This window comes from Miscanthus floridulus, chromosome 6 (assembly GCF_019320115.1).
Source record: "Miscanthus floridulus cultivar M001 chromosome 6, ASM1932011v1, whole genome shotgun sequence".
NCBI lineage: Eukaryota > Viridiplantae > Streptophyta > Magnoliopsida > Poales > Poaceae > Miscanthus > Miscanthus floridulus.
In genome coordinates this window covers 71,626,525-71,698,613 of record NC_089585.1, presented here as the reverse complement: position 1 = coordinate 71,698,613, position 72,089 = coordinate 71,626,525, and the positions used below count along the sequence as shown (strand labels likewise).

Below are 72,089 nucleotides of genomic sequence, written 5' to 3'. Positions count from 1 at the left end.
CTAGAAAAAGAAAAACCAATGTCTCGTGTGGCCCACGTGACGCAGCGTGCGCGCGCAGTGGCCTGCTAGCGCGGCCCATGTGAGGCCGGCCCACTCACGAGGTGGCCCACGGCGGGGGAGTGCCGCACGCATTGGTGCTTTTGCAAAAGAGACCTCGCACTTCTACCAAATCACAACTAAGTGCTAATACTATTTCCCCCACTCTCAGACCTTCTCACTTAACCCCCTGTCCTTTCCCTAATTCACCCACATGCACCCCTGATGGCTTAGTGCACGGTGGCGTGGTGGACGGCGACAAAGCATGGTTGCACCAGCCACCTGGTACATGTGCCGGCCCACATATCGAGCCATTCACCCTCCCTGACCCGAGCGGCTTCGCTAAGCGGCAACATGGAACTAGCTACGGCGGTGCGCGACCATCCGTGACGGTGGCGTGGCTGCCCCAGTGAACCAGAGCACCTAAGAACCTAACTGGCTAGTGAGGGAGCATTAGTAGACTACCATGGACCTAGCCGAGGTGACGGTTTGGGTGGAGGATGGCGGAGGAGGTGTGGCCACATGTGTTTGAGCCGTGCTTGGCGCACCGCGGTGGCGTGGTCACATCAGCGGCGATAGGGAGGCGGTAGCGGTTCCACTGGCATGTGCAAGGTGGAGAGGGAGGCAAGGCGAAGCTAGTGGTGCAGGTGAATTGGCTCGGGAGGGACGGTTGGAGGGCTACCCTCGTCCACGGTCGAGCGTGGCCTGAACGGCATGGTAGTGGGAAAAGCACCAAATTGGAGCTTGGTAGTGCCTTCTTCATGTCTGGGTGGGATCGAGCAGCGAGAGAACTTGATGGTGAAGCCACAGACGTGCTAAATTAAACGGAAGTGATCACTTGATGGTTAGTTTGATGGCGCGGCTTGATGGCGGTAGTAGAAGGAGAGAGAGAGAGACGAGGCGGCAAGTGGGCTCATCTCGATCTCACCGTGGCGAGATGTGGTCGGTGTGATCTAGGTGTTATGCACATGGACATAATCAGACAGGCACGTGCGTCCATCGACCGACATAGCTCGTGTGGGCATAGTGCCATTAATGGCAAGGTGACGATGAGCTTGGCCACGTGCGCGTGGCATCTAACCGGGCTAGCAGCGCAGTATAGGCACAGGGGATAAGCGCGGATGCGATGGTGATGCGACAACACCGGTAGCGACTGCATCGCGGCATGAGGCAGGTCGGTGGTGCGGTAGTGTAACACCCTAGGTGTTAGTCACAAGTTAAGTAGCAAGTTTGGACTCAAGTAAGTTATGTCAAGTGATGATTGAGAGCTCTAGTCAAAAAATTTTGAAGTGGTGATGTAAGTGCTGAGGTCAAATCTATGAAATTAAGTCCCAACTTGAACTTGGACAATACACCTTGCTTACATGTTGACCCTTTTCAACCCTTGAAGCGGTAGTGTAACATGCTGATTGCTCAACCCTTTCTAGAAAGTAGAACAGGTGCTTACCTAGAATGGTTAGCTAATGAAGTAATCATGACTGCTAATAAAACATGATCTTAAGGACATACTATTAGTAATTCTTTTCGCAAACAAAGAAAACAACAAACCATATTGCCTATCATACCCTTTGGAGTTGGGAAACTATTCCCACTAGTCAGGTAAGTCTTGCGAGTACATCGTGTACTCAGGGTTTATTTTACCCTGTTGCAGGTGTAGCTTGAGGAGTTAGCTCTTGTGCAGAGGATTCTTCTGGTGGGCATAGACGTATTCTTGTATCATTTCCGCTAGATGTTTATTCCGTTGTTTAATTATCGCACTATGAACCCGGGTATTGTAATAAATAAATTCCAAGAACTCTTGTTGTATGAAATGGACTAAGTATTGTAAGCTCATACTCATTATTGGATTCTGGAGGTAAAACGTGGATTGATTTGAGTTCTCCCATGGGGTGTGCTCGATAGAACTGTCCGATGTAGCAAATTCTTGGGGTGCTTAGTGTCTAGTGGAAGACGAGTGCCTCCAAAAGCATGTTATTTCAGGCGGTTCTGCCATAGGTGGTATAAGAGCCAATAATGAGTCTACGAGTTTAGAAACCCTTTTCAAAACCTAAAATTTGACCAACAAAAGCTTTGTGAAAAGTAGGATGCGATAAATTTATGTAAATAAGTATAAGCCCTAGTAATATGGTCTATCTAGGATAGTGGCACTGGTTTTATCTAATCAATTTCTGTAGGTACACTAACTTACACTGTGTAAGAATCGTTAGTGTATGGGAAGTGAGTGTGCGATGTGCCAAAAATTATATGCGAATGCCGCTATATTCCGGCTTGAGCGAATGGATAGGTCCATCCATGCATCATGAAAAGAGAATCTTGCTTAAACTAAACACCCCCACACGTATAATTTTGGGTAGTAAATTGATTGGATAATAAATAAAAAGAAATGCTTTAACTCTTAAGGAAAAGTTCTCTCATGTCACAAGTTATTGGGCCTTATCATCTCTCTAGCTGTTTGTTTCTAAGTATGGAGGCCTGGTCCTTAACGGTGGGTTCCTATCTGTTTATAGATGAACCTGAGGTCTGGTCGTGGGAGCACCAGTGCTGGGATAGGCCATGGTCTTGGTGAAGATCAAGGGGAAAACGGTTGCGGCGATGATAACGGCAATGCCAATGGGGAGAGCCACGAGGCCCCACTCCTTGGTCCTCCTCCTCCGCCACCACCACTGCGGAGATGATGGCTGAGATGTTGGTTGTTCATTGTAATCAGTTGAAAGCTATGTTGTTTTCACTAATCGGTTTTGAAACCCAAACTGGTATTATTATTTGTGAACTCATTGTAAACATTATTTCCACTGGAACTTTGTGTATATGATGTGTGTTTGCTTAATCGTGCGATCTTGGTTGTGATGTGGATTTACTGAGGCCCTTCATGACACTCGGCGGACTACCGGGTTTATATAAGTGAAAGTATGTGCGCGTCAAGTTGTTAAATGGGGACAGTCATACTTGATCTTATATAAATTGGGTGATTCTATCACAGCTAGTATCAGAGCAAGATTAAGCATAATACTATCATGTACGTAGTTTTAAAAACAAAGTTTTGATTTTAAAAGCCTATTTGGACTAAAACCTTAGCTACATGCAAATTTGTCAAAACTAATTTGCAAAACTATGCTAGCGATAACCTCTAGTTAAGCCCAATTAAGGACTACTAGGTGGCTAAGTAAACTGATACTAACTATGGGGGATTTACTTAATTGCAATTTTTATTTCGTCGTCCATACGACGTGCTATTGTATGGATGCCATTCACTTGAATGGTAATGTATGGATCAATATACCTCTACGCCTAGGTAAGTTGGTGAGTGGCATGACCGCAAGATGTGAGAGTGCGGTCAAAGGGGAGAGATAGTTTTGATACTTAAGTATATATATCTCATATGTATATAGAAGTATTTAATTGTGGGTTAGCTTTGGTACAGCTATATATGCATATTCTATATGTATGTATAGACGTATTTACTGATGGGTAGCTTTGATATGGAAGTATATATATAGTCGGTATATATATACGGAAGTATTTAGCAGGAAATCTAGAGACCAGACTTTTATTCTTGCATATGTATATGTGGGGTTAGGCTGAAATGAAATCCTTCTGCAGGTACGCTAACCACAAATGCGTAGATTGAATGTAGCTGACGACTAGCTATATATCGAGAGAGTACGTGTTAAGCCACCGACATAGAACATGATTGTCACCTTAGGCTGGCAATTTGGTGAGGACGAATAGGACGAGCATGCATCATGATTGTTGCTTGTGCATAAACATGCTCATCTCACCCTTGTTCTATTAATGGATAACTCATCGTAACCCTATGGTCATGTTGTGCATGAACGAAAACTAATTTGCTAAATGTAAGTAAAACTCATTTTGAAGAGATGTACACCTACTCAGTAAAAGGAAATAAAAGATAACAATACCTTGCCACCATGTTTTACATGTTATGTGTAGTTGTGTTGCTAGAGATGACTACTTGTTATATGCGAGCTTGGTGCTTAGTAATAGTCGCTTAAGCTAATTGGATTGAGTGTTTCAAATGCTTGCTTAAGACCATGATGTATGTGTGGATGCTTTGTTACCTAGGTTGCATCATAGTTGTCACCTTTTTGTCCTCTATAAGCATACGAGTGTCGAAGAGCCTTATCCTGGAAGAGCACCCAAGTTATGTTAAATCTCATGGTTGTCTCCAAGTAGAATCCCTTGCTTAGGAGCTTGAGCCTATGTGTGTAATTGTTGGCCCTTGAATGTTTGTGTATCCATGCTTTTGCTTGACTCATGAGTCCAATCTTGGTTCCCTTAAATGCTTGCATATGTCATGGATGTCTTGCTCCTATGTGTGAAGACCCTGCCTAAAAAAATCCTTGTCGGACATCTCAGCCCTTATCCTAAAGGTGATTCGGTGCAATGCTAACCTCTCGCTCCCTGAACCTCAGAGTCTTTTCCTTGCAAATCATTTCGTTGCTTTATCAACTAAATCTTTGAGTAGTGTATCAGATATGTCCCTCGAATCTCGCTTGTTTAATCTCCAACTCTCTCAAGTCTAAGAATGTCTATCGGTCTTGATCTCATGTTGCTGCTCAACAAGACCAAATCTCATGTAATCTTTTATCTGGTAATCTCCTTGGTAAATGCAAGGCGTGCGTGGAAATTTAAGCAAGAGTCTCATGCTCAGTTGTCTTCGTTAGCTAATCTATGTTTCTGTTGTGCCATGTCTTTACCTTGGACCACCCTTGTTGACTCCTAACCTTGTGACTACCTTTGCCTGCTATCCCTCCTTCACATGGTGCGTGGTCATATGCAACCCAATTCATGCCATGTGAGAACTCTTGTGGGTTGTAGGTTCAGTAATTGTGCCACGATTAGAGATCTATGGTGCCGTGACAAAACCAAGAGCCTCCTATGGCGGCTGACACAAGGTTGTGCTACTCGACACGCACTGGTATTGAGGTTTCTAGTCATGACCCATTATGGAACTACACCGATGAGTTGTCTCCTTGTGAGCTTTTCCTTGGTAATCTCTCCATATCCTATCAGAAGATCCATATATCGGAGCAAAAGTAGTAGAGTTTCCTTCTAAAGTTGCAAAAAGGATAACCTGGAAGAATAGATCACTAACATAAACAATAGCAGACTATAAGAGGTGGTAGACAAGTGACTCTACTTACTGTCCCTATAATGACATCGGCCATCTAGTGAGCAACTCATGTCATCCCTGTTGGATCAAAATGGTACACAACACTTAAAGTTGGACAAGTTATTTGTCGGATGCTAAATGGACCGAGATATTATGTCCTGTAATAGGTCACCTGGTACTCATGAGCTTCTTGTCCAAGTTCTCAATCTTTAGGTGCATAAGGATCATGCAGACAAAAACTGACCTTCTTCGGTGTCACCCCTTCTCGGCTGACTTCCATGGCGACTGTTTGTTTACTCATCCACTACAATTGTTGCCATCAAAAAGGAAAATTTGGAGCTTTTTAAGTTTTGAGAGACAACTAATTAGTTACCAGTAGGAGGGTTAATCTCTAGCTAGGTAACGACTCTTTGGTAGCTACAAAGGCTATGTCTCATAGAATAATGTTAAGCAAAGAAACAGCAAAGCCGGTCAAGGATGCAAGTACTGCTTTCTTCTCCAGGCCCTGTGTCGTCAAGTCAATTCCATCTTAGACAATCCCACAGATAAGGTAAGATGCTGGCTCATAGAAGGGTAGTTAAAAATGGTCCCTTATCTTTGCTGGACTACCCCTCTACATGTAGTATGCATTGTGCCCTACAAAAACAACCCACAAGTCTAGTGCTTGTGTATCGTCGAGTTGGTGTCTAAATAAACGATTGAGGTTGTTTCCTAAGAGGCATGTATGGAAAAACCCTAGCCTTCATCCTCAATGAGAAAGCTACTGCTGCTTTTGTATGAAGAGTTAGAGAGTACAGAACACACTCCACAATGTGTGTTGCAAAGAAAAAGAAGAATGGGAAATCTATCCAGATTTCATGGCACCAAACTGGTTATACTTAAGCCAGTGATTAGAAGCTCAAACATGGTTGGATTATCACAAGACTTGGCGACTTCATTCCTCGCTTAGGGTACTTCGATGTCTTAAGTTGGTTTGAGGATTGGTTGAGTAAAGCATCGGATTTGAGAGACATTTTGTTAGTTTGGGTCACTAAAATTTTAGAATAGAGCAGTTTTGGTAGATGATTTGTTTGGATGATCAAACAGTGTTGGTTTGAGCTGAATTTTGGTCAGTAGTTAGAGGACTCTTGGATCTATATGGCTACCAAAATTCATGCACAATGGAGCAGTAGTTTGTGAGATATGAACTGGAAACCAAGGTGTACAAAATTTGTGATTTCTCTATTGACTACTATCATCCCTCACATTAGAAGGTTGTGTTTGTAATTGATACCAAGATTAGCTACTTGGTCAATATTTTTCCATTAGATAATCCTTTAGATGCCCTAGAGAAGACTCCTTGCACCCATTGTGCATTGCCTTGCCTCTTATCTCTACAATTTTGTGAGCAGTCAGGGTGTTCTAAATAGTCAACTTATAGCAGTATGAGTTGAAGATAAAGTGGAAAGGTGCCAAATAACGGATTTCGGATTATGTTCTTGAGTTGCTAATTAATCCTAAAAATAAAGCCTTAATGTCAAAAGTAGTTCAACAAGTAAGCTTTGTTGGATTATAATTGTACCGCAAAGGAAAGTTGTACTCAAGCTACTTTGGTAGAGGACTACTTTTCGAAATTTGTGAATGAATCTTCGACCACTGCGGTCCTCCGAGCATCACTATTCTCCTATTTAGTAGCAATCTTTAACATTGGTTCATCCTTTGGTACTTGCTGTGTGTTTTGCCCCAAGAGGTTGCATTAGATTCAACCCAGATAACTGTTGCCGCTTGGATACGAGGATCCCCTTAAATAATGATCATCAAAAACACTAAGCCAACAAGAGTCAGCTATCACATTCACTGCTCACCTGATAGACTAAGATAATATAGTGTTGTTATCAGAGAAAGAGAACTACACACATGGAACCTTTTGTAGCATTTCATCAGTTGGCATCTGAGTGATTTGACAGTCACCAGCGGCGCAAACACCTTCTGCTGGTAGGCCAATTTCCTAACAAAAAGGGTTTTTGTGGAACCTGATTATTCATATACATGCTTTATCCACTAGAGAAGTAGATAGTAGTAAGAAGTTAGTTTATGATCCAGAACACCTTGCGTGCCCCGAGAACAAGTACTCAGAGCAATGCTGTCTTGGATTCCTCCCAAAGTAATAATGCTTCATGGAAGTCAAGGAAGAAAATTCTTCAAACGAGTGTGACTAAACCTCATGAAAGATCAAAAGTTGTCTTGACCAAATTAGCCTCTTTGATGCTCTAAAGCTAAGTGGCCTAATGTTGTCGCTGATGTTGGAAAATGGATGACATGCTTCTCTTCCCTTAAAAGTCTTTCGCATCAAATCTCGGGGCGAGATTCTCATAAGGCGGGAGGGCTATAACACCCCAGGTGTTAGTCACAAGTTAAGCAGCGAGTTTGGACTCAAGTAAGTTATGTCAAGTGATGATTGAGAGCTTTAGTCTAAAATTTTTGAAGTGGTGATGGAAGTGCTGAGGTCAAATCTATGAAATTGATTCCCAACTTGAACTTGGACAATACACCTTGCTTACATGTTGACCCTTTTCAAATGTAGGCTTGAGTAATGTGGAAGGTGCCCCTTTTCATGTGCCTCACATCTATTTCCATCTACATTGACTATTGGGTAAGTTTCATGAAAGTTTGGAGCCAAGAAGTCACATGGAATGATAAGTTATATCCTTGCTAAAATTGCACTATTATGTGAATGAGAACATGTGGTGTCAACCAAATCTTGCAACCTTGCTCAAACAACTCTACTTAAACTCATGAACAAAAATTATGAAGGGTTCATGTTGAGCAAATACCAAGAAAATGCCTCAATCAGTCTAAAACTATAATTTAGGGTTTATCGTGATGCTGCTTTGACCAAGGTCAAATAATAGCGTGAAAACAATTTATGAAGTTTGACCTTAAATGAAAGTTTAAGTTTAAGTCGAGTGCTACAAACTTTATTTTTGGACCAAGACCTAAGTCAACTTCTAAGTGTCTCATATAGTGGTCTCAATTTTGAATGCAGAGCTGTTTTGGCCTCTCAGAAATCTTTCTAAGTCCCTGATCGGCAACAGGGAGTTGACATGTTGTGACATTTTTATCTTCCAAATTCATATGGCAGCTCAATTTAATTCCTTAATATGAGTTGAAATACACTATGTGGAGGAAACAACAAAATAAGTCTCATCACTTTTGGAGCATGTTTGGACATTCAAAGGTAGTTTCAAAAACAGCTAATGGCACTGAATTACTTTGCCAATACCTAAATGTTCTCAGTCTGAACTCAGTTTCGAGTACTCATCTTTGGAGGTTTGTATCTTGTAAACCAAGCTTAACCAATCCTAGATCCTTTAAGCAAAGTTGTAGATTACATTAAGTAGAACAACTTTTGTTTAAGTACCAAGACCTTGTTCATCCTTTAACCTAGCCAATTAGGGACCCCAAGATCGAATCCAATGCTGTTTTGGGATCTCAAATTTTTAGCTAAGTCTGAGATTACAATGTTGATGATGGTTGGCATTTCGCGTTCTTGAAGTTTTGTTAAGCAACTCAAGTTGAGCCAAATATAAAAGTTGGAGAAAATTCTATGGAGACGGCCTAGGAAGAAGTTGGATTAAGTTTGACCAAGTCTTGACCAAGGAATTGAAGCCCAAGCTAAAGCTTGTTAACCCTCTAACACTGCCATATTGGAACTTGATTACCCGTTAATCCGTTTCTCTAATGACTCAACGCCCTTAATGAAAGTTGTAGAGCAGTTTGTGGGCTTCAACTTTGCTTTTGGGCCCAAGGTCCAATTCAGCCCATAACTAGCCCAAAATTACTTCCCACGCTGGCCACACCATCGCCCGCCATGTGCTCGATGAATTGCCGATGCGTCCGCCATGCGCCGGCCATGCCCCCACCATTGCTGCCATGTGCTCCTACGCTGCTCTCTCTCCCTCTCGCCCGTGGGACACAGCAAGCACTCCTAGGCGCTCTCTCACTCGTGCTCGCCTCTCGCTCGCCCTCCTTTGCCTCTGCCGAGCACGCAGAGCACGCATAGCCATGGCCGCCGGCGCCCTACTCCCTTGGCCGCCGCCTGCTCTCCGTTGCTGTGCTCTCTCTCCGTCCCAACCGAGTATGGCATCGCCTTCTACAGCTCACGCCGCGCATCCTGTACCCCTTCGCCGGTTGCATCCGCCGCGGTCGACCGCACCCCGAGCCAAGCCACAGCCCACCTCACGGCCGTCCTTGGCCACCGACCAGTGCGCATCGGCCCCCTAGAGCTCTGATGCCATTTCTCCTCCGCCGCCGTCGACCACCTCATCGGGAACCGGTGAACTCCCGTGTATCCTCTTCTCCAGCTCACGTCGAGGACCTCGCGCAAGAATTCGAAGAAAGGGAAGGGCTTAAGTGCAAAGACTGTGACTCATGTGAATAGTGCCTAGAGGGACCTTTTCACCGGAATTTATTTTCGTGGAAGTTCAGGGGCCTCGGTGCAAATGTGTTTTCCTTTATTGCTTTTATTTGGCGGAAACTTTAAAAAATCATAATAAATCATAGAAAAATTTTAAAATAGAAAATAAAGACTTTTTGGAATCCTTGAGAGTAGATCTATGTAGTAGAGTCATCTTGTGATATGTGTTAGTAGAAGGTTTTTGCTGTTTTTATTTATCTATGTTAATTAGGGTTTTCTAGGAATAAATTCATATCTAAAGTTTGGTGCTCTAATTGCTGTGAAATTTTTATGGTAGTCTACCGATGCTATGTGTGTGATGTGGTAAAAATTTTATAGTCATTGGATGCAATATGATTGAGTTATTTATTTAACTGGTTTAATGCTTGATAAATGGTTTTCAATGACTTATAAATAATTTATATGTGCAAAAATGTGAAATGTGGTTCCTTTGCCCTTGCATGGTGATAATGTGGCCTGATAAACCCTAATATGGCTATGTGTTTATAGAAAATAATGATCTTTAGATTTATCTTGTTCTCACATGTTTATTAATAATTAAGATTTGTCTTTTTCATAGCAATTAAGTTATAAAACCTAAGCATGTAAGATTTGTAAAGTAATCATGTTTTGTCATCATGTATCTCACATAAAAATTTGAGATCCAAATGAGATGTTTGCAACATCAGCTATAATTAATATATAGGTTTTTATATATAGAAAATCTAATGAAAGTTTGTTAGTAGATACTTGTGTTTATGTCATGTAGTACTTCTAATAATTGGTGCTAGGTAATGTGATTTCTTGGTTATAGTTAGGAGTTGCATGGAGCTGCATATATAGCAACAAATTGTTAGTTGTTAACAACCTAACTGGTAAATGCATATAGTTGTATCTCTGCTGTTATGGCTGCATGTACAGTTTTGTGGTGGTAATATTTTTGTGATACAAATGATGTTTTCTATAGATATGTTGAATACCAAAGTTGTAGATAATTTCCTTATCTTGCTTGTCCTAAATTTTCATGATTTTAGGCTAGCTGGTTTAGGAGTTATAGATTTTACAAGTTTGCTGTCAGCTTTTGCATGTGCTCTGAGCAGATCTGAATGATGTATTTTTAGGATTATTTAAACATGGAATCATGTATTGGTGATAATAGGAGAGTTGTAGTGATTTTTCTAAGATTTCTAAAATGTCTAAGATCACTGCTTTGGTGGTCTAGAACTCTAGTTATTGCTGTTCAAAGTGGAATGACAGATTCTGTCCAAATCTTGACAGAGATGCCTTCTTGGTGTTGTTTAACCTTGTTAGCTGTAGAATCATCTTAAGATGATAACAAGAAAGTTATAGATAACTTAATAATATTTCTATAAAGTTAAGGATCATGCTTGTTAGATGAATATAACTTGAGAAATGCATTTCTGAAGTTAATATCAGTTTTCTATCCTTAGTTGTATAAGCTCTGCTTCATGATGTATTTTGACCTTGTTATTTGTTGAATCAGCTTTTGGTGTTAATAACAAAGTTTTAGATAATTTCATTAGATTTCTATAAAGTCTTGAATCACACTTTTTTCATGCCTAGAACTCTGGGTATGATTAAAACAAGTGACTGTGGTGCTGCTGTTCAGAATCTGTGTTTGTACCTAAAATTGTTTGCTTCACCTTGCTTTGCTTTGTGTGTTGCTAAGTGTGGCTCATGCCTTTGATGGTGTTAAGTTAATATACCTAAAACCTTGTGAAACTTGTGTCATGCTTGGTGCTACCTTCCTTGCTATCCTAGCATGATAGGTTGTGGTGTGTTTAATTAAGTAACGTGGAGTGCTTATATATGTTCAGTGTAACCTTGTGCTCCTCTTGGATATTTTTATGTGAGGCATCTCATATTGCCATTCTTCGCATTCATGCACTTGCATTGTTGCATCTCATCTAGGTACGCTAGATGCACCACGTGAAGGACATGATGTTGGAGTCAAACCTGAAGATGGAGTTTGGTGAATCCATCTAGAAGACAGAAGGACTAAGCAAGTGCCGAGATGGGAGATGCTCGCCAAGCGAGTGTCATCTAACAAACACTAACCTAGTGTTGGATCCTAGGCAAGTCCCAGAGTATTCTAAGCCTCCTATGTTTTTACAAATATCACTTACGTCCTTTATGTTTGATGCATTAGGTTATATGAGTTGATTGGAAACACTTGATGCATATGACTTCCTTGTCAAGAAATATACCTTAAACCCTGTGTAGGTCCATGATTGAATATATGCTTAGCAATGCTTAGACCAGTAGAGGTCAGGTGATTTCTGTCACCTGCGAGATATAGGTGGATACTGGAGCACGGTTGGCTATATTTGCTATCGTGGAATAGAACCATGGGGTGATGATTAAATGGAGGCCAGGCGTAGTCTATGTGTAGATTGACTCACGTGATTCCGTCTGTGTCGATTAAGGACCGCATTATTGGAGGCCCTCTTGTAATTTTGAACGCATGCCTCTCACTTAGCTGGCCGGATAACTCGTTCCGACCGTCAAGCCGAGTAGCTCAACTAAGGCTGGGCCTGATTCTCTTAGAGTGCGCACTCTAGATGGTAGTAAGGATGTGTGGGGAGCCAGACGTGAGCCCAAGGGCAGGCCGGGCCTGAACGTCCTAGCAGCTGGATGTCCCTAGTTGTGCGGCGCTGATCGAACCCGTGAATTGGACCTGAGTTGTACCAAAGGTGACCTAAGACTACCTTAGCGCAGGTATGTCTAGGTTTGTATTAGGAATAACTGCCCAGCTGGTTGCAATTGATTCGAATCGCTGTCTCTCCCGGATATTGAGAAACTTGACGGAGCTTCTTCATCGTAGTAATTGTATTATGGAATATGATGGTTCTGATGAATATGAAAATCTTACACCGCTTATGGTTACTATTATTGTGCTACTAAATGATATACCACATGTTTGGCATAGGTTAGTTGCTAATCTAGAGATGAATAGCTATAATTAACTTGATGACCGAATTATAAAATGTATAGCTTAATTAGTGGCTTTTTATGCAAAATGATGTTAGGCTAGCTCCACTTATATAGCGTTGCATGATCCTTGGTGTCACTTTATTTTTGGTTTATGACGAGTAAGTCTAGCTGAGTACATTCGAGTACTCAGGGTTTATCCCACCATGTTGCAGGTGAAGTTCTTAGCCTGCTGAAGATGGTGGCTAACCACCAGTGGGCTCGATGACTCTATAAAGTGTTCTTATCTATATGCTTTTGTCAGAGGATGTCCCGTATGCTAGCAATGTATTTGGAACTTATATTATTGTAATATGTTGAAAGCTATGTTGTTTTCACTAATCGATTTTGAAACCCAAACTTGTATTATTTTTTGTGAACTCATTGTAAACATAATTTCTACTGGAACTCTATGTATATGATGTGTATTTGCTTAATCGTGCGATCTTGGTTGTGATGTGGATTTACCGAGGTCCATCATGACACTCGGCGGACTACCGGGTTTATATAAGTGAAAGTATGTGTGCGTCAACGTGTTAAATAGGGACAGCCGTACTTGACCTTGTATAAATTGGGTGGTTCTATCACAGGCAGCGTGGTGAGGCAGGCTGCAGCGCCTCCTGGCCGTGCGAGCAGCAGCAGCGGCTCCACATGGCAGAGCCAGTGGCGGTCAGGCCAAGGAAGTCGTAGTCGAACACGTGCGGCAGCGCGCGTGTGGCGCAAAGCGAGCCGGCGTGGCGACGTGGTGCCCCGAGGCGTGGTGACCGCGCTCACCCGGTGAACTAGCCCAAAATCACGTCTTGCATGAATTTTAAAGTATCTATAAAAACTAAACGGTTGCTCCGGAACCTAAACCATCTTCACCATGCTCCAGAGGGGATATGAGGCTATCAACCCAAGCTAAAACACGACACCACTTCTTAATTCGATTTCACAAAATAAATTACCAAACATTGCATTGTCTAGTTGTCAACATACTTGAAAATATTCTAAGTTTTTTTAAGCTGAACTTGATTCCAAATTGCATTTCTTGGCTATTAAAAATATTAGCTAGCAATGTTATTTTTCAACAGCAAGGATTTCATTATCATCAACCAAGTTCATATTCCAACAATTGGTTGCGTACCATCAAGAAATTGAATGCAATAAGAGCCACTGACGAATAAAAAGTTATTCTAGCCAATCACCAACTGGTTGGAGCCACCGGTGAATGGTGGGAAAACTACCAAGATGCAACTAACAAGACAGACGCCATCACATGGCAAGAATTTATGGAGAAATTCCATGAATATCACATCCCTGAAGGAATCATGGACATAAAGGCAGAAGAATTTCATTCATTAAGACAAGGTCCATTGACAGTAAACCAGTACCTCTGGAAGTTTATGAAGCTAGCACGATACACACTGGAAGATGTTAACTCTAACAAGAAGCAGAAGTGTTTAGAAGAGGACTCAATGCATCCTTACGAGAGCAAACGGTCACTCATATCTACCCAAATTTCAACACATTGATGAACTACACCATTCTATTGGAAGAAGAACGTGTCAGAGGTGAAGAACGGAAGCGCAAATTTCTGAAGAACGGAAGCGCAAATTTCTGATACAATGTGCTTGCCAACAAGAAAGAACACAACGAGTCCACACCAACAACACTACACCCACAAGGTACTAGCCGACTATGTAGTATAGGACTTCCGGGGCCAACACTTCACAAACCACATCCAACTACAAGAACAACAACAACAATAACAACAACAGCAACTAGCCCAAGAGTACCAATAACACAACCATGGAGACCTATTTTGGATGCCGACAACCAGGACACCGTGTAGCCCAATGCCCTCTTAAAGCCACAAACTCTGCCCCTTCTTAGTCTATAGCCAGCAATAAGACAACTGCCTCAGGAACTGGACGCTCAGCACCTGATGTCATGTACGGTGAGTTTCTAGTGAACTCCACTCTTGCAACCGTGTTGTTTGACTCCGGTGCATCGCATTCGTTTGTTTCTACTTGTTTTGTGCTTAGAAATAGTTTAAGAACAGTGTTACTTCCCTCCCCTTTATTAATTCGAACCCTTGGAGCTATCCTTAAATGCACCCTCAAGTGCCCTCGAGTGAAGATAATGATAGATGAAGTAGAATTTCAAGCGAACCTAGTAGTATTGAAGACAGAAGGTTTGGACATAATATTAGGAATGGATTGGTTAAGGAAACACCATGGCACTACATCTTGTAGCAACAGAGCAGTAACCTTGATAAATCACAAAGTATTAAAGGTAGAATGTCACCCTCAAGCCCCCAAAGTAGAACCAATGGTTTGTAGTATGCAAGCAGCAAGCGTTGAAGAAGTACCAGTAGTATGTGAATACCCCGATGTGTTCCCTGAGGAGTTACCAGGAATGCCACCAGACAGAGATTTGGAGTTTATAATTGACCTAATCCCTAGAACTGCACCCATTGCCAAGAGACCCTATCGAATGGTAGCCAACAAGTTAGAAGAATTGAAGAAGCAGTTACGAGAGTTACAAGAGAAAGGATATATCCAACCAAGCTCATCCCCTTGGGGATCACCAGTTCTGTTCGTGAAAAAGAAAGATGGCAGTCTCAGGATGTGTATTGACTACCGGTCACTCAACAAAGTCACCATCAAGAACAAGTACCCGTTACCAAAAATTGATGACCTATTTGACCATCTAAAAGGTGCCAAGTATTTCTCCAAGATATATCTAATATCAAGCTACTATCAATTGAAGATTCGGCTCAACGATATACCAATGACCGCATTCATGACCCGCTACGGACAATATGAGTTCACCGTAATGCCGTTTGGACTAACCAATGCCCAGCGTATTTCATGAACCTGATGAACTATTCATGGAAGAATTGGATAAATTTGTAGTAGTGTTCATCGACGACATTCTCATTTATTCAAAAAGTGCTGAAGAACATGAACAACATTTGAGAGCAATTTTGAACAAGCTACGAGCACATGAGTTGTATGCCAAGTTCAGCAAATGTGAGTTTTGGCTATAAGAAGTCACTTTTCTAGGATACATTATCACCGTAGGAGTAAAAGTAGACCCAGAAAAGGTCAAGGCTGTATCAGAATGGAAGCAACCAACCAATGTGATAGAAGTTCACAGTTTTCTTGGACTAGCAGGCTACTACTGAAGATTTATTGATGGATTTTCGAAGATTGCAAGACCCATGAAAGCCCTGACACAGAAAGGAAAAGAATTCAAGTGGACAGAAGCTTGCGAGAAGAGTTTTCAAGAGTTGAAGACCCGGTTGACCATAGCCCCAATACTCACGCTACCAGATATACATAGAAGCTTCATAGTATATTGTGATGCATCTCGATAAGGACTAGTATGCGTCCTAATGCAAGATGATAAAGTAGTCGCCTACGCTTCCAGACAACTGAAGAAACACGAGGAAAATTATCCAACACATCATCTGGAACTAGCAGCCGTGGTACATGCATTAAAGATATGGAGACACTATTTCATTGGAAACAAATGTGAGATATTTACATACCATAAGAGTTTGAAGTATATTTTTACTCAGCCCGATTTGAACCTATGACAAAGAAGATGGTTGGAACTGATCAAGGATTATGATCTAAGTGTACAGTACCACCTAGGAAAAGCCAATGTAGTAGCAGATGCATTAAGCAGAAAGGCATATTATCACTACATGACAACTCTAAACCGAAGACCAGAGTTAGCATAGGAAGTTTGTCAACTAAATTTGCAAATTATACCGCAAGGCACCCTAAATATGCTACATGTATGGACAACTCTGGAAGATTGGATAAAGCAAGCCCAAGACAAGGATGAAGAAATACAATAGTTCAAGGAGAAGAGTAGTAGGAAGGAACTTCCAGGATTCTGAGTTGACGAGCAAGGGAAGTTATGGTACGGAGACCGGATATGCGTACCAAAAGATGAAGCACTTCAAAGGTTAATATTGGATGAAGCGCACCATTCAGCCTACTCTATCCACCCATGATCAACCAAGATGTATATGGATCTCAGGCAAAAATACTAGTGGACCAGAATAAAAGGAGATATCGTGGAATATGTCGCCCAGTGCGATTCTTGTAGAAGAGTCAAGGCAGAACATCAATGACCCACAGGACTACTTCAACCATTACACATACCAGTATGGAAATGGAATGAAATTAGCATGGATTTCATAGTAGGATTTCCCAAGACACTAAGTGGACATGACTCCAAATGGGTTATAGTAGACCAATTGACAAAAGTGGCACACTTTATTCCGGTAAGGACAGAATACAAGGGCAATAAGTTAGCACAGCTATACATTGACAACATCCTTTGATTACATGGAGTACCAAGCCGAATAGTCTCAGATAGAGGAACTCAATTCACTGTCTGATTCTAGAAAAGCCTACACAAAGCTTTAGGAACACGCCTAGACTATAGCTCTGCCTATCATCCATAGATAGATAGACAGACAGAAAGAGTAAACCAAATATTGGAAGACATGCTACGAGCTTGCGTATTGACCTATGGAAAAGACTAGGAAAAGAGCCTATCATTCGTAGAATTCTATTACAATAATAGTTATCAAGCCAGCCTGAAGATGTCACCATTCGAAGCCTTGTATGGAAGGAAATGCCAAACCCCATTAATGTGGTCCAAAGTTAGAGAAAGAAGCCTATTTGGCCCCGACATGATCAAGGAAGCTAAGGAACAAGTGGCCAAGGTCCGAGAGAGTTTGAAGGTAGCACAGAGTAGACAAAAGAGCTATGCGGATACCCAAAGAAGACCGTTAGAACTCTAACCCAGAGATTTCGTCTACTTGAAGGTGTCACCCATTAGGGGTACTCAAAGATTTCAAGTTAGAGGGAAGTTAGCCCTGCGGTATATTGGACCATACTAGATCATTGAGAAGATTGGAGCAGTAGCTTATCGCTTGGAGTTACCCCCAGAGATGTCAGACATACACGATGCGTTTCACGTATCACAACTAAAGAGATGCCTAAGAGTACTAGAAGAACAAGCACCTATGGAAACCATGGACTTACAACCAGATTTATAGTATCAGGAAAGACCGGTTAAAATATTGGATACAATCACTCGACAGACCAGAAGGATAGCAGTAAGATTTTGTCAGGTACAATGGAGTAATCATACAAAGGCAGAAGCCACATGGGAAAGAAAAGATGATCTTAAAAAGGAATTTCCCTATCTATTCGAGGATCAGCTGGAATCTCGAGGATGAGATTCTTTTTAAGGGGTAGGTTTGTAACACCCCAAAAATTTGACCTACATTTAGAAATCACTAAAAAATTGAACTTTTTAAAAATTTGCATAGGAGATAACATATTATTTACACCAAAATTTGGGAAGAAGAATGCGGGAACTCGAAGCACCCAAGATCGTGTCATTAAGGAATCGATTGCATAAAGGTCGGTATCAGCTGATTTAAATGCAGCACTAGAATCGGCTCTCTTCAGATGACGCCAGCAGATAACGACAAAAAGCTACGGTTGGCGTCGAAAAAAACATGTCGGACTCCACAAAAAGGGGAGAGATTAGAGTCCAAGTTATCTTAAATTAGGAATGTTTTCTCTTATGCCAAAGATTGTAATGAGTCGTGCTTAAGTGAGATTCATGCTTAGGTTCCAGGTATAAATATTGGACCCCGGCTATTGTAAAAGGACATCCAATCAATCAATACAAGTTACTTTTTTGGCTCCGTGCCAACCCTTAGGAGTAGGAGTAGAGTAGATCTCGGCGAGTTCTTCAATAAGCAGGGCTGCATCGGTTTGGCTGACCTCCGGCTTATCTATAAGTACCGTCATGGCTTATACTTCTATTTGTACGGCTACATCGGTTAAGTTCGACCTCCACTGCGAGCTCTAGTATAAGCTAGTTATCGACTCTTGTCTAGTTCAAGTACGGCTGCATCGATCCAGTTGACCTCCACTGCTCGAATTAGATCAAGGTCAAGTTATCGGCTCTACCTAAGAGTGGCATCCGTTAGGTAGATTCATTAAGTTACCGATCTTGCTAATGTTCTTACTGTCATTAGTTTTCAGCAACATCAATCTGCCTGGCCGAGATCGATCTAGATAGGCCTCATATCCTTTGGGTCCGTCGTTCGCTTTGTTACAATACGATGATTCTTACTTTGAGCGATGGGCTATGTTCATCGGCTATTCTACTTCGATCTTGATCATGCATAGTATGCGGTTAAGGCACGTATGATCTTGAATAGGTTTGCTGGCTAGTTAAATCTGGTTTATAGTTCGCTATTATGGCTGTAATGATCCGGTCGATCCCCACTGATGGCACTCTAGATCGGAGGATGCTAGTTGGTAGATTTGTTCTCGATCAGACATGACCTTGACTGTTTGCTATGCCTGCATCGGCCAAATGGCCGATTGCCTATGCTTTAATGCCTACAGTATGTGTCCATGATTCTGTTAAATATGAATAGATCTGTTTACTTTAAAGGTTTGATTTGTTGTCTTTATCATGGCTGCCATCGATCTGGTCGAACCACACTGTTAGAGATAGCAGGTTAAGTCTGATAAGTTCATAGGTTTGTCCATGTTAAATAGTCGATTGCTCACAAGCTGTAGCCCTTTTTCACCTAAGTCGGCTATTTCAGCCGATTCGCTCGAGCCTTCACACATATAGCATGTCTTTCGGAAAGCCTGTCAATGTATAGATGGTTTTGTGGATTCTTTGGTTTTAGTTTGTTATTATCATCATAGCTACCATCGATCCGATCGAACCTCACTATTGATGGTAACATATTAGATTCAGAGCGTTTGTAGATCCATTTGTATTAAACAATCGATTTGTTCACATGTTATGTCCTTTCTCATTAGATTCATCGGCTCAACGCTTCACAATGGTAATATTCGCTTAGCTGATGATTTCATTTACATCTACGTGCATTATACTTGTCAACATAAAATCAATCACAACCCACGAGCTTCACAGCCCGTAACAGCCGATTTCTTCGCGTATCGGCCGTTTAGTCGATTTTTCTGTCTGGCTGCTCCCGAAGCGGCACCCTTGGAACTGTCTAGGCAAGACTGGCATGTTCCACCTTAAATTACTGATAAACTTTCTCTCCTTGTCAATTGCAAGTCAAATTGACTGGCAACACGTCTCGGGAGGAATTTGCAAAGTCGACTAGTCCTGCGTTGAAGCCAAGCGGATCTCCGGGCTCATCCTAAGCAGATCCTTCTGGCTTGCTGTGTGTCGACATTTTCGTGCTGACACATGTTCTGGCATGCCTGGTGGGACCCCACAATCGTCATGGCAACTTACAACAACAGTGACATCCTCATGGTGCCTTATGAAGACCTACCTGATGAAGATAAAGATGTCATCAGCAAAGCTATAGAAGAATTTTAGAACAAGTGTTTGTTGTCCTACACCAAGACACATGATAATAAAGTTGTTCAGAAATATCCACTACCAAGAGTTCAATTACATGGGCAGACAGATGCGGATGAAGCCGAGGATAGGCGTTTCTTCATAGAAGCCGTAAACAAATCTATTCATGATGCCATATTGAACCATAATGCAATTTTCCTGAATACATTCCACAATACCATGAAAGAGGTGTTACATGGATATCCAATTGATCAGATTGGACCGGCTTATTACAACATTCCACATCTGTTGACTTAGGGGACTAATCAAGCTGGTACTAGCCATCAAGAAGCAGCACTAGCTGGTAATGATGATGTCAGGCGGTTCAGAGCTCATCTAAGCAAATTCAAGGTGATACTACTAATCAGATGCAGTATAATCCTGGATCGTCAGTATAGCATGTGCAACAGCTGATGAGGCAAGCTCAGAATCAAGTGGTTAATTTTGGCGCATCAGGCCAAATACCATCGTCGGCTCAAAAAATAGCTCCATCAGTTCAAAGGATATAGACCCTAACATCTACAACCAGAGACTTCAAGCAGTGAACCAGCAAAAGACCCAACAGATAGAGATTCCACAAGGATATCATTATGGAACGGATTACAATACCCTACATATGATTCCAAACCTAGGGTATCAAGGTACCCAAAATTTTAATCTGCAGATGGGTCAGCAATTATAGGGAAATCCAAATTCAAATGCTAATGAGTTGCCGCTTAGAGTAGCCGAGATGATGAAGAATCAGTTCGGTTTGAAGCCAAAAGGGCAGACCTTTTTGTACGAATGCTCATATCCAGAGCGGTATGATTTGGTCGCTCTTCCTACAAATTACAGGCTCTCGGAATTTGCTAAGTTCACTAGCCAAGATAACACAAGTACAATAGAACATGTTAGTCGGTATCTTACATAGTTGGGCGAAGCATCCATTGAAGAGGCCCATTGAGTTTGTTTCTTCTCCTTGTCCCTGTCAGGACCAGCCTTCACTTGGTTTTCATCACTACCGGTCAATTCCATCGCCAATTGGGCTAACCTAGAGAAGAAGTTTCATACATATTTTTATACTGGGATAGGATAAAAGAAGATTACCAATTTGATGACTATAAGACAGAGAACTAATGAATCGGGCACCAAGTTTCTTCAGAGGTTCTGAGAGACCAGAAATCTATGCTTCTCATTAAACTTGACTGATGATCAGCTGGCCGCTTTGGCCGTTCAAGGAATGTTGCCAACGTGGAGAGAGAAGCTACTCGGGCAAGAATTTGACAATTTAGGTCAGTTGGCTCAATGGGTGGCTGCACTCAATAGCCAATTCTAGGGTATGCGTAGAGATACCCGATTCCAGAAAAATGCTACAATTGCCGAAGCCTATAATCGATATCCAATTGATGATAGCTATGAAGACGACGAGGAAGAAGAGATTGCCATGGCTGAATGGAGTTGGGGTAAGAAGACAGTAATGGTGCCAAATCCTTGGGGAAGAGGAGTCGAAGAGAGCTATGATTTCGACGTCACAAAATCAGACAAGCTCTTTGATTTTTTGCTTGAGAAGGGACAGATCAAGTTGCCCGACAATCATGTTATGTTGCCCCCTGATCAGTTGAAGAATAAGAAGTTCTACAAATTTCACAACGCTACTTCTCATTCTACTAATGAGTGTAGAATTTTCTGGCAACATATACAGAGGGCTATTCAGCAAGGAAGGCTCAAATTTGATACACCTCGAAAGATGAAAGTTGATGATAATCCTTTCCCAAGAGATCAGAACATGCCTGATGCTAGGTTGCTTAAAGGGAAGACTAAAGTCCTAACATCGACTAGATCAAGAGAAACTGGAATAGTCGATCCCGAGATGCAAATATCGATCGATGAGTATAGAGAGATTAAAAAACGCCGTGATCAACAGTGGAGCCGATATGAGCAAGGTGAGATGTCAAGGGATGGAGTGACAAGGCCACATGTTACATCTTGAATTTTGTTGAATAAATGGTAGCGGCAGAAGGAAAAGGATTATCAGCGTTGGTTAGAAGAGCAAGAATACCAGTGCCAACAAGAAAGAGAGAGGTATGAAAGAAAGCAAGCTGAATCACATTGGGATTGTCCTTTCTTCAGACATTGTTGGAATGAAGGTTTGAAATTGCCTACTAGAAATAATTGCCTGGAGTGCAGCGAGCAATATTGGGAGTTTAGGCAATCTTAAGCCAACCGCCGGTCTATCCATGCTCGAGATGAGTATCATAATAATAATATGGATCGGCGCTTAAAAAATAGAAGTGTTCGTTATCAGCTTGGGAAGTGAGTTGTTGATCAAAATCGGGCTGATTATGAAGTGATAAGGAAGAATATGTTTGGCAGGAAGGCCAATGGTGTCCAGGAGGTTTGACAAGAAGGTAGAAGAGAAGGGTGCAACGCCTAAGGAATAGAGAGCTAGAACAGTCTCAGGCATCTAGTAAACCTCAAGTGTGGCGTGCTAAACAGGCAGCCGATAGGGGCTAGCCATCGGCTAATATTCAAATGGCTTTTCTATTGCTGTTAGAATTTAGAGCTCCAGCAGACCAAGAAGTCTATTCGGATTTTGATAAATCAGAGTATGAAGAAATAGTTGCCAAGTTAACAGTGATACAACAGGCTATATTCGATAAGCCAATCAAACATCGGCACTTAAAGGCTCTATATGTAAAAGGTTTTGTTGATGGGAAGTTGATGGACAAAATGTTAGTAGATGGAGGTGCTTCTGTTAATCTTATGCCTTACACTACTTTTTGTAAGCTTGGCAAGGGACTAGGAGATTTGATTGAGACTGATATGATGCTTAAGGATTTTGGAGGTAATGCATCTAAGACCAGGGGGGCAATGAACATCGAATTAACAATCCAAAGTAAAACTTTGCTCACCACGTTCTTCGTCATTGATGGAAAAGGGTCATATAGTTTACTCCTTGGTTATGATTGGATCCATGCAAATTATTGTGTACCATTGACCATGCATTAATGTTTGATTTAGTGGCATGGAGATGATGTTGAGCTGGTTCACGCTGATGAATCTATGAGTATCACAACAGCCGATCCAGTGTATTGGGAGCTGGAAGACTTCAAGTGTTTTTCTAGCAAGCTATGGGAAGGAGGCTTCATTAAAGTCAACGATGAAAGCCAACAACCAATCCAAGTAGTCGGCTTTGAAAATTTGTTTTAATGGACAACCCAATAGATGGTATAGATGGTAAGCTAGGACATGGCTTTATGTAGGCCAATGAATTAGTAGAAATAGATATTGGTTCTGGAGATAGGCCTAGGTCGACGTACATAAGCTCCAAGTTAGATCCTGAGTATAAGCAAGAGTTAGTAGATCTATTAAAGGGATTTAAAGATTATTTTGCCTAGGAATACTATGAGATGCCTGATCTAAACCGATTGATTGTTGAACATCGTTTACCAATCAAACCTGAATATCGACCATTTAAACAAGCTCCGAGGAGGTTCAACTCAAACTTTCTCGATGATATCAAAAAGGAGACTAAAAGGTTACTAGAAGCGAAATTTATCCGACCGTGCCAATATGTAGAGTGGATATCGAATGTTGTTCCCGTGTTTAAGAAAAATGGGACGTTAAGAGTTTGCATCGATTTCAGAGATCTAAACAAGGCTACACCCATGGATGGTTATCCGATGCCGATAGCCGATATGTTGGTAGATGCAGTAGCCGGGCACAAGGTCATTAGTTTCATGGACGGCAATGCAGGATATAATCAAATTTTTATGGCTAAGGAAGACATAGCAAAGACGACTTTTAGGTGCCCTGGTGCAATCGGTTTATTTGAATGGGTTGTGATGACCTTTGGTTTGGAAAATGCCGGTGCAACTTATCAGAGGGCGATGAATTATATTTTTCATAAGTTGATCAGCAGGATTGTTGAAATCTACATTGACGATGTGATGGTAAAATCTAAGGGGTACAAGGAACATCTAGCTGATTTATGGGAGACTTTGGAGTGCACACGAAAACATGGTCTAAAGATGAATCCCAATAAGTGTGCCTTTGGAGTATCAGCTGGACAATTTTTGGGTTTTATGGTCCACAAGAGAGGAATCAAAGTCGGTCAAGAAAGCATGAAAGCAATTAACAAAGCAGTACCCCCGACTACTAAAACAGAGTTACAGTCTTTGCTTGGTAAGATAAATTTTATCAGGAGGTTTATTTCAAATTTGTCAGAAAAGGTTCTGCCATTTTCTCCCTTGTTGAAGTTGAAAAATGATCAAGAGTTTAGATGGGGTGACATACAACAAAAGGCATTCGAGGAAATAAAAGAATATATAAAATGTCCACCCGTGCTGGTCCCTCCTCAGCAAGGTAAACCTTTTAAATTGTACGTATCGGCCGATGACCAAACTATTGGATCGACTTTAATGCAAGAGTTTGAGGGAAAAGAGCGAGTTGTTTTCTATCTAAGTAGAAGACTTTTTGATCCATAAACAAGATATTCTCCCATCGAAAAGTTATGCTTGTGCTTATATTTCTCTTGCACTAAGTTGTAAGATTACTTGTTATCGACTGAGTGTACAGTTGTTTCCAAGGCTGATGTGATCAAGCACATGCTATCAATGCCAATATTAAATGAAAGAATGGGGAAGTGGATTCTTGCGTTATCGGAATTTGACTTGAGGTATGAATCGGCTAAAGCAGTCAAAGGGCAAGTAATAGCCAATTTTGTCACCTAGCATCATAAGCCAAGTATTGGTTATGTAGAGCTAGTACCTTGGACGTTATTCTTTGATGGATCATCATGCAAGCAAGGTGGTGGCATTGGTATTGTTATTATTTCACCTTGGGGGGCAAGTTTTGAGTTTGCTTTTCTGACTGAACCAATCATTACCAACAACCAGGCAGAATATGAAGCTATTCTCAAGGGGCTTTGACTTCTTCATGAAGTAAAGGCCGAGGCAATTGAAGTATTTAGAGATTCACAATTAATTATTAATCAATTGATTGGCCTGTATGAATGTAAAGAAGATACTCTGAGGGGGTACTATGATGAGTGCCAAAGGTTACTCAAGGAATTTCCTCATGTTTCTCTTTAGCATATTCTGAGAGCACAGAATCAAGAGGTTAATTGCTTAGCTCAAAGTGCATCAGGTTATCGAGTGTTTCAAAAAGTTTTAAGTAATGAAACCTCGAATAATGATTGGAGGGTTGAAATAGCTGATTACCTTAAGAATCCATCGCAGAAGGTTACTAGGAAGCTAAGGTATAAATCGACTAAGTATGTTTTGCTAGATGATCAGTTTTATTACAAAACAGTCGATGGGGTGTTGCTTAAATGCTTAAACCAAGAAGAAGCTAAGGTGTTGATGGGTGAAGTACATGAAGGGATATGTGGAGCTCATCAATCAGCTTATAAGATGAAATGGATTATTTGCAGGACTGGATACTCCTAGCCAACAGTACTGGAAGACTATTTTGAATATTATAAGGGGTGCTAGGACTGTCAATGTTTTGGTAATGTTCAGAAATCACCAGCATCGGCTATGAATCCAATAATCAAACCATGGTCGTTTCGAGGTTGGGGAATTGATCTAATTGGCTAGATTTTTCCACCTTCAAGTAAAGGACATAAGTTCATATTGGTAGCAACAGATTACTTCACTAAGTGGGTTGAGGTAATTCCTTTGAAGACGGTAACCTCAAAGAACATGGTTGATTTTGTTAAGGAGCATATTGTGTATCGTTTTGGGATTTCTCAAACTATCACTACCGATCAAGGGACAATGTTCACATCAAAAGAGTTTGGAGGTTTTGCTGCCAGTATGGGAATTAAGTTGCTAAATTATTCTCCTAACTATGCTCAGGCTAATGGACAGGCAGAGGCGTCCAATCATATTATGATTAAGCTGATCAAGAAAAAGATTGAGGAGTAGCCAAGGAAGTGGCATTCAACACTTAATGAGGCACTATGAGCGTATAGGATGGCCTATCATGGATCGATTAAAACATCACCTTGTGAACTTGTGTATGGTCATAATGTAGTCCTTCCTTGGGAGATTCAAACTAGATCAAGGCGTGTCACATTACAAAATGATTTGTCAGTAGAGGTCTACAAGAATCTCATGTTGGATGATTTAGAGGACTTGAGTTGCCATCGGCTGTGTGCTCTTGAGAATATCGAAGCCAATAAACTGAGGATTGCGAAGTATTACAATAAGAAGGTCACGAGCAAACAATTTTCTAAAGGAGACTTAGTTTGGAAAGCAAAATTGCCGATCGGGTCAAAAGACAGTAAGTTTGGCAAATGGTCACCTAATTGGGAAGGGCCTTATCGGATTAAACGTTGTGCGCCTGGCAATGCTTATATTTTGGAAACATTAGAAGGAGAAGAAGAGTTTGACAGAGCAATCAATGGAAACTATCTAAAGAAATATTATCCTAGCATTTGGATTAATGCTTGATAGCTAATTTGTTCAGTCATCAGCTCTAATAGCTGATACCAGAAGGATATCACCTCTAGTTCAAAAATAAACCCGAAGGGGTAAAAGCCGGTATGATTTGTATCGCCTATAGAGCAAAAACAAACACAAACAAATTCGTACGTGGAGCATGAAGCACAGGGCAAACGAGAAACCACTTAAAATAGAGAGATTGTTTAATAGCTTCTCCTATTACAAGCTAAAGGCCAGAAAACACTTTGTTCACTATGTCATCGGCCTGGGAAGCAAGGGCTACAGAGTTGGCGGCGTTGAAGAAATCCCTAACTAGACGCTCATGATCCTCAAGGTGTTCGGTGGCTAGAAAACCATGGGGAAGAAGTCGAAGCTCATGGCCAGAGCGAGCCTGCATAGCGGCCAATGCCATGGCAGCACCATGACAAACACCGTGAAGAGCAACCTCTCTGACACGGTTTGGGACATCGTGCAAGCGAACCACTAGCATGGCACCCCTGGCGTTGATGAATCCTGTTGTGTACTCCATAGCTGATCGGAGGCTTTCCAACTAGGCCGATAGATCTAAAAGATTCGAGGAAGGAATAACCAAGATCTTGAAGACAAAACTAAGAAGAAAAGAAAAAGTGTGGTAGGAATCTCACCCATGATTCTAGCCTCGGCCTCGGCCAACTTCTGCCCCACCTGGTCAGTGGGTCTGCCCCTTGGGACATCTTGATGGATGGTGGCCACACTCCCTGGAGTTTCTTGATCAGCCTCCAAGAGATCAGAATTGGAGGGTGAATGGCACTGAGCCAAAGTGGTCAGAGCCGATTCCATGATGGAAAGGCAGTCGGCGAGCTTCTGGCCAGCCCAATCGATAGCCACGATTAGATCACCATTATCAGTCCACTTCCTCGGGTAGCAGGGGAGCTAGCGGTGAGTTGTTGATGAGGATGACCCTAAAAATTGAGCGGAGTCGTCCCTATGCTCTGGGACGATGGGAGCATCCTGGGTTGCACCCTCCTGATGACGAAGACACTGGCGTGGTGACATAGACCCGTTAAAGGCCTCCTCAGTAGACCTCTTGCTGTTCTCCATGACTTCAAACCTATGGGAAAGCAAAAATCACACCAAAGACATGGAAGGTTTGGGACAAAGCAGGTTGTTTTTCAATCCATAACCGTGGCCCGTATATATAGCCCAGGAGGTGAGAAGATAGGCTTCGTCGGGGTTATGGAATTAAAGTCAGATATGGAAATAGATCAACACTCTAGAAATTCAGGGGACGGATCATGAAGAGAGAACAGATTTGGACTTATTGCTTCCCATAATTACAAAATATCATGAGATTGATACGAAAGGTTTACATTAATTGACGATTGACCCACTAAGGTTTCTTTGGATTGAAGAGAGTCCAGATCCCCGCAAGGTCGAAGGTCATCATGGACCAAGTCATATCGGCCCAATGATAAAATTGCATCAGGGGAAAGAGGAAAGGCCGCCTGCTTAAAGGATGCCCATATAACCAATCGATTTCTTGGTGACTAGGAAACAATGGGAAAGAAAGCCGCCTACTAAAAGATGCCCATTTCTCGATGGCTAGGAAACCGTGGGAAAGAAGTCTATGGTTTTCCCGATGGGTATTTAGTGAAGCAAACAAGGAGAAGGTGTCCACACATTTTAGCCCTTGCAAACACTAGAATAGCTCTATGATCATGGTGAGAAAACTCAGGTGATGTGACAAGAATTATTCTAACCGCAGTAGCTGATCCTCTTGCTCGACAAGGCACTAAAATGAGCGACACAATCACCCTATGCACAAGAATTCTTCTAACCACTCAAGATCCTCATAGCAAGGAATTAGACCATGGAGGGTCTGGTGGAGCCAGGGGCACTCGAGGAAGCAAGCAAAAGAGAAACATAACTGAGTTGTTGAGTTGCTCTCGCTAGAGTCGGATAGACATTTATAGTTGGCCTGGAAGGATGGATCCAAGTGCCCGTGAAGCAATGTTGCTCTCGTAAAGCTTTGAAGCACGGGCTCATGAGCTGGCAAAGATGGTGACAGATAGTAGATCCCAGATCAAGATTCTCTACCTGTGACTATGAACCTATCGGAGGTACAGACATGGTAATTTTGGAATAAAAATACTTTTATCCCAAAATTTAGGGGCATGTGTTTACACCAAAATTTGGGAAGAAGAATGGGGGAACTTGAAGCTCCTAGGATCATGTCATCAAGGAATCGATTGCATAAAGGTCGGTATCAGCTGATTCAAATGCAGCACTGGAATCAGCTCTCTTCAGATGACGCCAGCGGATAACGACAAAAAGCTACGGTTGGCGTCGGGAAAAACATGTCGGACTCCACAAAAAGGGGAGAGATTAGAGTCCAAGTTATCCTAAATTAGGAATATTTTCTCTTATGCCAAAGATTGTAATTAGTCGTGCTTAAGTAGGATTCATGCTTAGGTTCCGGGTATAAATATTGGACCCCGGCTATTGTAAAAGGACATCCAATCAATCAATACAAAATACGATGATTCTTACTTTGAGCGATGGGCTATGTTCATTGGCTATTCTACTTTAATCTTGATCGTGCATAGTACGCGGTTAAGGCACGTATGATCTTGAATAGGTTTGCTGGCTAGTTAAATCTTGTTTATAATTCGCAATTATGGCTGTAATGATCCAATCGATCCCCACTGATGGCACTCTAGATCAGAGGATGCTAGTTGGTAGATTTGTTCTTGATCAGACATGACCTTGACTGTTTGCTATGCCTGCATCGGCTAAATAGCCGATCGCCTATGCTTTAACGCCTACAGTGTGTGTCCATGATTCTATTAAATATGAATAGATCTGTTTACTTTAAAGATTTGATTTGTTGTCTTTATCACGGCTGGCATCGATCCGGTCGAACCCCACTATTAGAGATAACAGGTTAAGTCTGATGAGTTCATAGGTTTGTCCATATTAAATAGTCGATTGCTCACACGCTTGTAGCCCCTTTTCACCCAAATTGGCTATTTTAGTCGATTCGCTCGAGCCTTCACACATATAGCATGTCTTTCAGAAAGTATGTCAATGTATAGATGTTTTTATGGATTCTTCAGTTTTAGTTTGTTATTATCATCATAGCTGCCACCGATCCGGTCGAACCTCACTGTTGATGGTAACAGATTAGATTCAGAGCGTTTGTAGATCCATTTGTACTAAATAGTCGATTTGTTCACATGTTATGTCCTTTCTCATTAGATTCATCGGCTCAATGCTTCATAATGGTAATATCCGCTTAGCTGATGATTTCATTTACATCTGCATGCATTATACTTGTCAACATAAAATCAATCGCAACCCACGAGCTTCACAGCCCATAACGGCCAATTTTTCACGTATCGGCTGTTTAGTTGATTTTTCTGTTTGGCTGCTCCTGAAGCGGCACCCTTGGAACTGTTTAGGCAAGACTAGGATGTTTCACCTTAAATTACTGATAAACTTTCTCTCATTGTCAATTGCAGGTCAAATTGACTGGCACGTCTCGAGAGGAATTCGTAGGGTCAACTAGTCCTACGTTGAAGCCAAGCGGATCTCTAGGCTCATCCTAAGCAGATCCTTCAGGCTTGTTGTGTGTCGACATTTTCGTGCCGACACATATATAGCTAACCTAGAGAATTTTTACAAATAAAATAACATAGGAACATAAAAATATATGTGTGAAACTTTGTGTGTGAATGATTGCTTGACTTGTTGAACTTATGGTGGCACCTTTTTACAGACTCATGCATTTAAATTTAAATTTGAAATCATTTAAATGTATGCATAATTGAGTTATGAAATAGAAAGGGGAATTGGAAATTCAAAAAAGCCTCACGGGTTCATTCTCTCCCTCCTCTTGGTCCACCGCAGCAACCCAGCCCATCCCCTCCTCCCTCCCTTCCTCCCACGCTGAAGCCGATCCAGCAACGCCATGGCCTAGCTCGGCGCAGCGTCGCCCACTCCCCCTTCTCCTCCCTCTCTCCCACTGATGCCCGGGCCTAGCCCAGTCAGCTTCGTCACATACCTCACGGTAGGTAGCCATACGCGTCATAGCACCCGCATCAACGCCCCGCTAGTGCCACACCGGTGCTAGTGGAGCATCAATGGTGGCACGACGATAGCGAGACCACATGGTACCCCTCTTTTCTCCTCTTCTTCCTCTTCCCCCTCACTGTGAATGCGTCAATGGTCGGTGCCATGGTCGCCGCCGTGCCAAGCCGCCAAAGTAGCCGCTAAGGCACTCCGGCGTGCGCATGGGCGAGGGCCAGCCATGGCGATGTGACCATAAGAGGTCAGCGGCGTGCCCGCATGCTGGATAAGGACATCCATGAGAAATATCTCGCCGCCGGGACATCGGCTAGCCAGCCTATAAATAGGCCTGACCGGTGACGCTCTCGCCTCGCCCACTCCACCACCAGCTCCACCGAGGGTAGAACACCTTATCTCCCCCTCCTCTTCCACTTTCCCCTCCTCTTTCCCCTTTTCTTCCACTTTTCCCCAATTTGGGAGTCCACCAGCGCGATCAGCGCTGCCCCCTCTCTTCTCCTTCTCCGCTGTGTCTCTGGCCGATTGGAGCGACCGATAAGTCCCCAAGCTTCTCCTTTTCCTTTTTTTGTAGACAGTTGGTAGCCTAGGTCTCCGTAGTGTGCTGCTCACGTAAGCCTCGCTCTACTGAGCCGCCATGGTCGTCGGCCATCACCAACGATACCACCCTAGGGCACATCACCACCCCCACTACACTTCTTGTTCACCCACACACACATACACATAGTTAGCTGAGTAGTATAGGGCCTCTAGGGCCGAGTCTAGTGCATAGCACCATCATGACCACTCCGGCGAGCTGCCACCACCGCCATGGGCACCCGTTGCCGACGGTGACCCCGCCACCGACTGCGGCGTGACCCCGCGGACCCCGTCCACCCTTCATCCACCACCTCTGAGGGTCGACGATGTCGGCGTAAGCCATTCCGGTGAGCCTAGCCCCCTCCCCTATTCCATCACCGGTGCGGCCACCGCTGACCACCGCCGTTCCTCCTCCTCCCCCATCTCTGTCTCCACCAGGTGGGACTGGGAGGAAACAGCGTTGCCGTCCCCCTTCGTCCCTGTCAGTCCCCTCCCTCTCTCCCCTCCTTCACTGACACGTGGGCCCACGGCTTTAACGCCGACACCGTCGTCACTGCTGACGCAAGCAGGTGGCCCACCGTCACACACACACCCCCCTCACATATACAGCATGGGGTACACTTTAGAAAATGTGGGTACACCCCGCTAGTGTACACAGAGAGTTAAAAATTCATGTTTCTAGCTTAGAAAAATTCCTAGAAAATTTGTAAATAAGCTAGATGCATTAAGGAAATTAACCATGTAGGTTGCACCTATTTTTATTCACCAGAAAATGCATATAAAATTCCCCCTAGTTAATTTGCTATAGAGTAAACTTCTAAAATACATAACTTTTAAACCCTAACTCCTTTTTGCATGAAACCACTTCTAAAATTCATCTAAAATCAAACCCTACCATTTGCACCTAGTGCCACCATATAGTTCTATGTTTGCTTTTGTGTTTTCTTTCGCATATAGTGGTAGTCTTATTCGACCGATACGTCCGACAGATGATGGTAATCGTCAAGAGGATGAAGACCCGAATTTTGTAGACGTGCCAGGAAGGTGACAATGACAAAGGCAAGTGCTAGCTCCCCTCCCTACCATCTTTCTTTAAACCACTGAAATGCTAAAACATGACTATGAGATTATTACCCTAGAGAATGAGCTCGGTTAATGCGATATAATTAAGATAAATGGTTATCTTTTTATTTTATGAGCTCCACACCATGACTAGATTTGGGGATAATAATGGAACCTAAAACTTGTTAAACCTAAAAGTAAACCCTGACATAGGGGCGAGTAGTGGTAAACTATAGAGGTAGTTTATTATGGTAGGGATGCCTAGAGAGGATTCCTATGGGAGATACTCGCTTCGGTCACATAAGGACCGGTTCGTAGTCCCTCTCGCCTAGTGAGTTATTTCGTACAAGCCACATGTCTATATGAGTAGGCTTGATCTCACACCCTGTTAGATAGAGGTATAATATCTACTAGGAGGCCGGTGTAGGCAGCGGATTGTCAGGAGCCGATACGGGGGATAGGTTTTCTTCTGTGTTCGGTTGGTGTGGATGCTATGTGATCTTCCACGTTGAGCTTTTGGGTTTTAGGCCATGTTCGAGCCACTGTTTTCTTGGCCATGTTCGAGCCATGTTTATCTTTTGTGGTGATTTGGTATCATCACGTTTGGGGGGATTTGGTATCTTCCTAGTTTTGTGTTCCAACCCCTGAGAAGCCATAGTAGAGTTATATGGACTTCTAAGGTCACGTACATTCAGGTACGAGATCTCATTAGGTCTATTTCATCCACTGATCATGGATGAGATTGAACCTATCGTGTGGGAAATTTGTACACCTCTGCAAAGTTTATTAAATCTATTCGAATAGCCACATCCTTGGAATGGGCAAATGCTAGGATGGGATACTATGATTAGCTTTACTTTTATGCGTAATAAAACTGGTAACAGAATTGATGTTAACCGGGCACTAGTGGGAATGGTAATACTCTGCTAGGACCCAACCCTTAATTATAATCACCACTACACTTCTATTTCCACCCTATGGTTAGGGCTTACTGGTACATATATACACACCCATTGTTGACTCATAGACCTTGACATAGAAGAAGACTATGACTTCAAAGATGAAGCGTACCACGAGGATTAGGTTTCCCGTAAGGAGATACGATCGTAGGAATGTGACATCGAGGCTAGGGTTTCGCCCATGCTCAAGTTGCCTATGGAATAGGATGCCGCTTCGCTGTATAATAATACCGCTTTAGAAACCACCAACAATGTCATTTCACAGGTGTAGCTTTCCGCTAGATATGTAGCCTATGACCATGCCCCTTGGGCTACTATTGTAAGACCCTATTTCTAGATATCAATAAAGCTCAGAACCTTTTAATATATATATCTGTGTACCATCCCTGTGTTCAGTGCGTATTTGTGCGTGATCCTGGTGCAAATACGGATGCACTGAGGACTCTCAAATTGAGGGGCCGACACCGCCGCTCCTCCCCCCTGACCTCCTCCTCTCTCTCTCTGTGCGCTGGTGGGACTAGGAGCCAGGATGAGGATGTGCACGCCTCGTCCGCTGGACCCTAGGCGCGCCGCGCCCTTCCCCTGATGCCCTGGCCATGCCCTAATGACCATTTGAATATACCTCTGAAACACAAAACACTTACAACATGAGACACTTGAATGCAATATACGTTTGAAGCAGATGAAATATTTGGAACATACACTTGCAACATGTGTATGAAACATATGCAACATAAAGATAAAACACTTGCAATTTGCAACATGAAAACACTTATTGCAACATAAGACTAAAACAACTTAAACATTTCGAACATACTACAACAAATTTGTGAAACATATGCAACATCCAGATAAAAACGCTTGCAACAAGATGAAATATTTTGAACAAACGCTTGCAACATGCCTCTGAAACACTTCCAACATGCCTCTAAAACACTTGCAACATATGCAACATCCCGATCTACTTTTGTAACATCCATATGAAACACTTGCAACATACCTCTTATAACATCTAAAACACTTGAAACATACATTTGCAACAGGGGCAGAGAGAGGCTATGTCACACCCAATTTTAAGGACAAAATTGAGTGCACATCATATGTATGCTAGGATCAATTATTCATACATATAACGATGTCATGATAGTATCACTGCATTGTTCAAAACTTAAAACTTAAACTTCATTACAAAATGACCTGTGGGTCTGAAAGAAAATTACATAAACTTTATTCTAACTCTAGTGGAAAGGACTCCATCTACACAGGAATGTCGACCGAGGGCAGCACCAGCCTAGTACACATCATTGGGGTCGAAGGCACCGTCTTTAATGTACTCCTCTTCGTCGTCTCTAGCGCCTAGGTGGGGTAGCAGGGGGACAAAGAGGAAGGGTGAGTACATCAAAATGTACTCCGCCAGTGTGGGAAAATATGGTATGAGGCTTATAACAAGGATAGGCTTACAGAGGTTAAGACCAACACTTAAGCAACACACCTATTACCTTAAACCTTAAGCACCTATTTAACTAGGTGAGATCTTCCTTCTCCTCAGAGAACCACTAAAACCAACACTCGGATCCCATCCGAGCACCCCACCTGGATTCCATCCAAGCAAACCAACACTTGGATTCTATCCAAGCCTCCCAACTAAACCAGAGCCATCTAATCAAGAAGAAGTCCAGGCCGCTCTTGACCGTGAGCACAGCTGATATATCAGTTTTATACTCTGTAGAGGTTGCACACTTTCACCATGAGTCATGTTTTCCCATCACGCTTCACACTACCTAGGTGCTCAGTGGGGTCACACTACAAGGCCTTTACAAAGTCCCTCCAAGTCTGTTTTACACCTTCACTAAGGTTTCTAACCGCTAACAGTGGGTACCAACACCACTGCAGAAGCCCCCTCTTGTGCCACACAAACCGACCCGATGTAGCATAACTTGGAGGAAACTAATTACTTGGCCAGGGCCAGAGCCATATAGCCCTCGAGGTTGCGCTGTTAAGCCGGGTTACTTGTCCATGAATCGGTCCTTAGAATCCAAGCAGGAACAAGCACAATCCATTCCACCAATTCCAACAATCCACCAGAAAACATTTACCCAAAACCTGGCACACACCACCACCAAAACCAACCATCCTGCCGGATTCCTATTCACCATGTTGCTATAAACATTACCAACCCAAGTTGCATAGATCATTAATCAATATTAAATGATAACCTTTCCAACCCAAGACTACAAGCTAAGCAAGACAGCTACCCAACCAACCCAGGTTACAAGGATGATAACATCAAGTTCTAGTAAACCCTAACATAGGATTCAAATTATGGCTCAGCATGCAACTAATGGTCTAACTACACTAACTCAAAGTAAAACAAATGTAGGAGCAAGATGGTCAAGGACACTTGCCTTCGAACTGGTTCGGATCAGAGGTGTCAAATTCCTGGTCCTGGAAGTTCACGGTGTCGGCACCTTCTGCGCATAAACAACAAGCATGGGCCCACAAAACAATTAAATAACAGTACACCATAGCACATTAAAAGTTTATAAAACCTATACTAAACATTAGTACTCGTCGCTATGATCGTGCGGATAAAAAGAACGCGAAAAACGGAGTTGAAACAAAGAAGTTACGGCCTCCCGAAGACCAGGGACTAATCTGCGGATAAATCAGGGACTGATCCGCGAAACCAAAAAATATTTATTTGCAATCAGGGTCCTTCTTCTTCCTTGGGTCGGGTACTGTAGTTGTTCGCGTGCTACAGTGCTGGCCGACTGGGAGGCCAGCAGAAAAGCACAGGGGCAGGGGGCAGAGCGCAGGGCCAGCGGAGGGGCTGGGCAGCCGGCTGGGAGGGCTTGCGGCCAGACCAGGGGAGGCGATGGCCGGCCGATGGCGGCCAGCAGGCAGCACAGTAGGGAAAAAACAAACATGGAGATGCTCGCCGGAATTATGAAAGAATGGATGGGAAAATAGTGAAACGGCAATGGATTCGCGCAATAGGATATATCACGGCATAGAGAACGAAGAGATCTACCTCAGGTTGCTGGTGGTTGTCGCCGGAACACGACAGGTTTGCCTGGAAAAAGCTCGCGGAAGTTCGCCGGAAACCTAGCCTCTTCCGAACTTCGGCAGTCCGATCTAGGAGGCTACGGATGGCGGCTACGGAAACGGGTTGTAGTCCTGGAACCCTTGCGTTCGAGAGGAACACCGGCATATATATAGTCCTAGGATTTGGAAACGTTTCGGGATTTATTTCCTGTTTAAAAATAATTCCAGAAAATTCCTGAAATCATATTTAAGCCACGAAAAATCACAGAAATTAGAAAAAATTCTGAGAAAATTTCCGGAGGTAGATATGAACATGATGGACCAAAATATGGAGTTTGGAGATCATGGAAAGGTTATTGGAAGGTTTCAATAAAAAGATTAAGCTGTGGGAAAAATGAATTTAATTCCCGGAAAAAGCGAGAAAAACTCCCGGGAGACTCGAAACAACTCGTAAACGTGTTTTGAAAGTTATCACATCATAAAACCAAGATGCAAACGGGATGAATGCAACAAAACAATTAAAGCCTATGTTGAATTAAGTTTTAATTGTAAATAGTTTTTCCTCCAACTACAAATTTGGTCATATCTCTACCTTAGTTCTATCAAAATTTTAGAAACTTGCGAAAGTTAAAAAGTTCGGGTGTTACAGGCTAGGGCCGGTTGATTCTGGCCTCGGAGTGGGAGCCGGCGCCGAGCGGCAGCATGGGACGTGCTTCGTGGGTGCCCTTAGCTTGGCGGGGACCTGACCTGAGGCGCACGATGGCACCACCAGCGCCAGCAAAGGCGGGCGGCACACCCGACGTCGCGGGTGGACGCGCGGTGGGTGGGACTGCAGGGACTGGCAGGAGCGAGGAAGCGAGCAACGCAAGATGAGGGCACGCCGGGGGAGATGGCCGCTGCGTCGAATGCGGAGTGGGGTGGGCTAACGGCCGCACGGTGCTGTGAAGCGTACAATGGGCCGAGCGAGTAGGAAGATATTTTTGAGAGAGATGGGGAGACGTATAAAGGAGGAGGCATGGTTGTTGGGCCGGTAGCCTACGCAGGCCTGGGAAGCGGCGTCCGATTGAACGTACGCCTGACCGTGAGCATTACTGGTTTTTGAATGATCTGTTTACAAATCAACCTTGCAGGAAATTAGTATCTTTCCTTTTGCTAGGAATTGCATACAACCCTTTTCTGAGTAACAGACTTTAAGGCCTTATAGGATAGCCTAAATTTGTTAAGGAAACTGGAGTCACTAAAATAACTGTACATCTATCCTCCAGTTAGGAATGACAACTTCATTTTCTGATCACTATGTACAAACCTCATGTATAAGCGGTTGGTTTGACTCGGGAGTGACATAAAGAGCAAACCATGAAAAGGTTGCAGTAAAACATATGCAAACATGCTATAACCTGAAGGGAAACAGTCTGTTGTGCATCATTCATATACTTTCTATTAAGCTGGATGGACATGCATGGCTGTGAGGTACCGAGTGCTGGTATGGTTGCTTGTTGTTGCCACTATGAGTTCATCGAAATAAGCAGGTTGCTTAGGATTGTGCAGCTGGGTGCCCTTGATGCTTAGCATCCTGACAACCTCTACCATGTCAGGCCTGTCCTCTGGGTTGGCCTGAACACATAGGAGAGCAATCTGAATGCACCTGATTATTTCTGACTCTCTGTTATGTTCCTCAACACTTAGAGAGTTGTCGATGAGCTGCTTACAGTTTCCATCCTCCCAAAGTCGCCAAGCCTGTTCCAAAAGTAGATCATTTGGCCTGATAACCTTGAAAGCAGGTGGTACAGTTAGTCAACAAAATTGTTCTTTTATACAAGAGACTACTCACGTAAGCCATCAGATTGTCTGATCTTTTGTATCGACGGAAACTAGTCGCAACTTTCCTTCCACTTATTATCTCCAAAATCAAGACTCCAAAGCTAAAAACATCAGACTTCACTGAGATGCTACTCCCATGGAAGCACTCAGGCGCCATGTAACCACTGGGAAAGAAAAATAAATCAGCAATTTATTCATATAGTCATACAAAAGTAAATGGCAAATTTAGTCAACTCAGGTTCCAACTTGAACATCTCGAGTTCCTGTTACTGGCTGCCGGGGAGGCTACTTGTCACCTCCCGGCAGGCCACCTTTTTCTTTCCAGTTTGTCCAAAAAAAAACACACGTTGATCATTTATCTTTTGTGCACTATATTCCCTTTCCCTTTTTTCATACAAAAATGTTCTCTCCTGCTAAAACAGATAACCTAGGCAATAAAATGCATACTGAAATGTATACTGCATATATCCATTCCTGAAACAGTAAAAATTGTTGCTTGTTTACGTTCCCTTATATGTGATGCATCTCCATATCCCATTTTTATGCCATGGTAGTTCAAACCTACATATATATGTCCTGCTGCAATTGAGTTAAACTTTGCTATTTGTACTGTATCATTATATAGTAAGCTAAACGTCACTATTGTTAGATTTTTTTTTCTGCATACAGCACTGATAATGGTCTCTATTGATAATACAGATAACCTAGGCAAGATAAAATGCATATTGAAATGTACACTACATATATCCATCTGTAAAAACTTTGCAAATTGTATCTTGTCTATATTCACTTTTATGTAATGCATCTCCGTATTATCCCAATTTTACGCCATGACAATACAAATTTACTTATATATGTGCTGCTGCACTTGAGCTAAACAACCCAAATTTACTTATGTACTTACAGTGTTCCCATTGGTACAGTATCTTGTGATTCTGTCGCGCTTGAGCTAAGCATCGCTATCCCAAAATCAGAAATCTTTGGATTCATTTGATGGTCCAATAGAATGTTACTTGCTTTCAAGTCTCTGTGGACAATGCATGTTTCTGATTGTGAAAAGTTGTGTATGTAAAGAAGTCCTTGAGCAATGCCATCAATTATATTCTGACGCAGAGGCCATGTCAGCGATGCCCACTTCGCAACATCTGCAAGGATACATTTGTGAATGACAATATATAACTTTCTTGATCAAAAGGGGGCCGGGGGGAGGTGTTGTCTTGTGGTGAACAGTTTTAGCATACCTTTGAAAATGTCATCTAAGCTCCTGTTCGGCATGTACTCATAGATAAGTATCTTCTCTTTTTGTTGCATACAGCAACCAATCAGCTTGACAAGATTTAAGTGTTGAAGCTTTGCTATGAATCTAATTTCATTTCTGAACTGTTCCAAACCTTGACTTGAATATGCTGCTAATCTTTTGATTGCCACAACTCCAGAAGCTAATTGACCCTGTGCAAAAAGGCACTCATGTTTTTAAGCTGTTGGCTAACTGCACATACTGTTCTTCATATCAGTAGAAAGATGATGGCAACATTATTCTAATCATTATTGTGAACATTTGATAAAGATGCGGTCTACACTATGGAGATTTCAGTAATATGAATATATGACATAGAGATAAGGATTTGAATTTACTATCAGTAGAATGAGCTTGTTGGAGATTGCTTTGAAAGAGTTTGCTTGGTTATCCTTGTAATGCTTTTGAACATGTAACATAATGGGATGGATAATTGGAATACCACAATGGAGAGAAAAACCAGCTCATTTCGTTGCCATTTTAGGATTTGACACTGATTATCCTACTACTATTTTAGCTGCTTTACCTACACATCACTGAGACATTGAGTTGTATATCATGAAGTGCCGATGAAATAAGTAACAAATCTTAAATATGGATTTATTTATAGTGCCCACTAAAATGATTTGGATCTCAGTGTGGAAAACAGGAATACATTCATAGCCAGGGGAACCAATTTCTGATCTAATCTAATGATGTGTAAAATAACTCTTCTCATACAACTATGAGCTTCTTTAACCTCTACTTTCATGTATTTCAATTTTATATGTGATTTTTATGCATCACCCAATTTTTTCTTTATCACAATTGATATTATAGTTGTGTTTTTCTTTTCTCATGTTATTTATCATTAAAAATAGTGCTAATGTCCCACATAGTTGGCATACAATTATAACTCACTTACCCAGTAAACGGGACCAAAAGCTCCTTCTCCAAGTTTCTTTGCTTCTGAGAAATTATCAGTGGCACTTCTTATCTCAGATAAAGTAAAGTGTGTAAACATCGTTCCTATGTCCACAGCAACCAGTCTTGTCCATTCCTCTAGCTCATTTCTGATTTTTGAGTCTAGTTTTTCAGTGCAAATAGCATCACAGCAAGTATTGCAAAACACAAATAAAAAGTTCAGAAAACACATTATTGTTGCTCACTTATATTATATAATGCAAAATTTTGGATAATAGAAAAACTGGATAAAACTCGCGTCATATTATTATACACAGCGACAGGACTTGCAGTAACCTAAGTTAAGGCCATTGTTTATACTACCTTCCTTCCAAAGTACGTACAAGCGATTGCAGTGTAGCTGAACAAGACTTGTCCAGGTGCATAGCCAAAACAATTGCACCAATAAAGCTATACTATACAGAGGACCAAACTAATGAATATTACCATTATCTATTAGTTTAGCAATTACACCAATAAAACCTAAATTTTAAGGGGTGGCTAGTTACTGCTTCATATGGACTCAGTTTGGCTTTGTTTCGGCTGATAAAAACATGAATAAAACTTCACAAATACTTCCCTCCATCCCAAAATAAATGTCGTTTTCGTTTTCCGAGAAACAACTTTGACTAAATATATATTAAAAAATATTAATATTTATGGTAGATAATTAGTATCTTCCGAAAGATCTTTGAATCTAGTTTTTTAACAAATTTATTTGGAGATAAAAATATTACACGTATTTTCTATAAATCGAGTCAAACTTGCGGCACGGAAATAAAAAATGACAGTTAATTTGGGATGGAGGGAGTACCACACAATATATATTAAAAGATTTTCCAACGAATCATTGACAAAGAGAAAGTACACATATCATGGTCGTTAAAATATTAAAGTTTATGATAACCTTATGTCTTCATTCATTGAACATGTTTTGCTGGGGTAGCAAGATAGGCGGTAGGACATCCTCTAAGAAACATGCAGGTGTTTTTTTTTATTCGAGGAAGTAGAAACGTGTGTTTTTCTCTTCAGTATGTAATATTTTCGTAGAAGTCAAATTAGGGTATATTTGGATTCTTCCATCTAAACTTTAGAGCTAAAGCTTTAAATAGGTGGTCTAACGGTTAGCTCTAAACTTTAGTACACCTCATATTAGAGCTTTATACCTCAAAAGTAAGCTAAAGTGCTCTAAAGTTTTTAGAGCTGTAAAGTTTAGAGGAGTAGGGGATCCATACATGCCCTTAATAATGTATACCTGCTTTCCATTGTATGATCCATCCGAGTAGAGTTATAAGAATTATGATAAGGAGAACAGCTGCAATGGTGATTAGAATGATCTCGATTTTGCCGAGGTGATCTGTAAATGATAAAAAAGTCAAAATAATTTGTTTTAATTTGTAAAAATACATGGTATATGTGTGACTAACTCCAATCATGCACCAACACTAAATTTCAAAAGGATTTATTAGGTGCAGGAATGCTAATTGGAACAACGAGCCCCATCATACTGGATTGAGATGCACTGGCAAGCAAAACCCGAAGAGGAGATGCTGGCCGGCGGGTGCGGAACAAAGCAGCAGTTAAGGGCACCGAGTAGTTGTATATTAATTAATGGGTGTAACTTTAGTGACATTTTCCCAGGTCAATAGTCTTTTAGTGATATTATTCTTACTAAATCGAAGAGCTTTTCATACTATAAACCTAACTTTCCTTTAGTTGAAGTTAAGTAAAAGAAATCTGAATTTGGCTAGAACAATATCATCTTAATTTATGCCCAATTTTTTTTTTTAAAAACCTGTCTACATGCAGTTATACCTAGACATATATTTTTTTTCTCTCTCTTAAATAAAAATGAGTATATATGTTTGTACTTACGTACTTACTTTTAGGCATATCGATCAGGAGCGTGGCATTGGTCTCCTGGAAGAAAAGCTCTTTCTCGTACCGCAGGTTACACCGGGGGCCAAGAATCCTCCCGCCAACGTAGTAGTCACTGGATTCGTGACTGAAGTGCGTCCGGCATCATGGAGACGAGATCGGCGAGGCAGCCCCGGCAGTCATCCGTCTGGAGGTCAGGCGTGCACTGCAGCAGCCCGTAAGCCGTGCTCACGTCGTTGCCTCCCACCCACGCCTTCCCCGTGCCGTAGCGGCCCGGCGAACTTGCGGCCACCTCCACGATCATCTTGGTCAGCTTCTCGACTTTCTCACCGTAATTCTTGCCGGCGACACGAGTCACGCTGTTCATGTTCAACGCGACCCATGCCGGCCTGTTAGTGAGGTTCCGGCGGACGTCGTCGCCGGAGAAGCGGAGCATGTAGTCGTCGTAGTAGATGGTGACGTCCTTGTAGAACCGGCAGAGGAAGCCCTTGTCAACGGCGTTGTGGAAAGCCTTGTAGAGGCTGTTGCGGCAGGTGGCGCCAGTGTAGTCCCCGCGGCAGAGCACGAAGCCGTAGACCGCGTCAGGCGCCTGGCCGGCGGTGCCGGAGACGAAGTTGGCTGTGCTTGCGTTCGCCGAGAGCAACCCGGCCAGCACCTTCAGGTTAGACAAGTACGTGCTGTTTTCTCCGTACCGGCCACCATCCTCGCTGCACGTGTAGTATAACGGAATGAACTCCGTCGTCACCTCGTCGGCTGTCGCCGTCAACAAGATCAGGAGCACTGCCGTAATAAGGAAGACGAGGGACTGCATGCGCATGGTGGATGAGGAGCTAGGTTCAGCTACAAAGTATAGAGAGCTACGTTTTGTGTCTCATAGAGATAGCAGATCTATTTATAGAGATTGATAAACAAATCCGCCACTGTAAATTGATTTTCGAAGACAGGGTTTTTTAAAAGGACCCAAAGAAAACCCTAATATAAGAGCATCTCAAAGAGTTCCCCATATCCCTTCACCATCCATGCTTTTTGGAAAAAAAGAGAAAAAACCTATCTCCAAGAGTACCTCATATGGCTTCCCCATCTTTGGGCACTTGGCAAATCTTTCCCCTCCGTGCGTAAAAATGTGCGCATGATAGTCTCGCGCATCCAAACATCCCCGTGGCATCTCCTCCTTCCCGCGACTACTTCCCACGGGAGTTACCTTCGCGCCATCGCCGAGGTTCCGTCAGGGGAGCAGGATCTGTGCCGCCGGCAAGTCCACCCTGCTCGAGAGCCTCGCTGGCCTCTCCCCATGCACGAGACGTTGCTCTTCCTGCTGGTGATATGGCACTGGGCGAGTGCGTGGTGACTGGGGACGAGGTGTCTCTGCAGCGCAATGGGCTCAGGGAAGAGTGCAGGTGGCGCAACGTCGGCGTCATGGTGGCCTTCATGGCGGCCTACAGGGTGTTGGGCTACGCGAAGAGCACAGGTCAAACCACGGCCTGGAACGCTCGCATCGTTCACGACGGCGACGACGAAGCCCTTGCCGGCCTCGTGCTGCGCGAACAGGGGCGCGCACGCGATGGTACGTGATCACGGCAGCCAGGCGCAGGACGATGCTCTGCCGTGGATCTTTCTACGTAAATTCTCAAGGCCTGTGTTGCATGGTATTGTGTTCCTTCGTCTGCTGCTAGCTTGTGTTGAGGGCCGGCAGCCAGCAGCTTTGTTGAGGGCGGCGACTCGCGACGGAAAAAATAAGAACCACATAGAAAAAAGAGTGTGGGGCCACAATTTTGATATTTTGGAAGTCAAATATGGGGTACTCTTGAATATGACCTCTTTTTTTCCTCCCCATACTTATTTTGGGAGTTGGGGAACAAAATATGGGGAACTCTTGGAGATGCTCTAAGTCTATCTACCCTCTCGGCCTCTTCATCTAACCTCTCTCTCATTTTTTCCATAGTGCGGACATTTCTCACCCTCTCTCTTCTCGCTCTTCCCATAGCTCTCTCCTATCTGGCAATGGCCCTACCAGTGGCGCCACAGCACAACCTGAGCAAGGGCACGATGGGAGCGGTGATGGCTCCCCGGCCGAGGGTGCGGGGTTCTCAGACATGTGGAGCGGCGGCGGCGGCCTGTCCTTGTGGTCGTCGAGTGCGACAGTGGCGCCTCAGTCCATGGGTAGCGGAGGCGGCACCTTGGTCGAGGGTCGGGGTTCTTGACGCACAGACTTTGTTCGAAACGACGACGAATGGACTCAACTCTGGCAACGAATTGACCTGCGACAATGGATCCGCGCATGGCAGGAGGTCACTATCACACCCAGTTTGAAGGACAAAACTGAATGCACATCACATGCATGCCAGGATCAGTTTATTCATACATGTGATGACAATTTTGTAATTAATAATGATAGATTGCAGTGTTTATTACAAAAGTGCTAACTTTATTGCAAATGACCAAAGGGTCTAAAAGAAATTTTCATAGAGTTCGAGCGAAGCAAAGTCTCCTCTCCATACACAGTCGACTAGGGGATACATCAGCCTAGCGTCAATACCGTCTTCAGGAATCTCCATCTTTTAGTCTAAATAGCTAGGTGGGATGGCAAAGGGGACAAAGAGAAGGGTGAATACATCAAAATGTACTCTGCAAGCGTTGAAAAGTATGATATGAGGCCAAAACAAAGAAAGGCTTACATTGGTTGACACAAGCATTTAAGCGACTCATCCTATTACCCTAAACCTTAAGGACCTATTTAACTAGATGAGATCTGGTCTCTCCTCAAAGAATTGAACCACTGGTAACCAACACTCGGATCCCATTCGAGTCATCCATCTAAACCTACGGGTTCCCTTACTAAGGTAACCCAAACCAATCATCAACCTATCTAATCACAAAGAAGTCCAAGCCATTCTTGATCATGAGCACAACTGATATACCAGTTTTTGACACTCTGCAAAGGTTGCACGTCTTTACCTATGAGTCGTGTTTTTCCCATCACGCTAAATACTACTAAGGTGTTCAGTGGGGTCACACTATAAGGCCATTACAAAGTCCCTCCAAGTCTATTTTACACCTACCGCTAAGGCTTTTTCCCTATACATAAATCATCATGTCCACATAGGACCACTCTTGAGCCACTTAAACAATCCAATGAAGCATAACTTGGAGGAAACTAATTCTTTAGCCAGGCCCTAAGCCCATCAAGACCTTATGGTTGCACCGTTAAGCTAGATTACATGCTCTGATAATCAGGTCCTTAGAATCTAAAGTAGGAACAAGCGTACACCCAACCATCACACCAAACCAACCATCCTGCTTACATTTCCTATTCACCATGTGGGTACTAGCAAATGGTTAACAAACGGATAAATATTGCATAATTAGTTAATTAGGTTTAACATTAAAACCAACCCAACCATGATAGCAAACCTAAGTAGTGATGTCTCTAGGCCAACCCTAGTTTCAAGGATTATACAAGCAATTGTAGTAAACCCTAACATATGATTCAAATTTAGACTCTGTATGCAATTTAAAGGTCTAACTAAACTAACTCAAAATAAAACAAAGTAGGTGCAAATATGGTCAAGGACACTTGCAAGAATCGTTAAAAACAAAGCTACTAGTTAAAAAGATATGAGCTTTTTAAGTTTTAGGGGCTTATTTGTAAATAAAAAGGACCATTTTGTAAATATTTTATAAGCTAGGGACTAAAGTGAAAAGCTTTGTACCTTAAAATAATTATAGAAGAACTTAGGGGCCTTTTGAAAAGTTACCTTCTTCCTCTTCGTGGTCATGGCTATGGCGAAGCTAGACGGTGGTGGTGCAGGTGAGACATATAGGAGATGACTCAATAGAGAGAAGAGGAAAAAACTAATTTGACTGCTTTAGTGATATGGCTCCTCATGGAGTAGTTCTGAGGGGAAACTTAGTACATATAGGGAGGAGAACTCTCAAGCAACCTCCACATCAACTAGCAATATAATACTAATTGACGTTGCACCTTCCACCTTCACTATTATGGATCATAGGCAAATGGGATTTTGAATAGATTAGGAATTTTAGATATTTTTGCAAATTCTGTCAAACTCTTAAACTATTTTGAAAATGTTTTGCACCAAAATAAAAATATTTTTAATAAAACATTTTTGCAATTTGTCAAGCATTGGTTCGGTGTCAGTTTGATCCAAGAGCTGACATGGATTGCCACAAAGATTCAAGGGCCCACCACGATATACCCGGACAACAAAGTTTGTTAAACTACTTTGGATACCTGTACACCAACTTGGAGGAGTAATCAGTGCTGCAGGATTGAAGGCGATAGACATCAAGGGTGTTGGTGCTATCATGAGCCATAGGAGGAGCTCTCTAGGTGAAGCCATACCACTCTAGAAGTAGAAGATAGGGAGAGAGTGAGGAGAAGCTTGGAGAGGAGCCAGGGTTGTCAACATCACTTTCCACTTGTACTTTGACGAATGTAGCTGTAGTTGGAGTAACATCTAGGATCTTCTATGGTAGCTCTGATCTTTTGCATTGATTAAGTTTGATTCAAATCATTGCTGTTATGGGTTCACCGCTCTTAATAGAGTGCTCTATCTAATTAGCCGAGATCCGGACTATTGTAGTAAGTCTCTAGCATAAAAGTGGTGTTTATGCTATAGCTTACCTATGTTTGTGGCTAGCCCCATGGATACCTGATGTAGTTAGGAGGTGGTGACAACCCTGTCTATCCTATGTATCCCACCATGTTCGGGCTAGTTCTTAAAATGTTGGGTCAAATTGCGGCTTATCTCTATCAACCCTTCTCGTACATTTCTGTTGGTGTCTAGGCCATACCCCGAAGTAAACAACCATGGTATAATTTCACTTAATCTTGCCTTAATTATTATCTTTGAAACCATACATATCCTCTCTACTTGTTATCATTTACCCTTTGCTCTACCCTTGGACTTTCCTTATTCTTAACTAGTTCACTAGACGTTCCATGTGGAAATTTGATACGTTGGAATACTCCTGGGTGGAAGCTTCATTGATAGCCATGCGTTTGCAGTTTATAAGTTTGGAATGGAGGATACCAAGCCAGCTAGGACACCTATGGGACACCAATGGACATTTGGACATGGATGAGGAGGTGAACTAATTGATCAAAAGGTGAATCGATCTATGATTGGAAACCTACTCTATTTAACCGCTTCAAGACTGAATGTTTAGTGTATGCATGTGTGCAAGATTTCAAGCCTCACCTAAGGAAAGTCACTTGACCATGGTAAGAATGATATTGAGGTATTTGAAGCATACACCTAGCATTGGCTTGTGGTGCCCCAAAGGATCACAATTTGAGTTAGTTGGGTAATTGGATTTTGATTATGCGGGGTGCAAGGTGAATGGGAAGAGAGCATCAGACACGTGTTAATTACTTGGAAGATCACTTGTGTCATGGTCCTCAAAGAAGCAAAACTCAATTGCACTATCGATGACCGAGGTATAGCACATATCCATTGGAAGTTGTTGTGCACAATTGCTATAGATGAGAGCAACTTTATTGAATTATGGAATCAAATTTGATGAAGTGCCATTTCTATGTGATAACGGAAGTGTCATGAAGATTGCCACCAACCCAGTCCAACATTCAAGAACCAAGCACAATGATATCCACCATCACTTCACTAGAGGTCATCAAGCTAAAAGGGATATCACAATAGAGAGTGTGGGCACCAAAGATCAACTAGCCGACATATTTACGAAGCCACTTGATGAAGCAAGGTTTTGCAAGCTTAGAAATAAATTCAACATTCTTGACTACTCCAACATGAGTTGAAACACACCATCTATATGACTAGCCTCTCCTTCAACCAAAGCAAAGGTAAAACTTGTTGGGCATGTGCATTTCGTACTTTACTAGATGTAGTTAGTGCATATAGACATGAATGGTGAACACTCGGACATTCATTGAAAACCAATTGAGTTTGGGTTCATATTCTAACACTATTGCTTGTATGTTTGATTATTTGGCTCATTGATGAGAATGTGAACCAAGTCACAAAAAAGAGAATGTGAACCAAAGTGTTTGAATTATGTTGATGAGCTATACAAGTGACAAATTCAACCTCAACAAGAGAACTGCTTAAGGCGTGTGAAGAAACTTGAAGAGGGTTCAAATTGAATTTGAAGCTTATGCAAATCAACTAGTTCAAGCCAATGGGAAGGAAGCTCATAGAAACAATACAAGAAGATTTCAAGTGATCCACAACTATAAGTGATCATCTCCATCAAGTGTGGTGGCTTCCAAAAATCTGAAGTGGTTTCTATCCTAACATTTCAAAACATACATTCCAATGGTGTCATCTTTTGTGAAAATTGATGACAAAGGGGGAGAGTTTTCCAAAAAGATATGTAGAAGGGAGAGGTTGGAGAAGGTGGACACAATGACATCAAGAATATATTACAAAGAGGGAGATGAAGAACAAGATTCAAGAAAAGAGAGGGATCAAAATTTTGAGACACATACGGTTGCAAGCTCATGAACACTTGATTGATGCATTTTTGTTGTGCAACACATATGCTTGCTTGCATTTGTATTGTAGTTTAAGTTTTCAAGTGGTATCTTGCTTGTGTGTTGGTTGCTTGACATATACTTGATTGATGGAATGAGACTAGCTTTCTAAGTAAGTTAGTTCCAAGAAGTAGCTAGAGATTACATTAGGAATTTTACAAGTGGTATCTAGAACCCTTGCTTCTAATGTTGATCTCATAGGGTTTCTAGTTTTTTTATATGTCTAGCTAACCATGGTGCTAAGGATGAAGGTTCACAAGTGGTAATCACATATTCAAGTGATATACACACTACGGAGGTTAATTCTATACACCTTAGCATCACTCAGCATGTTAATTCTCCCACAATTCTAATTTAGCATTTGTGCAAGCTTGAGACCAAACCTATCTAGCACATATGTAGTGGGAGCTAACACTACCAAGTCAGGTTTGTGAAACTTGTCCATGTGTTCTCAAGTGGTCTAAATGCTTGGGCAAGCAATACAAATCCAAACCAAGTTAGCAATTTACACTTGTGTTAAATGCCACTACTACACTTGGACCTTTTACAGCCACGTCGTAACCCTCATCGCAGTCCAATTTTGGCCTCAGCAGTAAGCTATCGGTAGTGATGATTCGTCCATGATAATCCTAGTGTTGATGTCAGGTTACTAAATGATTTGGCGGTGATACACTATTGACCCCTGCCGCATTAGACGAATAGCGGTGGTGATGGCCTTAGTAATAACTTACTGAACACACACCATATAGATTTAATCATTACACATCATTCATCATGTCCACAACAAAGAGTACTTGTTATAATAATAATGCTCGACACTAACATAACAACTATATCAACTGATGAATTAACACAAGCGATACATAGATAGCATAATAAAGGTTCTGCTCCCTATAGACTTACGTAACTAAAACAAGGTAGATGTGTTCCACTCCTTCAGATTGGCACTCCTTGATCAGCTTGGCAGCCAATGCAGCATGGAACCCCCCTTCTTCCTCCCAAAATCTGCACAACGCAAAAAACTTTACTGCTCTGAACAAAATTGGACTATATATATAGACTTAAAACAACTCCCTACCTGAACAAAGACATGTCATAACAACAAAATACAGCATATGCTCCTTCACTATTCTGCTAATGACTCCATGAACAAGGGAACATAAGGAAGATAGTGAGGTCCATTCAAATAAATACTCCAGGTACTTCTAGGATAGCGGATGACCCAGGCAGGGAGGACATGAACTTCAGATTGGTAGCCAATGCACCATGGAACCCCTCTTCTTCCTCTCTTAGCCAATGTAGGAAAATTGTTCAAAAGCACTTAGACTCAACCTGCACAAAGTAGCAGAATTAATGATATTGAACACACCATTCCTTTAGTTACCAAGCCCAAATTGGCCTATATATATAGAATCAAAACAACTACCTACCTGAACAAACAAAAGATAGCAAATGCACCTTTACTGCTCTGTTAATGACTCCATGAACAAGGGAACCTAAGGAAGATAGTGAGGTCCGTTGATACATAGACTCTAGGTAGGTCTAGGACAACAGATGACCCATGTAGAGAGGACATGAACTTTTATGTGGTTCATGTCATATGCAAGCATTGTTTTGTCGTCCCCAACAAGGAAAATCAAATTCCATTTAAGGTGAACTGCAATCACTCTATACTCCACATCACAAATCTCATAACCAAATTCAATATTGTTCTATCCAAATATCTCCATCATGGTCACCGTATGCTTTAGTGTCCATCTATTACTACCATAGTCTTTAAGGATCTAGATTGAAAGCTAAGTCATAGTGTAAATATTTGCAGTACATAGACACAACTGACCCTGGGCTTCATGGATGGAGATTGCATCACCACATGGCTTCTGTATTTTTGTCCATGTCTTTCTATCCATATCAACAGAAACGATCTAGGAGAACTCGAGACAGTGCATAAAACCATTAAGAAACACACTTCTCACATATGTGGATACTATAATACTGTCGCCCCATTCAAATTCTTTAAAGATCCAAGCTGCACTCTTAGATGAGTACATGCTCACACCTACGAACTAACCCTCCCTCATCTTCCCATATTCAAACACATGGAAGTGCTAGGAGACTATCGGATCGAACCCCAAGCGAGCCTCGCCACAAGAATGGAGGTTATCCGGCAATGGCAACCATTTGTTAGTCACTGGATTGCAGACAACATAGCGACACCCAAAACACCAGTAGAGGATGAGGCCGCTGTAGCAATCTAAGATGATGACATTGTGAATGGGGAAGGGCAAGAAGGACAAGGAGGGGTGTTCACTGGTGACGCTGGTGAAGTGGCATTTGCCTTTCCAGGTGCGATAGAAGCATCCGGCAACAATCTGGGGCAGCTCCTTTCGGTACTCGATGTCCGAGATGAGGTGGTTCTAGGAGCGGCAGACACACTTGTAGCTACACAAGGAGTGGGCTGTGAGGTGGTGGAGGATGAGGACCAAGACATGGTCTGTGAGGATGCCCACTCCCTTCATCTTGTTGGGGACCTCCTCCATCTTGACAAGGATTTGCTGGAGCGGTAGACACACACTAATCAGATGGAAGCTTGCAGGAGTGAAGAGGGGAATAAAAATCCAAGAAACATGGATAAGGGAAGTGCAAAAGCATTACCCTTGTGTTTGGATCTTGCAGTATTGAGCTCGAGTGGGCATGGCGGTGAGTACCACCTTGGTCACCGGTGGATCTATGCGGGGCGGTGAGGCATACTAGCACCACGGCGTGGACCACTAGATTGTCGGTGGTGAGTGGTGGTGATGGGGAATAGTAGCACTAAGGAGGAGACAGACAAGGTGGGGGAAGCAGCGGTCTTTGTAAGCTAAAGTAGGAGCCACGGGAATGCACATTTGAGAGAAATTTTGTAAATACGCACGGGAGACTTGGGCCATCTTGGAAATTGACAATAGCGGTCCCATCCTGAGTTCCTAACCATCTGGAAGCGGTGGTGAAGGCTGCCGATGGTGGTGGTTGCGTGTTATGAATATCACCTAATGACGGACATGACATAAGGTCATGAAATCTAAGGTGCTCGGGAGATACCATCACACTACTGGTCGTAGAAGACCGCTTCCCTATCACACAAAATAAACATCGCAGCAAAGATAAGGAAGATCCCAAAAAATACATAAGTTAAGAACATTTCATATTTCATCTAAATAAAACATACATATTCTACGCTAAAAATTGAGTACATAAAATAAAAATCCTACTACAAGACTAGCTTCAGCGAGATGCGGATGACCCTCCATTGGGCCTTCTACAAGGCTTGTAGTAGGGGCCCTTTCCCAAGCGGTGCTCGGTCCGCTGTGTTAATTAAAATATAGTTAGTTTCATTTGGTGATAGGAACTATGTAGTAACTTAAAAAATTGAAAGAAGGTTGATCACAAAAAACATCATCACACAGAGTTATTTCTTTAGTATCTTCTCCTTGCGCGCTTCCTTGTCGGCCCTATTGGCCGCGTGGCGCTTGTCCCTGCGAGCCTTCACTGCCTAATTGCTGCCGTAGTCCCCAACTCCACCAAGCTCATGGTTGCAGGCCATGGCATCGTTGCTCAGGATATACTTGGCCAAAGCACTATGCTCTAGCCCAGAGATCCCCTCGCCTCTGCGAGACTTCCCATTGGCATGCTACACCAACTCATGAAGACTCCATGATGGAACTTTCTTGCCACGACAAAAAGGACACACAGCGGTGTCCTTGCCATGACCACGAAACCTGATGCCTTCGTTGGAGAGGCTGAGCAGGATCTCGCTCTCCTTCTCTTCAAATTCAGCCTCGTCTGAATATGAGTTTTTGCTCTCGGAGTCACTGTGGCCTGCCATGTTTGCAGAGGAAGTGGAAGAAAGAAAGACAAAGATCAACTGCAAAATTTTCCAAGTTCAGAGTGGAGAAAGAAACACACCACACCCCTTCTTATACGAAGCAATGGCGACGATTCGAATGGCAACGTCGACTTCCTTAGGCGCATATTTCTTGTAGCCTCGCCTCATAGCGTACCCAAATCATTCAAAAACATTGGAAAAGCAACCACCACAATGGTCATCAATTAGGAGTGCGATTCACACATAAGAACATGCCATACCCAACAACGATGTTGTGGGCTACGCGCCATCGAGATCGCATCCAATGTCCAAGATCAAGTGGCATAGTGCACTGCATGGTCGAACGATACTCTTTAAATATCGGGAACTAAAGTTTCATCACAATAACTCCTGAATAAAATTCCCCCCAAAAAAACCTCCTCCTCAATCAACGTATGTCGCGCCGTCCACACGCCAGCAATAATGGTGGTGAGGCGGCACCCCACGTCGCTGACGGCGCTCCCTGTCGAGGTGCAAATTGAGATTGCCGACCACCTCGCTGCGACCTTGAAGCGGGCCATGGACGACCTCCGTAGCCTACAGGCGACGTACTCGTCCATGCGCCGCATCTATGGTGACTCCACCGTCGGTCGGTGCATGGCAGTGGATCGGTGCAGACGCGGGGCGAGGTCATCGAATGACCACGTCAACTACTTTGCCCTCCTTGCTAGGCTGACCCAAGTCAACAACCGGGAGGCTTGCTTGCTCACCGGGATATAAACCGTATTCTTGGAAAACCATAGCCCCCAGCCATGCCTCGACTATCTCACCCATGTCGTCGATGGCAGGCACAATGTGGTGGCCTATCTGGTTGCCATATTCCTCTATAGGTACAATGGCAGTGCCTGTGACGACAACACTACGAGGTGGTACATAAGACGGGTCGAGGGTGAGGAAGAATCGTGGGCAGCGGCGGCGGCAGGCGGTAGTGGCGGACCAGTGAGTAGGTAGCTAAGCAACAAGGGGTGTCGGCTGTGACGCGAGGCGGCCGCGAACGTGATCCACGAAACAACATGGTGGTGCAACAAGTGGCCACCGCCGCCACTAGCACAGGTGCACGGCGATCTTCCGTGTGTAGGCGATGACTGCGACATTCCAAAAGGATGGGAACGAAGGACTCTGTTTTGCAGCGAGGACTGTAGGCTTCACCATGAAATTATTTATTCAAAAAGGCAATTGGAATAGGAAACTAATTCACTCTTTACATGCGAGAGTGAATTAGTTAGGTTTTGTTTTTCTGTATAAGTGTTCTACTATAGTACTCTTCAATATAAGTGTTCTATTACAGTATTTCGTAATTCAATATAAGTGTTCTACTAGGAATTAGTTAGGAAACTACTCTGTAATTCAATATAAGTGTTCTACTACAGTACTCTTCGCGCTACTAACGCTGAAGTATGAAATGGCAACGGGAGCTGTCAGATCACCAAGAATTGATGTCTAATTCTAGATTCATCGCATAACAGAGTTCATCCGATCAAGTCTCGCGTCACATTTTTTGTGAGGAATTAAATTAAAAGCCAAGCAGAAGACAGTACACATGACCACATCCCTCTATTAAAAGCCAAGCAGAGGAGTCATTAGTATTGAAATGTTATTGTAACACCACTATAACATATGTGTGCACCAAATAAATAATTCAATTTACAAACAAAACAAAGATGGCACACTAGTTTAGCTGAAATAATGACAACATTGAGGAACTTAACATGTCCATAGACAAGCAAACAACATTGGTCCATTTAAAATGCATGACAGAGAGATACATCAAATATAGTTTTATTTACTACTCTGCTAATGAATCCAAGAACAAGGGAACATAAGGAAGATAGAATGGTCTGTAGATGAACTCTTTTTTAATGCTATGTCTAACATACCAAAAGACATGGGCAGCGATGACCCCGCACTCGACGGTTGTGGTACCGACATAACGCTTGCTAGTATTTGGCCGAGTGGAGGAGGGCGACACCGTGCGCTTCATCTAGCTGGTCCATGGCATCTTTGAGGGATGCCTTGGCTCCCTATTCGTCATACGCACTGACCCTTGGTGCTCCATAGTCGAGGTCGGTCAGGAGGATAGCCTCGGAACCGTAGACCATGAAGAATGGTGTGTAGTCGGTGGCCCGGCTGGGGTCATCCTCAAGCTCTAGAGCACCGCGGGAAGTTCCGCGATCCATCGTCCGCCAAACTTGTTCAACCGGTTGAAGATCCTAGGCTTGAGGCCTTGTAGGACCATGCCATTCGCGCGCTTGACCCACCTATTCATGCGGGCGGTTGGTTTCCTCACGCTGCTGCATGTTCTTCTTCTTGCTGGGATGGTTGGAGGCACCTTCGCTGGCATCCTCATCCACTTTGCCTTGCCTTTGAGGTGGTCGAAGATCGCTCCAACTGCCTCCACGCCCGAGGCGTGGCAGGTGGAGATGGCAAGGAGTTGCTTGGTGGTTCACAGGCCCTTATGTCCCAGCGTATGGACTAGGGACTCATAGGTGGTCTCAGATAGGAAAGCTCCTATGACGTTGGCTTTGGCAACATCGGGCAGTTCATTGCACTACTAGGAGAAGTGCTGGATGTACCCATGAAGGGTTCGCTAGCCTTCTGTCAGCAGTTTTTGAGATCCCATGGGTTCCTAGGACCTTGTATGTGCCCTAGAAGTTCCCCACGAAGATCTCTTTTAGGTCCACCCATCTTTGGATTCTGTTGGGCGGAAGGTGTTCCAACCATGTTCGTGCCAAATCGGCCAGGAACAATGGAAGGTTGTGGATAATGAAATTGTCATTATCTACTCCACTGGCTTGGCAAGCAAGCCAATAATCCTTAAGCCACAGTTCGAGGTTCATTTCCCTAGAGTATTTCAGGATGTTGGTTGGTGGTCGGTACCATGGTGGGAAGACGTTGTTGAGAATGTGTCGGTTGAAGGCCTGAGGTCATGGCAAGTCAGGGCTCGGGCTTCGGTCCTTGCCGTTGTCATAGCGTCCACCATGACAAGGGTGGTAGCCATGGCTAGCTCCCTCCCTTGCATCGCCGCAGGTATGCCTGTGAGCATCGAGGGTGTCCCGTGCTTCATGGTGGCGGCCGAGACGCTCATGCACCAGGACCGTGGCGCACGGACTGCCACCTTATGGCACCTGGTGGACTGACGCGTCCTTGTCAGGTCGCTCTGAGGGCGTGCACTGGCTGGCATCGAGCTCACGTCATCGGGAGAGCAAGCTCTCGGCCTACTTTGTCGCCGCACGCTAGAGTAGCATGCGAATCTCATGATGGGCCCGATGATCCTCAGGCATTGTGAGCCTAGAAGCCCTAGAGTAAGGCTGCTGCAATAGCGATGTTCTGGCTTGCCCAGGCAAAGTGTGGGAGAGCTTCATCATTCTTGATGATCCTCTAGTTCACATCGTGGGCCATGGCACGTGCATGCCCACTGTCTCCATGGTGCTCGATCTCTCGCTCAAGCTCTACGCATTCCTGCTCGAGCTAGAATCACGCTTCTTCAAGCTCTTAGTGCCGGCCTTTAGCTGCTCCACTCGTAGGCAGGGTAGGGCCTAGCATTCCCCTTGGCCTCATCATTGAGGTCATTCGTTGGGGTAGCCTCTTCTTTGTGGATGCTTTTGATGTGTCACTCGGGGGTACTTGCCATGAAACACTCACGAGAGGGGTGATGGCTCCCCCTGCTGGAGTCAGAGCTGGAGGGCGACTCCGATTCTCCTATGCGGAGGTCGTGGAAAGTCTCCACGACATATTCGATCATCCCCATAAACTCATCGTTCATAGGGGATGGATGCATGCGTTGTGCCATAAGGTGGCCAATGGTCTCTGTGGCATTGTGGAGCCCGAACGAGAGCGCTGTCGGGGCATTCTGGATGAGGTATTCTGGGGAGAGCGGCTCTCCTCCGGCAGCTGCGTCATGACATTAGCAAACGAGAAGGTGAGGTGGCATAGGTTCTCCCAGGATAGTCGAGGTCCTAGGAAGGCACTAAGCTGGCGCTCTAACCTCCCGTAGTCAAAGCCGAGGAGCTGGTCGCTCCCGGGGGTGCGGGCCTCCGATGCGTGCAGTTGTAGTTCCTCAAGTGCCTCAGTGATCATGTCGAAGCTGGCAAAGTGGAGAGGTTGGATAATGATGGGAGTCCACACCAACTCTCCATCTGTTGTGATGAAGAAGTTTAGGTTCCTAAAGCACACGTGCGCGCCCGAGACCCAGCTGACATTGTGACTAGACATCCAAGGCCTGGTCTGGATGTCGAGACATGCAAAAGGCCTCTACCTAGCGCGCCAACTATCGGTGTTTCGAGTCACCACCAATAAGTAAATTTCTAATATTGCGCGTTTGGCTCGGATGGTGTGGTTAGAGGACACAAGGTTTATACTGGTTCGGGCAGAATGTCCCTACATCTAGTTCGTTGTTGTTGCTCATGTTACTAGCACTAAAAGTTCATAGTAGGGGTTACAAATGGGCGAGAGAGGGACGGGTCCCAAGTCTCTGGTGAAAGGAGTGAACAGATGCTGAGAGAGCTCGGTTGATGCTCAGCCATGTGTTGAGGGTTTGATGGGTTTGTTTGGACTTGACTTGAATTGATCTGATGCCCTCTAATGGGGAGCCCTACTTTCCCTTTTATAGGCTTGGGGAAAGCATGGGTTACAGCGGAGGGAAAGAGGAGAATGAGAGAGGGAGCTGAATGCCTTTAGGATCACCGGGTCCTTCTTCTCCTTCATGTGGGTCCTACCGACACTTTAGATGTCAACAGGGATGGCGCCACGTCGTGGTCTTGTCCATCACTGGTACCATGCACAGGCGTCGTCTGCCGGTCATGGTGCTCCACTCCATCCTAGTGGATGTTGTGGTGAACCGACCTGCCTGTCAGTGTTCGTACGAGGGTTAGGCAGAACAGTATTGGTACGCTCGACGTTGTTCTTTATGTGAATCCTTAGGTATGGCCCATCATGGCCACGGGTTATATCGGGGCATGTCAGTCTCTTCCTTGGTGTCAGAGTTTTGACCTAGGCCCATACGCTCGAACCCGAAGTGGTTGGTGGTGGTCTGGGACCCCATTGGGCGAGGCAGAGCCTGCCCTCAGAGGTTGGGTGGGGTGGAGCCTGAGGCCTTTGGGTCGGGTGAAGCGGAGCCTACCCCCAGAGGATGGGCAAGGTAGAGCCTGCGGCCTTAGTGTCAGGCGAGGGGAGCCCACGGCCACAGGGTCGGACGAGGCGAGGCCTGCCCCCAGAGGTCGGGTGAGGCGGAGCCCACAACCCTAGGGTCAGGCGAGGCAGAGCCCGCCTTGAGACGTCGGGCGAGGAAGAGCCCGTGGCCTTGGGGTCAGGTGAGGTGGAGCCTACCTCCAAAGGCCGGGTGACGTGGAGCTCATGGCCTCAGGGGTCAGGTGAGGCGGAGCCCATGTCCTCAGGGTCGGGCGAGGTGGAGCCCATGGCCTCAAAGGGTTGGGCGAGGTGGAGCCCATGGCCTTGGGGTCAGGCGAGGCAGAGCCCTCCTCTAGAGTTTGTGGGCCTAAGGGTCTATTGGACCTGTAGTCGCACTCTTGACTGCTCGGATAAATCAATGTTGATGGTCATTAGCTCCTCCTCTTTGGGTACCCTAGTATTGGTCTCTGACACCTCCCTATCGTCTGGGGTGGGGGTCATCGCTCATTCCACCATGAGGCCCCCAAGAGAGCGCGTGGCAACTCCTCTTCAGACACACCCGATACAACCCATTCCGAACAACTTAGTTACATGCATAATCTAGTCTCCTCTATGAAATTAAAATATCAATGATAATAAAATAGGTTTAGAACAAAACTACTATTAACACTAATACTCTTCTCATCTATTGACTTCAATCTAGGTTACATCTCAAGTCACTCTTCTATTCCTTAGGTTACATGCAGCTCATCTTGGAGGACTTCCAAGAGTTACTAACTGTGGCGTTCATCATGGCTAGTCTCAAAGGAGAACCTTAACAACCTGCAAAACAACTTAACGGTAATGTCGTGAGTACATTTCGTACTCGTAGGACTTAATTCCAACATATAGATATTTGGTGGATGCAAGGGCGGTTAATATGTAATTGTACATTTGCAGAAAAGCAATGGTGTTTCTTAAATGACATGCTCATGATGCATTTTTAGAAAGATAATATTAAGTTCATGACAACATAAGAAGTGATTAACTTATGTAAATTATACCATCATATTGTTCCATCATTATACTACCATGGGTACAGAAAGTAGGGACAATCGAAGGTTCTGTCCCAGAGGACTTCATGCTTTCAAACTCTGTGCAGAGGGTACAATTGTACCCAAATGGAAACTAGGACTAACCACCATACCCCGTGCACCAGAGGTAAGAGTTGCCTCACGTTTCCAACCTTTCCCTATTCTAGCCTGAATGTCCGACAAAAGGTTCGACTGGTGCTCGATCAATGTCTTGGACATTCCCGACTGATGCCACCCCCTTGCCAGTTTAACGAATAAACCGGTCATGATTAGTTACTTGGCTTGTCGACCCCATCCGTGACATGTGGTCTATACGGGTGGTTGCTCAGACTCACATATTCCAATAAATTGTCCTTAACTGCTCCACGAGCTATGCCGTTTGAGATCCCACACTCACAATGACCTACCCCTCGCATGAGCAAGTTACCAAGGTGGTACCCATGTTTATGATCTTTGGTGTTGTGGTGCCTTAGCTAGATTAGTGAAGTAAGTTGAGTTGTATCCCTGTTGGTTTTAGTGATTAATTATTCCAGTGTAGCATCCTACACGCACGAGAATGAATTCCCTTCTCATACTCGATTTCTACCGTTTACTAGGTAACTAACAACTAAGCGATTAAGTGTTTCCAATCCCATTGTTTAGATGAGAGGATTCTACTAGATTAATGAGTGACTCTAAGTGTAGAGTGAACAAGATTATTATCCAAAGCTTCATGTGATGCATAACTCATAATGAGACATCATAAGTATCCAAAATAGGGTTTATAGTAGTGGGGTGCCTGCCTAATTTGTTGCCATCCAAACTTTCATAGCTGACAATGATGACTTGTACAACTACACGGTCTTTACTTGAAACGTTCCTAAAAGAATAAGGAAAACGTGGCTGAGGAGATATATCGACGATCGAGATATCAAGAAGGATATGGGTGTTTAGGTCAACATTGGGAACTTGGGAAGAGATATCTAACTGTGGATCCACTGTACACTATTTGGTAAAGGATATAAACTAATATGGGTGGCCTATTAGGTAAACTTGTTAAACAATCTCACACTCTCTGTGTACTATCAGACACTCCATCCTATTTGATGGACACTCCACTGTGCTGGGTGCTGAGGTGGGTTGCCTCTGGGTTGGTTGTACTTAGGTTGGCAGATACTTTGTGAAGGTCATGGATACTCTGATAGGTTTGAGACTTAGTTGTTTCTAGGGTTGCTGCTAACATTGGATGGTTCGGTCGACTGACAGATGTTCCGGTAGGAACTGGGTTCTCTCGGGTTGCTGGGTCACTATCCCTTATCATTTATCGGTTGCTCTGCCTTGGGTGACGAATGCTCTGGTGTCAACTAGTTGCTCTCTAGTGGCTGGCTATAAGGCGCTATAATTCAATGGACACTTCGCGAGATACCACGGACACTCCGGTGGTCTAGGCTGACTATAGATAAGGCTTTCTAGTGGCTTCTCATGGGTTTGATGGACACTTCATCGAATTGATGGATGCTCCATCTTTTGGGTGACAGAACCTATGCTCCTGGGGAATCCTAGGTTCAAGCTTAGATTTGTGGAGTTGTGCATCTTGCATGTGCCAAATATTCCTAAGGTAGCTCAGGTGGCTTACTAGGCTCAAGATAGCTATGTTATGAGCTAGTCATACTAAGTGTGGCTTAGGCTTTAGGATTCAAACCAAGACTCATGAGAAAGGGATAAGCCTTAAAAATGAGCTAGAGATCCTTAGCTCTGAGATCAAGAGCTTCCATGGCCAAAGATTGAAGATCCAACTCTTCTTCCATTCAAGCTCCTTCTTCCTCCAACATGCAAGTCTTCCATCCATCATCCTCTCATTGCAAATATCCAAACTATTACCTTAAGATGAATCCATGGGATGATAAGGTAATGGAGGTGGATGAGGGTCACTTGGACTTACTCCACATATGATTGAATCATCACTAGTCAAGCAACTCCAAGCTTTCACCAAAAACCACAAATTAGACCTTTGGAGAAAATCCACAAAATAAGAGCTAATCTCTTGAGCTCACCATGATTGAGTTGATGATGTTGATGAGATCCATAGGTAGATTGTTGGTGCTTCTCTTCTTCTCCTTCCTTTCCTCCTCCATTCCCTTCTTCACTCCTTTCTCCCTCTAGTTCTATGGTTCTTCCTTGTTCATGAGAGTTAGAGGGAGAGGGAGAGGGTTGCAAATGAATGGATGAGGGAGATAGTGGGTGAAAGGGTGTGTTTTCTGTTGAGGGCTTGTACCAACTTGTGCTAACATGTGTGTCCATTTCCATAATTGGAAAACAACCCAATTCCACTTGATCCTATTCGGGTTCAACTCTTGTCTCATGGTCCGGTAATCTGGCGGATGGTCCGATGGTCTCTGTCTTTACTAAATTGATTGAGTCATTAGATGGTTGGTTATTAGTGACCTATACATTACTGTTGAGTAGTTCCTCAGGGCTGAGTGAGTGTTGATGATGTCAATAGGATAAACTCTAGTCCAAATAGAGGTTCTCTTCCTCTATGCCGGGTGGGTCAGCGGATTCTCGGTGCTTCACCTTGCATACATAGCCTGGGTTTCCATAGAAATTTCTAGTAATTAACTTCTCCTGATGTCCAAAAATGACAACCTAGGTTGTAATGGATTTTGGGTCATTACAACTCTCCCCTCCTTAGAAAAAGCTCATCCTCGAGCTTTCCCAAGGCACTGTTGAGAACTACACTTGGAAAAGTTTGGGGTTCCATTTATGCATCACAAGGTGTACCCTTTTTGTGTTCCAACAATTTCTTTCTCTCTAAGGTCACAGAGGGGAAGGAGGATTAAACCTTTCCAACCTTCGGGTTACGATGACTTCCTGTCTTGGGGTTCTTTACCTCTCCTTAGCATATTCTCGGGGCCAAAACTTTGATTGGCACCCTTGAAGTTTTAGACATTGGAACCTTTGGGCACTTTCTGTCTTCTAGCGGATGGTCTAATTCATGCGGTGGATAGTCCATAGTCTAGAGGGGCTTAGCAATTTATACAAGGTTTAGTATCCAATTGATGGATGGTCCATGGCAACGATGGACTCTCCGTCAGCTCTCGGGCTATAAATCGGCTGACAAGGTCAGTGGGTGTCACTTTCTTTCCTTTTTCTACCCAACCATGTCGCTGTCACCCATGTCGTTGCCGTCCGCATCACCTCCCTCACCGTGTACGTGTTCCAGGTGGTCCCTAGTGGTTCTGAGGGTTCCACATGCGCTTTAACATGGCGGGAGGGTAAGTTCCAATCTCCATCTTCCTTTGCACTTCATCCCATCCCCTTTTTCTTCACCTAGGGTTACTCATATTTTGCACTTGGTTAGGGTTGGCTCCAAATCAACTAGGGGTCTTGTTGAGTACCACCTTCAGTATGCTTGTGCTTGGGTTGATGAAATAGTGTTGCTTGGTTGTGAGGATTTGATGGTGTCAAACTCTTGTGGTTATTGTACTCACTGTTTGTGGTTCCCAATTTTACCAGGCAATCTGAGGTTTAGGTGCAATGTTCCGATGGCATGTTTAATCTCCTAAAAAATCCTTTTAGCACTATCCGTGATCTTAACGGGTGGTCCGTGAGCTTCGCGGACACTCCAGTACCTCGTCTGTGGCTAATAAATGTCCTCTATGTAGATTTATGTTAATTGACGGAAGGTTCTGGTAGACTAGTGAAGTATTCTGATGTTGGTAGGCTTTTCCCAGGTGTAACTACTATTGTCTATAGTTCCACTAGTGGATAGTTGGTGGACCATGACAGACACTCTGCCAGTGCCTATCCAGTACTGAATTGACTCTAACTCGTTCTGAGGGTTGTCCAAGCTTATAGTCGCCTACTACATGTAGTGTAGGGCTTATCTATAGGCTATAGACCGCATTGTTACTTCATATCTACACTTGTGCTTATGCTTATTCTCAGTTTTCTCTTGGGTATTCTAGATTGTTGATCTTGATTTCCTTCATGTTGGTGTAGGTCCGGTGCAGGTCCTAGCAATTGGGTAGAGAGAGTTGCCTTGGTGCTTTTTTTGGATGAGAGTGATGATAAAGGGGTTCTTCCAATGGACATGGATGCTATTCCAAAGGATCGCTATCGCTGGGTTGTAGCTAAGTTTAGCCTATCGGCATTGTCTAGGCACTTTGGACAAGCAAGGGATTCTATGACTCCCTTCTTCAAGACACTCAGTCAATACCAGCTGTACCATGGGGGTATCGACACTAGGCCAATGCACACTGAGCAACAATGGCTGAGCTGGCCTTGCCTCGAGATCTTTGTGTACATGAATAGCTTGGTTGGTTCTCTCAAAGCTCTAGGTTGGGAGAAAATCTTGGGATTCTAGTAGGACTAGAACGAGGCCGTCATTTGGCAATTCTATGCCACCTTGGAGGTTCGTGCTGAGAAGGAGAAACTTGTTTGGATGACCGATACAACCAAGTATAAGGCTACATTCAGAGATCTTGAAGTTACAGTGAAGCTAAGCTATGGAGGTATGAAGCGAGGCAAGTTGGTTACCCAACTTCCAAGGTTGCGGGCAGATGAGGCAGCTTGTTTCCGTTATCTTGAGACGTCCGAGTATGGCCGATGGGGAAACTTGAGGAGACTTCCTAAGGAGATCCTGGAGATCCCGAGGCATACCATTGTGCCTACTATTGGGTGGGATGATAGTGCCCTTGAGTGGCCTTCCATGGATATAGTCAATGCTGTTCTATCAAGGGAACCGATCAACTTGCTGGTCTGGATGGTGTATCAGATAATGGAGTGCAAGGGAGATGTGGGTGCTCCCTTGATCTTTTAGCCGTACATTATGGCTCTCATGCTTCACACAGTCAGGGAGTACCATGGTGTTTGTGAGACTAGTCATGAAGTTTACATAATATTCCTGGGTTAGGAGCACTACTTGGTGCGATATTCGTCGCTAACAACTCTTGGGATTCTAAGGCTTGATTCTTCAAGTACTTCCACTTGTCTCCTCCTTATTGTACCTCTTTCACTCTGAATCCTTTTGTTATAGTGTGGTGACATCCGACTAACTGAGTGTGTTTATGCAGGGTCCATCTCGTTGGGGGTTGTCCTTTATGGCCATCCAGTGCTGCCTAAGATGGTGCCTCTGTTGCTGAGGCCATATGGTGATGCTTCTACTTCTAGTTCCAATGTTACAGGTATCTTCTCGTTTTTCTCTTTTCTTCTCCTTTTAATTGATGCTATTTGTCAGGCTTCTGAAAGGTCCTACACACCACACGCAAACATTGGGACTTACCCTCTATGTTCTAGATCTAGGCTTCCCAAGTTTGTGTTCCTAAAGTTTAACTTAGGCAGTTCAATCCCTCCAAGCGCTCACTAATATTCCGCCTCATGCAGGTAATCCTTCTGTTGGGCTGTTCGCTCACTGTGGTTGAAGCCGAGGCCATGGTGCTTCACATCATCATGGATCTTGGAATGGATGTCCTTGCATTGGCTATCTTTTGTTTGGCCTAGGGGTGGTCCAAGTGACTTTGGGTTCTGCTTGTTGTGTTCGAACCAAACTTCCTTGTTTGTTGGTGTTGGGGGTACTTGTGTTGGTCGGAAACATGTGGCTTATCCTTGGCCTGTCCATGGCAATGGGATCGATACTCTGTTAAACTTGCTTGCTCGGTTGCTCCGTTACGTTGTTTCTATTGATGCCTATGGTTCATCCTCTATTATGTCATTTCTATTGATGCTTGCACCTTGAGGTTGCATACTAAGGCTAGATTACTAAGGAAGCTCTGCCGAAAGTGCTTCTTCAAGGCAAGATAAGGGATAAGGGGCTACTCTTAGATTTTTGGAGAAATTGGGGAGCATGGATGAGATATGCTTCCAAAGATAAGGGGGATAGGGGCTCAAAAGATTGGGAAAGACTAACGAAAAGACTAGAATTGCTTTCATCGAACTTTCTAACGCGATGCTTCTAATATCTAGGGTGCCTTATTGGAATCTATTACTCCTCACTTAGGCAAACTAGGACTTGACCACTTGTCCTACTCCTGGTGTAGCAGAACCGACCAATTTATAAGAGCACAAGTACAATGGTAGCCCGCAAGCGGTCACACTATCATACTTGAGCCCATATAAACCCGGTAGTCCGTTGAGTACTGCGAAGGGTCTCGATTCAACCAACATACAACCAAGATCGTACATGATTCAACATACATGTCACACATTACATAAAGTTCACAAATATAGTTCATCCATTAGAGTATGAATTAAAGTTATTTCAAACCACGTTCAGGTAAGATAGTAGCGGAAGCAAATTAAAAGTTTGAAACCAACATCTGCAACATTGTTTAAATATAGTGCCGACTCATGATCACACTTCCACAAAAGCATAAGAGAGGGATTAATAAGAGATGCCTGCCTAGGGCTTACTCCTCATCCACGGTGGGACAGAACCAGTTCTTGCAATAGCCATGATAAACTGTACCATCCGCAACAATGGGAATAAAACCCTAAGTACGAGAAGGTACTCAGCTAGACTTACCCATCATAAACCAAAACTAAAGTGACTCCAAGGATTATGCAAGGCTTTATAAGTGGAGCTAGATTGACAACATTTTGCATAAAAAGCCACTAATTCAGCTATACATTTTATAATTCAGTCATCAAGTTAATTATAGCTATTCATCTCTATATTAGCAACTAACCTATGCCAAACATGTGGTATATCATTTAGTAGCATAATAATAGTAACCATAGCCGGTATAATAATTCCATGTTCATCATAACCATCATTCCATAATACTGTTACTACGATGTTGGTACTAGCCAAGTTTCTCACTGTCCGGGACAAACGACGATTCAAATCGATTTCAACCAGCTAGGAATTTATTAATAACACAAAATCAGGTAGACCAGATCAACAGTCACCTTAGGTCATCTTTGGTACAACTCAGGTCCATATTTTGCGGGTTTGCCCAGCGCCACACAATCAGGGACAACTAGCTGCTAGGGCGTTCAAGCCTAGCCTACCCTTAGGCTAACGTCTAGCTCCCCGCACTTCCTTACTACCATCCAGAGTGTGCACTTTTATAGAACGGGGCCTGACCTAAGTTGAGCTACTCGGCTTCACAGTCAGAATGAGTTATCCGACCAGCTAAGTGAGAGGCATGCGTTCAAACTTGTCAAAAGCGCCCAACAACAGTACGGTCCTAAATCGGCATAGATGGATTCACATGAGTCAACCTACACATAGACTCTGCTCAGCCCCCATTTACATTACCCCATGGTTCTTTTCCACGATAGCAAATATAGCCAACCGTGCTTTGGTATCCACCTATATCTCGCAGGTGACAGGAAATCACCCGACTTCTACCAGTCTAAGCATGGTTAAGCATGTATTTGATCCTGGACCTACATAGGGTTAAAGGTGTATATATCTAGACAAGGTAGTTCTATGCATCAAGTGGTTTCAATTCAACTCTTATCACCTAATGCATCAAACATAAAAGGACACAAGTGAAGTTTTGTAAAACATAGGAGACTTAGAATGCTCTGGGGCTTGCCTTTGAAGAAAGAGGTTGGCCTATGATCCGGGCACTCAGGGAGGTCCTCAAGAGTGTTCTCCTCTCCTTCTAGAGCTATGGCCTAAGGCGTCTCCTGCTGTTCCTTCTCTTCTTCTTCGTTGAACTCCAAAAGAGTTATCCCCTCGAACGATCCTATATGCATGATCATGGAATAAGATATCATGGATGCATATATAACGACATGTATGATATGGTGGGGTATGATGAAACGCATTCTCATAGGTGTTTTCAACAGCATTGTATTAAGGTGATAACAAGTTACTTCTTATTTTACTGAGTAGGCGCATATCTCTTCTCTAGTAACTAAACAAATTCTCATCGAAGCAATTTTGTGGACTGCAAGACAGCATCCACTTGTTTTGACCATAATTGGAGTTATACACATCTAAATAATATGGTTGTGGACATTCTTGAAAGATTATGAAATTTCCTACAGCTTTATTTTAATCATCTTAATGTGATTCAGCAGTTATCTAGGTCAAACAATTCAATCTTTCAGATCTATCTAGAGAGCAAGCATTTCTGATAGTAGACTTCTAACAGCTATAATTCTTAAACCATAAGGCCTATGACTATGAAAATTTAATACAAGGTATATAAGTAAGTTATCTACAACTTTGTTATTAACAAGTTTCACAGAAAAGGTCATTATCGTCATGAAATTATTACCACAACAGAAACTACACATGCAACCATCTAAGTGAATTATAAAACAATAATTAGCTAGTTGTCTACAACCAGTCATTCCTAAGCCTATCTGATAACATCAACAGGCTATATGCATCACAAACACCACAAAAAATATCATGGTTAAGCCCAACTAATTTATTTATTTTCATTTATTAATTTCTTTAAAGGATAAATATTTCTAGTGCTCAATAAATTCTCAAAAACTTACAGTAGCCTACATATGACCCTAATAGTCTACTGTATAAATTTCATGCCATTTGGATAAGTATAGCCATCTCTACTATGACAAGTTATATAGGCTTATTTTAGCAAAAATAGTTTAGCCTAATGAAAAGTGTTAAGCAACAGATTTAATATTTTTCTTACTTTCCTCCTAGCACAAGAATACTGTGTAAAAATTTGCATGATCATATGTTATATATTCTTTCTCTAATTAATTTCACTAGAAACTAGCAATTAATTAAGATTAAATAGGAAGACCATATTTCAAGTATACTTACTATAGGTTTAATATTTTTCCTAGCTCGAGCATGCCAATACAAGACCATAAAAATTGGAATCACAATTTTATCACCTTTCTAGCTCAAGTTATGCAATTTACAAGATATAAACACATTTAGAAGCACTTATCTTGCTCAATTTAATTCTACCTGAAAAATACCCTAAGAAGTATATTTCATATTTTTATCAAATAGTACACTTCATGATGAATCTAACAAAATTTGGTTCACCTCATTTGGACACTCCTAGCTCCAGGTATGAATTTTTGAAGTTTGTATTCAAATCTATGAAAATAATTCAAAAACAACTAAACCCTGAATGCTAGGTGCACCCGGCATATACACCATAGAGGCGCTGAAAACTAGGCCCCACGAGTCAACTGACCCCACAGGATAGAGACACAGAGGCAGGGGCTAGCTTTAACCGGTGAGAACTCGTCGACGGTGAGGTCACCGACGACGAGGTCGGCACCAACATGTTACCCATCCTATTCTACATCTACAGGTACCCTAGGTTTGCTCGGAGGATCATCGAAGCTAGCTCACCGGCGAGCATGGTGGCTCGGCGGCGGTGTGCGGTGGTGCTCTAGCCATCCCCGATGATGGCATGGCCAAGCAAGCGCGGCTATGGCATCTATAAACCCTAGCGAAGATCTACAATGTAGATTAGGTCAGGGTGGAGCGGCGGCGATGCTTGGCCGCATGCATGGCGGCATGAGCATGGCGATGTGCAGTGGCATTCCGATGCCAGTGTGGTGGTATTGGCTCAACAGCTAGTGGCATGACCTAACACTAACCCTAGACTATCCCTAACAAGCGGAACACATGAGCGAGATGGCTCGGTGGAGCACGGCACAGCGAGCGCAAGCTCGGCAGCGCTCTAGTGAGGGTGCAGTGATGGCGGACTTGCCCTTAGGCGTTTACCTTGGCTCAGGCTAAGGCGATGGGTGGTCGGTGAGGTGGAGGGGGAAATGGACGAGCGGTGTGCACGAGCTATTAAGGAATGGTGCTGCGATGGTGGTGCATGAGCTCGGCGGAGCTCGGCGGTGATGGCACGATGAGCAGCGGCTTTGCTCTAGCACGGTGAGAGAGAGGCGAAGTGAGGCAGAGGAGTGCAAATGCGAGTGAGCGAGGGAGGGCAGTGGCGTCGCGTAGCTTTGTTGACCGTATCATCCTGACCGGTGGGGCCAACACCGGCGTATGACCACCACGCAGCGCACATGGCCTGCGCCAGTCGGCCATGACGCGCGCGTGGCGCCGATTGAGACGCCGTTGAATCCAACTGACAATGTGACTTCATGACTCTATAACTCCTAATCTGTGGTGAATTTTTGAAAACTTACTTAATCAAATTTGTAGAGCTAAGTGAGTACTATAGAAATGCTTAAAGGAGTTTGGCCTAATTCCCAATGGTTTTCAAACTACAAAGCTCCAAAGTAGAGTACTTTGAAACTGTAGTCAGCACACGACTTAGCAAAATTTTCTTAGTTTCAAAATAGCATTTTGTTGATTTTTGTGAGACCTATTTGACTAAGTTAGACACTAATTCTGCTCATGACCCTTAAATAAAGTTTGTTACCCTTGATGTGTACTACAACTTTTATTTATGTCACACAGCCATGCAAACACTCTAAGGTTGTAACACCTCGGGTGTTAGCCTTGCATAAATTGACTTGCATAACATGAGCATGAGCATCAAGCATTCATAAACAAGTATTTACAATTGAAACATTGGATTGAAACATCTGCAACATTTGCTTGTTATCGCATGTTTCCTTGAACATATGCAACTTTTCTCATTATTTCATGTCTCCATGTGTATATGCATATGATCATGAGTGTATACATGTAGATGGTTGATATGAGTCACAAAAATATATTAGCAATACTTAGGTTAGCAAATGGAACATGGTTCATGAATGTCACTTCCCATGATCAAGCCCTTAAGTCATGTTTCATGTGATTACACTAAATAGCTCTATGAGTGACTAATACATGAAATGATTGTATGACCTTGCAATTTGCTTAAACATGTTTAGAGTATCATTATGAACACCTTTGATATTCATGGTTAGGGGTAAATAGGTCATTAAGCCATAGTTTGAAGTGTATCAACATTTAAATGTGACATGTTTGACCAAGTTTGAACTAGGTGCTAGAGACCTTCCATGGAGGTGGTCACTAAAGCAAAGTTGTAGTATTTGATATAAGGAACAACTTTTATTTTTGGGTCATTGAATGATTCAGCTCCTAACATGTTTAAAATTGGATCACAAGAGTCAGCAAAACAAACATTTCAACACTTAACAAAAAATTTTCTAAGTCATTATTCACTGACCGACTGATAGGCTGACATTGGGGGTGATATTACTCAGTTTTGGTTGCAAATTAGCATGAGTTCATTGAACAAGAATTGTAGATGGTACTTAGGACTACAACTTTTATTTTGGAATCATTCACTGAACGGCTTTGTATTGGGAGATAATTCAAATGAAAAACCCACTGTCAGGCATCACATCGTGAGTCTAAACTAACTGAATCGCTCGGCTCAGTGGCCGACCGTCGCTAGGACAGGGCCGCCGCATGGAGGCAGCAATGGCTATGCATTGATGACGCCCTGCCCCATGTGGCTAGGCCGGCCAAAGCAAGCCTTTAACACGCCAGCGCTCGCCCGCTCCTTTCCACGCCTTCATTTTCCTTTCCCGGCTCCTCCTTCGCCATTCGCAGCGCCCGCAGCAGCTACAGCCTCCGCACCGGGCGCCGCCATCACCGTTGATGGCACCAGCTCGCGCCTAGCTACTCCATCACCACCAAAGCACTCCACCGCCACCCCAGCAACTCACCACATCCACCCGTGCCCGCTAATGGTGCTCGGTAAGCTCTAGCACCGCGCGCAAGCTTACCGGAGCTCCACCGCCGTACTCTGTCGTCCTGGCCACGCCGCCACAGTCCACCATTTGCTATGATATCTTGTGCGCTAGGTTCGCCTGAGTCCGTAGAAGCTTGTCAGCGCTTGAGCTTGCTTCGCCATGGCTTCCACCGGCGTAACGCCGTCGTTCCACCCCACGGAGCCGCCATGGCCGCCGCCATCGTCGCTAGCGCTGACGAGAGGTCCCACCAAGTAGTCCAATCGACGCGTTAGGTCACGAGGATCACCTAGTGAAGATGTCATTACCAGCGAGTTCGCCATCGGTGAGCTCTGGCCACGCCAGTAGCATAGCGCTACCTGCTCTGTTCTCATCTCACTGATGCGTGGGTCCTTTGTCAGGTGGGTCCCACCGGTCAGCGGCAGTGAGAGTATAGGATAGTTCATTTAATTCCAGAATTTGTACTATTTTGTAATTTTTAGATCTCCAATTTGGTAGCTTCAAAAATGGTGAAATAAATTGGGTAGTGTTCCATAGGAAGTGTAGTATTCAAGAAAATATGATCTTGACACTTACAGTAGAAATTTTGGAAGGTTTAAATGGAGATTTGAAATGTGTTTTTGAATGCATGCAAACTTGTTTATTTTATATCTAGAGTTCCTGTGCTCCAAAAATTATGAAATTTTTGTGGTAAGCTATTCTTGACATGTATGAGCTCTAATAAAAATGTAAGGATCAGTGCATGCATAGATTTGTAGTTATAGATTTTTCTTTTATAAATAGGTAATCCTTGTATGAATCTTTATAAATTATTTAGGAATCCAATATTCATGAAATTTGTTGGAGGTTATCCTAGTACCATATGGATGCTAAGAAAAATAGGAAATCTATTGCTTGACACTTGTCACTAGGGTTTTCTATTTTTGCTATTATAAGCCTTTTTGTTTGTCATTTTTGTATAGAATGTTTTACTGTATAAAATGGCATGAAACTTTTACAGTAGTCTTTTGATAGCATTATTAGGGCACTATAAATTTTTGAGAATTTATGAAGTACATCTGTATATGTTTATTATTTAACCTAAGTATTTAAATAAAATAATAAAGGCATTTAAAGAAATAGTTTGGGCTTCACCATTATATTTTCTTGAGTGTATTTGGTGTGCTTAAACTATTGGTAGACCTTGTGTTGTAAAAATTTGAATACTCATATGAAGTAGAAGTATTGTTGCGTCATAATGCGAATTAGAATAGTTTCCGGACAGATTCTGGAGTTTGATAAGTTGCATGATACAAATGATGTTTACTGTAAAAATGGTTAATAACAAAGTTGTAGGTAATTTTATAAGCTTTCCAGAAAGTCTAGGATCACTGCATTTGGATAATTAGAACTCCAGTTATGAGTAAAACAAGTAGCTGCTATTTGTGAAGTAGTAGATGCATTGTCGAAGTAATTAATTACATAATCAAGAAGAGATATGCACCTACTCAGTAAACACGATGCACTTGTTGTTACTTAAACCACATGCTGATAAGAATAATTGCAAGAATGCATTCTTCATGTATCATCACACCACCCTTGTTAACATATATGCATTCGCAATATCTTATGCCGTATTCATGCATCTAGGATCGGAGGAAGAAATAACGTTGCTGGAATTCAACGAGATAGAGGAAGGGGACCAGCAGGAGAATCCTCAAGTCGCAGCTCCCGAAGGCATGGAGCAGAATCCTAAAGAGCTTCCGGAGTGTCCTGACC

At 43.2% G+C, this 72,089-nt stretch overlaps 1 protein-coding gene across 1 annotated transcript; it reads right to left on the bottom strand.

The window, feature by feature from the left end:
• Window positions 1–37,385: 37,385 nt before the first annotated feature.
• LOC136460686 (cysteine-rich receptor-like protein kinase 15) lies at window positions 37,386–42,911 on the bottom strand. Its single transcript, XM_066460291.1, has 8 exons — window positions 42,301–42,911; window positions 42,100–42,221; window positions 41,472–41,573; window positions 40,179–40,339; window positions 39,219–39,426; window positions 38,882–39,122; window positions 37,988–38,141; window positions 37,386–37,893 (listed from the first exon to the last, which is right to left on the bottom strand). The coding sequence occupies exons 1-8, from the start codon at window positions 42,909–42,911 to the stop codon at window positions 37,597–37,599; spliced, it is 1,896 nt and encodes a 631-aa protein (XP_066316388.1). The 3' UTR covers window positions 37,386–37,596.
• Window positions 42,912–72,089: the final 29,178 nt, after the last annotated feature.

What these genes read in the sequence shown, in the direction of transcription:
- LOC136460686 (XM_066460291.1), bottom strand. Translation starts at nt 42,911, where the DNA reads ATGCGCATGCAGTCCCTCGTCTTCCTTATTACGGCAGTGCTCCTGATC. An exon ending in GATCATACAATGGAAAGCAG is followed by an intron (nt 40,340 to 41,471) that starts GTATACATTATT and finishes CTGAAAAACTAG; the next exon opens with ACTCAAAAATCAGAAATGAG. An exon ending in CAGACAATCTGATGGCTTAC is followed by an intron (nt 37,894 to 37,987) that starts GTGAGTAGTCTC and finishes CTTTTGGAACAG; the next exon opens with GCTTGGCGACTTTGGGAGGA.